Below are 69388 nucleotides of genomic sequence, written 5' to 3'. Positions count from 1 at the left end.
CAGGAGAGGTAAGAGACGTGGGTTTGATTTCCTGGGTCAGGAAGATCCCCTGGAGGAGGGCATGGCAACCCACTCCAATATTCTTGCCTGGAGATTCCTCATGGACAGAGGGGCCTGGCAGGCTACAGTCCGTGGGGTTCCAAAAGATTTGGACGTGACTGAGCATGAATGCATGCAAAGTAAGAAGAGACCCAGGAAAGTGATGAGTTAACAGACTGATGGTCAGTCTGATGTGTCAACTGGGAGGAGCCGTGGTAGTGTGGTAGCAGACCCTGGTGGGCACTGCTGCGGGGGGGGGGGGGGGGGCACTGCTGTGACAGTAGTTCATCCTGAGCTGACTTTAAGTCAAAGAGACGGTCCCTGAAGACCTGGGGATGCCTAGGGGAAGAGCTGAGGCTTCCCTGGACGAATCCCCGCCAACAGCCAGGCCCCCATAGCAGAAGCCAGTTCCTACAGTGAATCTCTCATGTCTGTCTCTTGTCGGTTCTGCTTCTTGGGCTGATAAAGTGGTTTTCAAACTGTTCCCAACTCAGATGCAGAAGCAGGCATGGGCTCTGCAGAGTGGCTGGGCTCTGAAGGGGGTTCTGTGGGTCAGGAGCATGGCACAAGGTGCTGGCTGAGCCATGAACCACAGGTCACTGGGGCCAAAGGACGTGGGGCCCTCCCAATACCAGTGAGCCTGCCCCCTGGGCCCACTTCCGCCCCATCCCCAGGGCTGAGCCCCCCTGCCTCCTGACTTCCTGCCAGCTTGGCCAGCAGGGGACATAAGTGGGAGGCTGGTAAAGCCTTACTGGAGGAAGACCGGTCTCTAGGGGCCAACTGGGATCCCCTCTGGGTACTGCAACCTGCAACCCCCAGGCCTCCCTCTAAGGGCTTGGTATCCATCTCCTCATTATTGCTGTCTCCCCACCCCCAACCTGGGGGTCTTCAAGGCACAGTCCATGGTGGGCCAGCCAGGCAGCCCCCAGCCTGGGCGACACTCACGTAGGCCATGCCGTACTCGATCTCGGCGCCCTGCACCTCTGCCTTAAACTGCGTGAAGTACAGGTAGGACTTGCCCTGGGGCCTGTGAAGAAAGGTCGGGAGACAGATCAGCCTGGGGCTACGTGTCCCCAGCTCCCTAAGAATCTACTTGGGGATTCCATTTTGGGGAAGGACAGACTGGGTGCCCTCAACATGATCTGCTCTTTGCCAGAACATTCTTCCAGCTCCAAGATGGACATGTCTCTTCCCTTTCCGCATGGGAACTGTTTGAGGACAGGAACACTTGCGTCCATTTGCTGAACACGTCTCATCCCCTGAACAACATCCCAGGTTTGCAGTGGGGGCAGGGTGGGCAACATCCCCAGAGGGTGAGAAGTACAGGGGTTAACTAGGCAGCAGAGGAGGGTGTCTACAGCTGAGTGTGTCCTTAGGGGGTGTTGCAGGATGAGGACCCTGCTCTGGGCCTGTGTGGCCCAAGTCTGTGCCCACCTGGAGGGCTGGCACTCCCAAGCCCATGTGAGATGATGGTCTACAGGCAGGGGGATACAGCTTGGATGACTAACCTGTAATGAAGGGGGCCCACCCCGGCTCCTTTCCTCTAGATGCTTCCCTCTGAGGCCAGGAAGGGGCACAGACAGGGTCTCAACAGGGCTGGTGGTGGCATGTTGAGGCCATGAGGCTCCCACCCTCACACTACCCGGTACCGTGGAGTGGGGTACTGCTGCTGTGGGTAAGGCATCTCGCAGGAGACGGGGACTGCACCAAGGCCAGCACGCGTTTTCTTTGATTAAATGTCACCCTCCCTGCTCTCTGTCATATCCCATTTCTTGATGTGTCCCCTGAATTGACCCCAGTCCCTGAGGGTGAGAGCATGGCTGGGCCTTCTGTTGTGTTGGACACGTGTCGATGCTTGAGAAATCGGTTCTACGGGACCTCTCTGGCAGCCCAGTGAGTAAGAGTCCACCCGCCAGCGCAGGGGATGCAGCTCAGCGCCACATGCCACGGAGCAACTGAGCCGCCGTGCAGCTACCGAGCCTGTGTGCCGCGAGAAGAGATGCCCCGCTGTGACAAAGATCCTGCAGAGACTGAGGCCCGACACAGCTAAATAAATAAATAACAACTAAGAGAAAAATCAGTTCTGCTCGGGCGATCCATTCCAGGTCACAGGGCCCAGAGGAGAAGGGCCAGGATCCGGTGACACTGTAGACCCTGCTCCTCATCAGGGGGCTGAGCGCCTCCTTCTCAGGCTCCTTGAGCTGGGCTCCAGGCCGTGGGGTTACAAGAAGAGTGGGCATGATGTCAGCCCCAGGGCGGGAGGTTAAGCCTTTGAATGATGAATGTAACTGAGGGAGACGAAGACGGGGGCAGGATCTGGGGAGCCTGGCCCCTCTCCTGGGGGCTGCGGCCACTGCCTGAACGCCCCTGCCTCCCGCCCCCCCAACCCCCTCTCAGCATCAGTGTCAAGGTGATCTCCTGGGGAGCCCTCCCAGGTAGCTCTCCCCACCTCAGAGGGTTGCAGGACTCTGCTAGTCTGTGGGCCGCCAGAACAAAGCTGCCTCATCTGAGGAGGGGGTGATCCCACCCCAGGACCCTGGCTTACCTCCAGATGGTGCAGGTGAAGTGCTGGTGGTCTTCGCTGGTCCCCAGACTCATCTGCCACTTCTGGGGAGAGAGGACAGACAGGTCAGCCCAGGACACACAGTCTCACCATCATGGTGCACAGCCTGCACCGCGCCGGGAGTGAACCCCAAGGTCAACTCTAGACTTGGGTTGCTGATGTATCAGTGCAGGTTCACTGACCCTCACAAATCCATATGATCAGGGATGACAGGTGGCGGGGAACGGGGATACGGGAAATCCCTGTGCCTCCCGCTCAATTTTGCTGTAAAAAATAGTCTGTTGGGAAAAATAAATAAAAGAAGACAGTATGCTCATGCTTGCCTGTGTAAGTGCAAAGCAGTTCTTAGAGAAGATGCGAGACTGTGAGAACCACAGCGACACACAAGACTCGGTGGGGGCTGGGCAGGTGGAAGGTGCCAGAGAGCTTTTCACGTTTATTTTTTTTCTCTTTCTGAATGACACGTATTAGTTTTTTTTAAAAATTAAATTAACAAAACAATACGTTAGGGACTTGCCTGGTGGACTGCAGGGGCACAGGTTTGATCCCTGGTCAGGAAACTAGGACCCCACATACCACTTGGTGTGGCCATAACATTTTTTAAATTAATAATAATACTTTAAGATAGTTCCAAAACATACCACTACCAGTTTATTCTCATTTTCAGGGCCTCCGAAAAGTTGGCCAAATGCAAGGCCTGGTGGCCTGAGGTGTTTCTAAGCTTTGCTAGTAAAATGAGTGTCTTGTCTTTCTGAAAGAGTAAAGATGGATTCCAACTGCTGATAAGCTGTTTTAACATTAGAGCTTTGCCACTAATAAAAACAAGGCCGTTTTTATGTTAATTATGATGGGAGTAAATGGTCACTTAGAGCCCTTCTGCCTGCAGCATGGAGGCCAGAGCCAATTACTTAGGTGGGGCAGGCAAGGCAAGTGGACCCATATATTTATTTTCTATTTAAAAACTACTGGAACTTCCCTGGGGGTCCAGTGGTTAAGACTCTGCACTTCTACTGCAGGGGGCGTGGATTTGATCTCTGGTTGGGGAACTAGGAACCCACATGCTGCACAGTGTGGCCAAAAAATAAACTGGACAAAACAAACAGAAACTCCTGCCCACAGTTTCAAAGGCTCACAGTTTTATGCTGTGAAATATATCTGGGATGGTGTTCTATAGCTCTTAAAAGTTCCATGACAGGCAAATCTTTTTTTTTTAAGACTGTGAAAGCAAACTAAGTTAAAATCAGGAGTTTCTTAGCAATACGGCCAACCTCCCTCTGAGTGGTTTGTTAAATGAACTTGACTCTGGTCTTGAGGCTGCAGGCTAGGGTGGGCGGTAGGTGCCCTTGGTGAGGCTCAGATTTTGGCATCAGATACTCACATGAGGGTGTGTTTTCAGGCAGCCCGTTCAGACAAGAGCCTCTGTGACCTTCTCTGCGAGGCTGGGAGATCAGGATCTAAGCGACCGGGTGTAATTAATACAGGTAAATGGTCACCGCTATTGTTTTTCATTAAGATACATTGATAAGTAACAGATGGTGAAATGGACCCATTTGTACATTTTTCTTAAGATTTTTGGATGTAGACCATTTTTAAAGTTTTTATTGAATTTGTTACAATATTGCTTTTGTTTTATGTTTCGGTTTTTCTGTCAGGAGGCATGTGGGATCTTAGTTCCCCAACCAGGGATTGAACACTCACCTCCTGTATTGGAAGGTGAAGTCTTAACCAGGACCACCAGCGAAGTCGCTGTGTCTGTTCTGAGTTACCCAACTGGGACACAGATTAGTTCTGTCTCCCCAGGTGTCTATTCACCATCACTGTGCGGTCAGTCCCTTCCTGCAAATTCCCAGTGATCACTGATCTGCTCTGTCCTCACAGTTGTGCCTTTGCACAATGCCACCTGAGTGGGATCACACAGGCCCCGATCTCCTAAGTCGGTCAGTGTCACTCCGCCTAACACATGTCTGATTAATCCAAGTGGTTGCATGTGTATCAACAGTTCACTTACCTTTAACAGCTTTATTGAGAAACAGTTTATGTAATAACAATATGCTCTTTTTAATTGGACACTTCAGTGTTTCCTAGTACTTTCAGAGCTGTGCAACCATCACCTGTATAGCCACTCTTTTCCTGGGGATCTTCCTTGCCCAGGGATAGAACCCAGGTCTCCTGCACTGCAGGTAGATTGTTGTTTGAGCCACAAAAGAAACCCCTATCTGTGATTTACCATAGCCAGCAAGTGGAAGCCACCCAAGTGTCCCTCAGCAGGTGATGAGTGAACACAGCATGGTCCCTCACACGCAGGAGCATCACTCGGCAATGGAAAGGGGCGAGGCCCAGACACTCGCTGCCACGTGGACAGATCCTGAGAACACAATGCTCAGTGAGAGAAGCAGGCACGGAAGGGCACACAGGGTGTGATTCCACTGATGGGAAACGTGCAGAGAAGCAGCCACTTGGGTGGCTCCCACTTGCTGGCTATGGCAAATCATGCTGCTCTCAACAGTCATGTGCAAGCTTTGTGTGGACTTAGGTTCTCATTTCTAACAGGCAGATACAGAGGATCCAGGGGGCTGTTTCCTGCCACCGGGGCAGTGGGCCAGCAGCCAGAGCGCCTGTGGGTCGCACTGTCGTGTTCCCATGCTCCGCTGGTGGCCCGCAGTCTCTGATGACCAGAGTTCTGGCTGGTGCTGCTGGAACAGGTCATGCCAGACACATCTGCTCTGAGGTGTTTCCTTTGGGAAGAATTCCCTCATCCGAGATGGAAGAACCGAGCCTGTTGCTGGCTCAGAGTCTGTGACCCAGCTGCTGTCCCAAGAGTGAGCCTGGCTCTCCCGTGAACTGTCCACCTCCAGGGTCCTGTCAGGGAGGCACTGCTGGTGATGCAGGCTGTATCCTGCCTCAGGGTAGTGGTCAAAGGTCTGCACTTTGGGGACCTCGGTCACATTCCAGTTGAGGGGGCCTGGGTCCTCAGCCTCAGAGGCTGCCATGTCCTCATGTGTGAAGTGGGGGTAATGACAGCCTCCCAGGGTTCTGCAGATGAAACGCGACATGTGCCTGGCTTAGCACTGCTCGGGGCGCCTGGGAAACTGCAAGGTGGTTGGGGACATCACGATTTTATCATCCTATGAACTGACCATGGACACAACCATGGGCTTCCCCAGTAGCTCGGATGGTAAAGGATCTGCCTGCAATGCAGGAAACCTGGTTTCGTTTCATGGGTCAGGAAGATGCCCTGGAGAAGCAAACAGCAACCCATGCCAGTATTCTTGCCTGGAGAATTCCACAGATAGTGGAGCCTAGCAGGTTACAGTCCATGGGGTTGCAAAGAGCTGGACACGACTGAGCAACTAACGGTTTCACTTTCACAACCAAACAGGCAGGGAATGTGCTGATGAGGAGAAGGTACTTTGTGACTAATCAGGAGCCCAAGAAGGGGCATGGCTCTACCAAGAGGTATGAACCGGGGTAGAATGTTCTACCACATGTCACCACCCCACTGGACTGCTTGGAGAAGCAGCAAGGCCTGGAGGTGTCCGAGGGAGCGGTGGACAATCCCAGGATGCCCATGGTCCTGGCGGCCGGTAGAAGGGCTGCAACAACCCTTGGTTCCACTGGGAAGGGTGTCACCAGGCATTCACTAAATTTCATTACAATACTGTTGCTGGGAGTCATTTACTTTCATTTACAAATCGAATGTATCCAAAATAAGGAACGTGGATTTCACGTCACTTTATTATTTTAATTATCTATTTATTTATTTGGCTGCGCTGGGTCTTAGTTGGGGCTTGTGGGATCTAGTTCCCTGACAAGAGATTGAACCTGGGTCTCCAGCATTCGGAGCGCAGAGTCTTAGTCACTGGACCACCAGGGAAGCCCCAACTTCATATCATTCTTGCCCAGTGGCTTTCGCCTGGGGGTAATTTTGTCCTCTAGCGGATACTGGAGGACATTTAGACATTGTCTAAATTCACAGATTCTAGGAAGTAAGATGTGGACACATCTTTTTTGGAGGACCTCATTCAACTACATTATGTGAAGAATTACCACAAATTTAGTAGCTTAAAAGCGACACTCATTCATTAGCTTACAGTTCTGTACGTCAGAAGTCTGGGTGTGGCAGGGCTGTATCCTTTGTTCAGTCTCACAAGCTAAATCAGAGTGTCAGCCAGGGGCTTCCCTGGTGGTCCAGTGGTTAAGACTCTGCCTTGCAATGCAGGGGACATGGGTTTGATCCCTGGTAGTGGAACTGAGATCCCATGTGCTGCGTGGCACGGTCAATGAAATAAATGAAATAAGAGTGGAAGCCAGACTGCATTCCCAACTAGAGATCTGGAGATTAGGGTCCTCTTCCGACGCACCTGGTTGTGGTGGGGTTCAGTTCCTTGTGGTTGGAGGGCTGAAGCCCTGATTTCCCTGCCACCAGCCAGGGGCTGCTCTGAGCTTCTAGAGGCCACACATTCTACCTCCTCAAAGACAGCTGTGGTGCACTATGCCTGTCTTATGCTTCCAATCTCTCTCACTCCATCTTCTGCCATCAGCCAGAGAAACCAGCCAGCAAGGAACTGGGGACCTCAGTCACACACCGAAAGGAAACCAGATTCTGCCAACAACTTGAATCTGTCTGGACGAGGGTTCTCCCCAGAGCCTGCAGGTGAGAGCCCAGCCGGGCTGACACCTTGATCTTGGCTTTGTGAAGCATCCAGCTGAGCTGACAGGGACTTCTGACCTTCAGAACCATGGGATAGGGACTTTCTCTGTGGTCCAGTGGATAAGGCTGTGCTCTCAATGCAGGGAGCCTGGGTTCCATCCCAGGTTGGGGAACTAAGATCTCACATACTGTAATGAAGCCTCATGCCACAACTCCTGAGCCCTCGTGCTCCAGAGTCTGTGCACCACAATTAGAGAAGCCCACGTGTCCCAGAGAAGACCCAGGGTGGCCAAATAACTGAAAAAAAAAAAGAATGATGCAATAATAACTGGGCACTGTTTTAAGCTGTTCAGTCTGTGTTACTCAGCACAGAAGATGAACACGATACTGCTAACGGAGGCTCATGAGAATGGCAGATTCAGGTCTCACATCCCTCTTTCTGTCCATATGTCTGTTCACTCTGTGGAATTATGAGTAGAATCTGCCATCACCATTGGACTTAAGCACTGTCTTTTATCGCTTAGGCAAGAATAGTCCAGTGTCCTCTAGAGAGCATGTCTGTATGACAATGGATGCTATCATACTAAACTACATGGAGTTTTGAACAACTCACCTCATTGGTCCCTCCTTGAGATGCATAGGTGAACACACAGGTATATTTGTCCTAGAGAATGGAAGGAAAAAAACGTCTCGGTAGTAGATAATTGTTAGCGCTGGAGGTTCAGGGTCTCTGAATGTCCCTCTGAGATCCAGAATCAAGATCCTGCTTTTGAGTATCTATACTCAAGGGGAGGAGGTAGAGTCAGAGCCTTCTGGCTGATGTACCTGGAGGCCGATGTCCTTGGAGGCCTGGAACTCCCCCACCAGCCTCCCCACTTGGGGAGCTCCTGGCTCTGGACAAACAGCCCATGTGGCTTCTAGAAGGGGGAGATCACATCTCTTCCAGCACCCACCCATTTAGGAACATGAAATCTGGAAGTAGGGACACCTGGGGTCCCTGTGTCCACATCTCTGCTCTGCTATGGGCCTTGGGCAAGTGCAAAGCTTTCTTTTTCTTCACCTGGAAAATGGGCCTCACATAAAGAATCTGGCACAATATAAGGTTATAAGAAAGTAATAAACAGATACTGACTATTGATATCATTGTTAGACTGGAAAGGGGGACTGGGAGAGGAAGCAATGTCTCCAACAAGCTGAGGATGGGCTAGACTAGACCTAGGCCTGCTGCCTCTAGATAAGGAGGGTCTGCCTCAGATTTCAATGAGAAAGATGGGGGACCTTGTGCAATGGAAGGAAAGAGCAACATCTGTCCACTTCCTTCCTGGTCAGAGCTGAGGCGGAACTACTTTCTGTGGGGCCTGGAGGCATATGCCCCAGGGCCTCCAGCTCTCCTCTCCCTACCTCTGGGCCCATCCTGCCCTCCAATAAGGAGGGGCTCTCTTGAGTCTAAACCAGACAATCCTGAAGGAAATCAACCCGGAATACTCATTGGACGGACGAATGACTGATACTGAAGCTCCGTTACTTTGGCCACCTGATGTGAAGAGCCGACTCATTAGAAAAGATCCTGATGCTGGGAAAGATAGAAGGTAGGAGGAGAAGGGGGCGACAGACGACGAGATGGTTGGATAGCATCACTGACTCAATGGACAAGAGTTTGAGCAAACTCGGGGAGGTAGTGCAGGAAAGGGAAGCCTGGCGTGTTGCAGTCCATGGGGTCGCAGACTCGGACACAACAGAGCGACTGAAGAACAACACTTGGGTCTGAGGGATGGGGTTGCTTGGGCACGATGGGCAAGTGAGATGCGTTAGGGACTGAGGCTAGAGACCCAGCCCCCTCAAACAAGCCAGCCCCCAGGAGCCTCGCCTCCTCTTAATCCAAGTCCCGCCCCCTACCCTCAGGCCCTGCCCCCGCCGGGGCCGCACCCCGGTCCCGCCCCCGCCGGTCAGCTCCCCCTCCCCAGGCCATGCCCGGGCTAGCACCATCCCTCAAGCCCCCGGGGTGTCTGAGGTACGTACCCCAGGGCCCACGTTCTGGGAGAAAGAATGCACCACGCCGCCAGGCCGCACGTCAAACGCCACCGTCGTGGGCTCGGACACCGTCTCCACCGGCCTCAGCGCCACGGCCGCCAGGAGCAGCGAGACCCACAAGTTCGCGCCGCCGCTGCCATTCCTTCTTCCGCTGGGCGCTGCCATCTTGAGATCAGGTTCGCGGGGGCAGAGACGGCGGACGGAGCGCGGCGAGGGACACGTAAGGAGTCTGGAGGAGGCCACGTCGGCGTCGGCGCCGGCGCGATCACGTCATCCTGAGGGCCCCGCCCCTCCTACCCGGGCTGCCATCTTGGGGGCGGGGCTTGGAGGTGCTAGAAGCGTTCTGGGGTTGAAGGAATTGAAACAGGTTTCTTGGTTTGGGGTCCATTCGTCCCTCACTAAGCAAGTGACTGGGAGAAGCTCATGGCACCCCACTCCAGTACTCTTGCCTGGAAAATCCCATGGACGGAGGGGCCTGGTAGGCTGCAGTCCATGGGGTCGCGAAGAGTCGGAAACGACTGAGCGACTTCACTTTCACTTTTCACTTTCATGCTCTGGAGGAGGAAATCGCAACCCACTCCAGTGTTCTTGCCTGGAGAATCCCAGGGACGGCGGAGCCTGGTGGGCTGCCGTCTATGGGGTCGCACAGAGTCGGACACGACTGAAGTGACTTAGCAGTAGCAGGCAAGTGACTGACCCTTCAACTCTTCTAGTTAGTACGTGTACAACGAATGAAGGATATAAAGGAGCACCACTGAAATTCAGGTTAATGCCTGTAGGCAGAATGAGGGAAATGGAAGATCACCATTGAGCAAACAACTGATTGTTAACTCCGTGGATCCATGCTAAAAACTGGTGGGGAAGAGGATTTTTGCATTATCTCAAAGTATTTCCCCCCGAGATACATAACAGCTACAAAGAGAAAAGTAAGTAATTTTACAGGGGCGACACCATCTTTAGCCCATTGAGCAAAGTCAACGTCGTTAAAAAAGACAGTGACTTCATGGAGTCACCATGGGATACAGAGAAGGACATTCTGAGTGGCATCTCCGTGGAATTTCTGTGCAAAATGCACGGCCTTAATCTGATAGAGCAGATACCAGAGAAACCCAAGTTGAGGGATATTCTACCTAGGTCGCTGGCAGTTCTCTTTAAGAATGTCATGAAAGACAAAGGCTGAGGAACCATCACAAAATGAGACTAAGACGTGGAAAGGCAACTGGGATCCAGGATTGGATCCTTGCCTTAGTCTGGGTTGTTATAACAATATCTCGCAGACTGGCTGGCTTAAACAACACGTTTATTTCTTACAGCCTGTTCTGAGTGGGGGTACCTGCTCTTGTTAAGAAATGCTTCCCTCTTTGCAGCCGGCTGCCGTGGACCTGTTAGGAATTGGCTCCATAAATCGGAGGACAGCAGACTATTTGGTGTTTCACACAGCACAGTTCTTTTTATGTCTCCATTTCCCTACCTCCCATGTTTGACCTTCAGCGGGTCCCTATGAAGGATTCAATTAGTGGCCAAATGCTGTAGCTGACAAGGTATTTGGTTGTGAGTGGTTTTGAGTTTCCTACTCAAGAGGGGTAGGTGTATGTGTTTTCTTCTCAGACTGAACCCCAGCCTCTTGTTTATGTTTTTTCCTTTTTGCCTATAAAACAAAGCCCAAAATAGAAACAAAAAACTGAAGGGATTTAAATAAAAAAACCATCATTCCCAAGATTCTGCTTTTTAATCATGACATGAAATCTAGCAGTCAAAAAATACTTGGTAACAACTACCACAGCTTCCGTCTCCATGGTCAGGACACCATAAACAGGGTGGGTGTGGACATCATAGAGTGTGCATGAAGGAACTCCCCTATGGTGAGTTAACAGCTTTGTATGTATATATTTTTTTCCTGCCATGAGGCATGTAGGATCCTAGTTCCTTGGCCCAGGGATCAAACCTGGGTCCCTTGAAGTGGAAGCTCAGTCTTAACCAACAGACTGACCACCAGGGGAGTTCCCAACAGCTCTGTATTTTGACTGTGGTGGTGGTTCTAGGAATCTGTACAGGTGACAGAGTGGAATAGAACTACACACACACATGAGTGCCTGTGAAAGCTGAGGAAATCTGAATAAGGTCTAGAGTTTAGTTCATTGCGTTGTATTCACATCATGTTCCTGCATGACAGACAGTGTGTTAGGGTTAGGTAAGATGTAAGCTGGGTGAGAGTACAGGAGACTCTGCACTGTTTTTTTGCAACTTATGTGTCTATGGTTAATTTAAAACAAACAAACAGAACTTCCCTGGTGGTCCAGCGCATGCTTACACTGCAGGGGGCACTTGTTTGATCCTTGGTCAGGGAACTAGGATCCAGCATGTCACAAGGCAGCACCCCCCCCCCCCCAAAAGTTTCTGCTTGAGATGGTTGCGGGTTGTCAACTGCCAAGCCTCCTGAGCAACCCTTGTGACTCTTTTCTCATCAACTTCTGTCATTCTGTGACTTGTGATTAGTTGCCTCTCCACTTTCACAGTGGATTATGGGCAAGATATATTCTCATCCCTGAAATGATTCTTAACATTCATTGGCTGAGCTTCCTACCCATCAAACATTTTGAAATCAGCAACATTGTTCAGTCTGCAACATGTTTGACAGTGCACTTATTTCCTTCATATATAAAGAGTGTCTACAAATGAATGAGGCCAACATATCAAAAGGTGGACAAGGAATTCCCTGGTGGTCCAGTGGTTAGGGCTCTGTGCTCTCACTATCAAGGGCTTGGATTCCATCCCTGATTGGGGAACTAAAATCCTGCAAGCCAAAAAGAAATTTTAAAAGGTTGGCAAATGATTAGCAGTAAACAAATGCCTTAAAGCATGAAAATATTCATACACACATAAAAGAAATATGAGTTCAGATTACAGTGAGCTGCTGAGTTTCACTCCCTAAGCTTTTCAAAAATAACAGGTGGTACTGAAGACTCTTCAGAGTCCCTTGGACCGCAAGGAGATCAAACCAGTCTATCCTAAAGGAAATCAACCCTGATATTCACTGGAATGACTGATACTAAGAAAGTCCCAATACTTTGGCCACCTTTTCCAGCCGACGCGCTGGAAAAGACTCTGATGCTGGGAAACATTGACGGCAAAAGGAGAAAGGGATGATAGAGGATGGCATCATTGGATGGATGGTTGGATGGCATCATTGACTTAATGGACATGAACTTGGGCAAAGTCCAGGAGATAGTGAAGGACAGGGAAGCCTGGCATACTGCAGTCCATGGGATCACAAAGAGTCAAACATGACTTAGCGACTGAACAAGAGCAACACTGAAGGAATGGAGCAAGGGGTACACTTCACCAAGAGGTGTGTACATGGAGGCATTCTCCTTAGAAGGCAATATTGTAATATTCTTTCAAATTAAAAATGAATATGTCTTTCAATAATTCTAGGAAATTACCCTATAAATTCAGACATGCCCAAAACATGTACAAGGCTGGCTGTTGCACGATCTTTTATAGCAGAGGTTGGTCAGTGACAACCTGTGGGCCAAATTTGGCCAGCTGTGTGGCTTTGTAAATAAAGTTTTATTGGCACACAGCCACATCCACTCATTTATACATTACCCTTGGCTACTTTTGAGTTGCAGGGGCCAGAGCTGAGCAGTTGGAACAGAGACTGCCTGACCCACAAGCCCTGAAATATTTACTCTCTGGTCCTTGACAAAGTCTGTTGACCCCTGATTTATATGAAAAGCCCAGAATAACATCCCTTGATAAGTGTCTGGCAAAATAAATTATGGCATTCCCAGAGCAAAACAGAAGGCAGCTATTAAAAAGAGAGACTGGGGGACTTCCTTATGGTCCAGTGGTTAAGAACTTGCCTGCCAATGCAGGTGACCCAGGTTCAATCGCTGGTCCGGGAAGATTCCACATAACATGGGACAGCTAAGCCTGTGAGCCAAAACTGCTGAGCCCAGGCGCTGCAACTACGTAAGCCTGCATGTTCTAGAGCCCATCCTCCACGAGAGAAGCCACTGCAACTAGAGAGTAGCCACTGCTCGCCACAACTAGAGACACCCTGAGCACATAAACGAAGACCCAGCACAGCCGAAAATAACATTAATTTTTCTTTTTCTAACAAGAGAGACTGGGGAGGGGTCACCGCTCACGGAGGTGGGGAGGGCATCGTTTTCCTCTCTATGCCCTTTCGTACTGGTTTATTTTTGGCCACACTGCGGCATGTGGAACTTCCCCATCCAAGGATCGAACTTGTGCCCTCTGCAGTGGATGCATGGTTTCTTAACCACTGGACCACCCAGGGAAGTCCCTGTTTTATTCTTTAAGCCATTAAAAATAAAAGTGGACCTTTGCAAAGGATGGAGCGGGTGATGGCCCTGGGGCCGAGGTCATTGTGCCACTAGAAACTCAAGCACCAGGAGTGCCCTCAGCTCGGGCAGGGTCTCCAGTCTTGTCTCTCAGCTGTTGAGACAGACTTGAAGAGTCTGCACCACGTGTCGGTGTGTCCTGATGCTCCAACCACCAAATCAAGCCTCTGGACAAGGAAAGGTGCAAAAGGAAGTCAGGGCCAGGCTGCCCACGACAGCCTGGGCTGGGTCCCTCAGTGGCACCCATGAGCTCCCTCAGGATCTCTGAGACTGTCCTTTGGCCATCTTCCAGCTGTGGCATGGGACCCCCTGCCGTTTTGTGCCAGGGCAGCAAGGCTGAGCAAGCAGCCCCTTTCCTACCACTGCCAAGACTGCCCTACCCTTGGCTCAGTTGCCTCCTGGGACTTCCCTGCCCACCCACGGAACCCCATCACCAGCCCCAGGGAGTTTAGCTTAGAAGGAACCTCAGGCAGGTGGCAACGCTTCCATCTGGAATTGTTTAATGTGTCTACTTCTTACACGCATAATTATAAAAGAATAAGAATTGACAAAAATATTTTCTTTCCGTAATATGTAGAGGTGGTTTGTCTCTCTGGTGGGATCTTTTTTGTTGTTGGGTTTTCTTTTTTTTTTAAACCCGCCCCTGGCAGAACTCTTGGCGGGAGGGAAAGGAAGAGTAAGGATAACCCTGAGGTGGGGAGGGTTCCACTCCCAACCCTGGAAGCCCGGTCAGTGCGGGCCAGGCAGAAACGTGGGACCAGATGGCCTGGCTGGAGATGGGGCAGCAGCCGCTGGCCAGCAGAGCCCCAGCCGGTCACGTTTCAGAGCCTGCCTGAAAGCTGGGGGAGAGCCGGGCCGGAGGGCTGCCCACTCCCCTGTGCACTTGCGGTCTGCTGGGCACACGGCTCCTGTCTTGGGTGCTGGCTGGGGTGAACCCTGCGGCCAGTGGCAGACCCAGATTCTAGATTTAGGCACCCCTAGCTTTCTGTCTTTTAAATAATAAAGAAAAACGCCCCCCCCCCCAACACCCCACCAAAAAAAGAAATCACAAGAAGTGGGCGCAGGTGGGGAGGACAGGCAACCGCATGCTCCTGCACCGATGGCGGGGCCTGAGCCTAGCCCTGGCTACCCCACCCCGCCCCGGCCCGGGGGAGCGGCGCAAAGGCCAGGCTGCTCTGTATCTCCTCAGGCCTCCACGCCCAGTGGAGGTGAGGCTCCCAGACAATGGGGAGTGGAGGGATGGCTTGAGGAAGTGCTTTGTGGACGTTGGCCTCAGCGCTCCATCCTGGCAACCCTGAAGCAGCAGGCAGAAAACCCAGGAGCATGAACAAAAACGATCAAAGGCATGGGGGCGAAGGTGGTGGCTCCCGGGGCGGGCAGTCCCAGGGCGGGCCGGTGGGAGGAGGCGCGGTGCGGGGCCTGTGAGGCCACTCTGTCCCTCCTGCCCCCAGCGTGCGTGATGGCGGCTGTGGAGCCACTTGTGCTCTGACTGTGCAGGCCCCTCCCGAGGTGGCCCCGGGCTCAGAGGTGTTCCTGAAGAAAGTGCAGCAGTGTGACTTCATAGTGCTCACCGGACTCGGGGCAGCGGATGCTGTGTCTCTCGTTGGGGTAGATCTGGGTGGAAAGAGAAGGCAAGGCTGGTGGCACGGAGGACCCTGCACCCTGAACCTTGCCCTCTAAGTCTGGCTCCCAGCGTCTCCCCTCAGGGCCTTGGTCCCACCTTGCCACCCTGGGAAGAGATCTTGCTCTGGAACTGCGGGACCCAGGTTCAAATCCCTCCTCCACGGACAACTTGCTGGGCAAGTGATTCTGGGCAAGTGACAGCCTCCCCCCCATGAAAGCTGAGTGAAAAATTCAGACCTTGTAGGGTCTGTGTGGCCGGGCCAGCTAAGTAGATACGAAAGCACATATGAAAGCCTTGAGAAGCTATGCTGCTCCTCTGTCCCCTAAACCCAGGGAGCGTGAGGAACTCACATCCGCAGAGGGGCTGGGGCTTCAAATCATGGAGACGTTTGCTGCCCTCCACTTGAGCCACTGCATTTTACCAACAGGCCCCACTGGGGATTGGACACACCGAGGCTCCAAGAAGCCCTCGCTCTAGGAGGGCCTCCCCCCAGGCTTTGCCAAGTGCTTCCTGGGCCCTCTCAATAACCAAGGGGGGGACCATCCCCTGAGAGAAGTGGCAGTGTGCTGGTGACAGGGGCCACGCCCAAGGAATCACCCAGTTCCTGAGACCTGGCTGAGTGGAAGCAGGCTCTCAGGTGGATGGTGACGGCGAGGCAGGTCTTGCTTCTGGCCATGGAGTGAGGGTTCCTGGGGCAGGTGTGAAACCTGCTTCACACCCTAGGAATGCATCTAACTGCTCAGAGATCTTCCCTCCTCCACCCTTGCCTTCAGTATTCCATCCTGGATGAGTCACAAGTCTCATCATACTGTCCCCAGCTCAGAGGAATTGCCAGGCTGAGATCAAGACCTGGACTCCTGGGTCCTACTGCTCCCACAGCTTCACAGGTCCCACGCCTTCAGGGCCCGGGGCAGTGGCATGACCTGGGACAGACATCCACCCCTCTACACCACCCTGGGTCCTGGGTGCCGGGTCACTTCCTCTTCCTGGGTTGTGAGGGCAAGGAGAGGCTCATCTGGCTCCCCACTCTGCTCCCAACCCCCAGTCACGGGCCTGGTCTGCAGCAACAATGTGATGTGTGAATAAGTTTGGCCTGTCAGCCTCCAGGCCAAGTGATTCAGGGTGTCTGAAGCAGAAAGTGGGTGTGCCCCATCCCCCCTCTCCCACACCCCAAGGGAGCATCCTGTCTCACTTTCCACTTCCCCTGGGAGGCAGAGGCACAAGTCTCCAGGCCCCCAGGTGCCAAATGTTTTTCCTGAGAGCACTCATTTGACTCTCAACACCTCTCAGAGGCAGGGGTTATCAACCCCATTTCATAGATAAGGAGACCAGGCCCAAGGTTAAAGGACCTGCCACCTGTGGTCACTCAGGGAGAGAGGGGCTACCCCAACCAGGAGACTCAGGCCTTCAGGCTCAGAAGGGACACTTCAGGATCCACCCTGGCCCTGCCTGACTCCTCAACGCTGATGTGCAGCTGCTGCTGGCCTGTGTCAGGGGGCATGTAAGGTGGAGGGCAGAGTTGCTCCCAACAGCTCCTCACCCTGTGGGAGCCCCGCCGCCCTCCTGCCCTGCCTGGCCAGTGCATGCACAGGCATAGATCTTGAGGCCTGTCCCTCCTGCCCGGTGACCTTTAGTTTTTCCATCTGTTGAACGGCAACGTGTCCTCCCCTGACAGGACTGAGCACATGAAGGTGTCCAGGATGCAGAAAGACTGCATGGCGGCAGCAGGTAATCAGATCTGCCCTTCTTACCTCCAGCATCAGGCCTCCCGCAACCAACCCCCCCGACCCTCCCACCCCCCGACCCCGTCCCACCCCTGGAGTCCACCAGGCCTCTTGCTCCCCACTCCTGGCCCCTTTCCTGCCGGGACAACTGACTGGTGCATGTCCCACTGGCCCCATGGGCCTCTGTCTACATGGCTGCCTAAAAGATGACCAACCTTTCCTCACCCTTAGAAAAAAATACAGCCCTCCCCTGAGACCCACTCCCAAAGCCCGGCCCTTTACCGCAAAAGCCCCACCCTTACCACCGAAGCTCCGCCCTCTCATGAGGGTGCTCGCCTGAGACCCCGCCCTTACTGCTTAAGCCCCGCCCACCACTGGAGGCACTGCCCACCTGGCCACACTGGTCACAGGGCCCTGGTCCTCAGCTCTTCCGCTGGCTGCAACCACTTTGGTCTCTTGTCCCTGAGCTGCCCCCTTCCACTAATCTGTGTCTAGTGTCCTCCACAGCTGACCCCTAGGCCTAGCTGAGTCCCCATTCACTCATTAGCATCCTTAAAAGTCACCTCCTCAGGGAATTCCTCTCCGACCCCTGTTCAAGGTAAACCCCAACTCCCCCGCCCCCGCCTCATACTTTCTGGGTGGGGTTCCGAACTTCAAAGCAAGCTTCTTGGTTTAAAATAACGCATGTGCTCCTGCAGTAAGAGCGTGTGCTCCCCCAGTTCCCAGAGGTGGCCAGCAGAGGGCGGAGTGGACCGCGAGACATCTATTGAATGGACTCAGGGAGGAGCCAGGCAGTCAGATGTGAGGATGGGGGCAGGGACATGGGTTTCCTCCCACTGCCCCCTCCCCACCCACGCTGCTGCCCACCCTGCGAGCTCCTGGGAGGAGCCACTCACCTGGAGCTGGTAAGGCTTTCCTGCGCGGATCAGCTGGGAGACAAGGAAATTTGTATGGAAAAAGTGCACGTTCTCATCCAGGAAGCCGTGCAGGATGAGCAGGCGGTTGGGCCTGGAAGACAAGGTTGGGGTGAGGGTCTGGGGCCGAACCCCCTTCTCCCACCCTGCCCCATGGAAGTGAGGAGGCAGCAGCAGCAACTTGGCACCAGATGGTGGAGCAACTCAATGATCTGGTGTGACTGGCACGTCTGGGAGACGCCTGGCCAGGAGGGGAGGGTGTGGCCGGTGGTACCTGGAATGCCCTGAGGTCCCAGAAGCTTCTGAAATGTGCTAGACCTGCCCCACCCAACACCACCAGTGGCTACCAAGCACTTGACGTGTGGCATGGGTGGTGGATGATTCCTTTCGAAATTTTGACATAAAAATAGCTTACTGACGTGACACATGATCTAAAATTCACTCATTTTAAAGGGAACAATTCAGAGGCGTTTGGTGCATTCACAATGTCATGTAGCCATCACCTGGATCCTAAGTTACAGGACATTTCCATCACTCTGAAGCATACTCTATGCCCATGAGCAGTCACTCCCAGTCCCTCCCAGTCCCTGGCAACCACCAGGCTTCTCTTTTATTATTCCAGTGAACGGAGATGAATCCAAAAGTGAATGGAAATGGCTGCAGAGCTGTGGGTTCTGAGCTTGGCTGCACCATGGTGGCCCCTGGAGTCCAGGTCACCCTCTAGATTGAAGAGAATGGCCTTGCAGGGAGAGAGGCCAGGGCAGGGTCAGTCTGGGACAAGAACCTTGGCACTAAAGGTGGGGCCAGGGTGGACGTTCACCAAACACAAGGCACATCAGAAACGGCCACGCCATTTTCTTTCCGATGGGAAAATCAGAAACCAGTACCCAAAGCATACATGGAATATCAGAGCTGGGCCAACACACGTAGGTTTTACAACCACTGTGGACCTGGGTTCTGAGGCAGAACCCACAAGACAGGTGGTTAGGGTTCAAAACCGACTCACGGGGCCCACAGCAGGCCACGTGCTTAGGAGGTGAGGGGCACCAGGGTGTTCAAAGTAGTGTCACTCTAGAGCTTCCTCTCCATATTGCTGGGGGCAGGGCTGGGGGCTTCCCTCCCTCCTTGGTCCAAGAGAACCTGGGGGCCTGCTTCCTGTGAGGAGGATGGAGGAAGGGGAGGGGGCGCCGGCAGACAGAGAGACAGGTGTGGAAGCCACGCCCACCCGGCCCCAGGAGAACCCAGCTTCAGGAGGGCTGGCTTTGGTGACCCGGCAAGCGGGCAGCAGGGGGTCTTACTCATTGGGCAGCTTCTCCACGTGCAGGGCCACGGAACCCGCCTCATAGCCAAGCTGGTTGTTCTCTGGGACATCCATGTAGCGTTCTGTGTAGCCCGTGTCGTAGGCCATCCATACTGTGACCGGGGCGCCTGCGATGGCCACCTGGGGGCCACCGTGGGTGAAGGGGTGCAGGAGAAAGAGAGAGACACACACAGAGGTCACGTCCTGGGAGCCTGCGTTTGGGCTGTGGTCCCGGGGCCTCCCCGGAGGGCATGAGGAGCGGGCATGCACACGGGGGCTGGTGGGGAGGGGCCCTCCGCGTGTCTCCCCTGTGGGCCGTGCACTGTCGTGGGAGGGTGGGTGAGCTGGGCGAGCGCTCAGGCTGGACTTGGCCCCTCCCTGGGCCCACTGCCTTCCTGCCTCCTCCTCCTCATCGCCCTGGCAGCGCCGCCGGCCTGGGGGCCCCTCCCCCGACGCTCTCCACACCATGCCCCACCTCTGCCCGTCCGGGGCCGGGGTCCCGAGCTCAGCCTCCCACAGAGAGCTGCTGGCGGGGTTTTGTGCAGCCGGACGCCATCCTGGGGTCAGCAGTGGCGGGCAATGAGGAGGGGGGCTCGGCCCCGTGGGGCTGCTGCGGGGAGAAACAGCCACGTGGCAAGGCCCCTGCCGAGATGCCTCCCCCAGGGGGGCGGGCTCCAAGGGGCACGGGGGCGCTGGCAGACATGGGGGAGAAGGCGGGGTGGGACCCACCTTGAACACCTGGGGCTTGTGGATCAGCCCCATGAGCGAGAGGAAGCCTCCGTAGGACCAGCCGTGGATGGCCACACGGCTCAGGTCAATGAAGCCATACTTCTCGGCCACGAACTGCAAGCCCTCCACCTGGTCCTCGATTTCCACCTGGCCCTGGGGGATGAGGCCGGGTACCCCTCAGCGGCCTCCTCCCAGGCCCATGCCCCACTGTCTCCCTTCCCTCGCAGGGGGCCCTCTCTGGAAGTCACCCTCTCTCCAGGCCTTGTGCAAACCTCTTGGGGTGCTGGTCAGCTGGACCTGGCACCAACCCTGCCCTGCCATCTCCTGGCTGGCTCTGATAAAGTCTCATCCTCTCTCTGGGCCTCAGTTTCCCCATGCCCAAAATAAGGAGGTTAACATGAAGAGTACAGATTTTACAGTGGGTGTGAGGATGAAATGAAATGTGAGGTATCCTGTATTCAGAGGCCTGGTGTGTGCCAAGACTCAAAGAGCTGGTGTTATCACCACCGCCAGCACCACCACCTCCCTCCTCATCACCACCATTATCACCATCAAATGCCTCATCACCAGCATCAGCCCCACGACCATCAATATCCCCACCAGCCCCACCATCCTCACCACCACCACCACCACCACTTCCACAGCCGCCAGTGCCTATCTGGCCTAGCCCTCGGGGCTGCCTGCTGATTGGGCCTATACTGACATGCCTGGCTGCACCTGGGTCTTAGGCACCAGGCAGGGCATATGTATACCTCTCTCAGCAGAGTGGACATTCCTCTAGTTCCACAGGCCGCCCCACTCAGAACTGACACCCTGGCCAGGACTGCCCTTGAGGAAGGTGCTTCAGGGCCGGCCCCAAACCCCAGGTCCACCCCCCTCCACCACACAAGAAGGGAATGGGAAGAGACATTACCATCTGGTTTTTAAGAGCCCCTTCAAATCGAAGCCCTCGCTGACAGGAGCCCCTGCCGTCAATCACGACCACAGCGTAGCCCAGGGACGCCAGGGTGTTGAGCCTCAAGTACTTGATTCCTTTGAAGGAGTTGTTGACCAGCTGCACCTGTGGGGAAGGCAAAGCAGGTGTGAGTCTGAAGATGAGGCCTGCACTCTATCATGAAGACTGTGGGTGGCCCGGGAGAAGAAGGCCCCTGCCCCAGGTCCTCCCTGGGGTTACTCCCTTATTTCTTCAGCTACAGTTTCCTTCTTTTCTACCCCTCTATTATATCTAGAAACAGACACAGAAGCTGATGGGGAGGGTGGCAGGCTGGTGGTGCCGGGCGGTGTGTCCCCCAAGTAATGTGGCTTATGCTGGTCCTTACTTTGGCACAATTCATGTTTGGGGCCTCATCATCTTGAGTGGTGCCCTGCTGGCTGCAGGGTGTCGACAGCACCTCTGGCCTCTATCCACTAGATGCCAGGAGCACCCCCACCCCAGCTGTGATGACTACAAATGTCCCCAGATGTCACCAAGCGTCTTCTGGGGGACAGCCACCCCAGCTGAGAACCACTGTCTTAGATGCACCTGCTTGCCAACCTGCCTGCCTGGTCTGTCCCCTTCTCAGAGGGCTGGGCCCAGGGCTCCAAGCTGGTGACGAGGGGTAAGAGTGGGTCACTGCTGGGTGGGTGGCCCAGACACACAGACGGGGTTTAGGGGGGCTTCCCAGAGGGACAGGGAGTATCACCAGGTGAAGGGGGGAGGAGGCTGTGCAGTGAGGTCAGTGGGGATGGGCAGCAGCGCTAGGAGGGGCCCCGTGAGCCCTGGGTGGGTGGGGGGTATGGGGGAGGGGTGTGCCCACCTGTGGGCCTCCATACACAAAGAGGACAGTGGGGTGCTTCCTCCCTGGCTGCACGGAGTGGGGCTTGTAGATCATTCCGTAGAGCCGCACATCTGACCGCGTGTGGAAATGGAAGATTTCTGGAGGCACGTAATCCGGGGGGCAGCCTGTGGAGACAGAGTGGCTGTGGCTCCGAGGGTCAGGGTGAGCCAAGGCAGGCTCAAATCTGAGCGGGGCCCACGTCTGGCTGAACCCACACTCCCTCAAACCCAGAGGGTGGACCAGAAGCACCCCGTCTTCTGTGCTTCCTGGCAGTTATAACCAGAGTCTGCAGGCTGGAAGTGACCTGTACCCTGGGTGCCTGCTCGGGCCAGGCCATGGTCTGGACTGGGACCCTCTCCAGAGCCCCTAACACCAGCTCCTCTCCCCCGGAGATGACAGCAGCTCTGGGATCTGATTAAGGTCGGTTTTATGTCGGGGGGAGGGGTCTTCTGATTTTTATGCTTACCTCTGCTTTTGCAAAGCAACACTGGCTTTTCAGTCCAGTGGTGAAGAGAAGTCTTTTAAGTTTCTTTGAGTAAACAGGGTATCAATTTAAAAGGCAAATGAGTCAACAGTGATATAGGCCAGGGGTCCACAAGTGTTTACTGTAAAAGGCCAGGTAATATTTTTGGTTTTACATGCAAAAGAGACATTCTGTGTGCTGGGTTGTCACCACACTTGTCCCTCTGTATCCTCAGGGGACTGGATCCAGGGCAGCCCCCAGATACCAAAAGCCGCAGATCCTCAAGTCCCTCATATAACATGGCATACACACACCCTCCCGTGTGCTTTCAGTCACCTCTGAGTTACTTATTATACCTGATACAACACAAACACTGTTAACTAGCTGTAAACACAGTGTAAGTGCTACGTAAACGGCTGCCGTGCACAAGTCAGGTTTTGCCTTTTGGCATGCTCTGTGGCTGGGAACCTGTGGCCGTGGAGGGCTGTGTGCATTTGACTCTGCTGCGGCTGCCCAGAGAGGCCACAGATGAAGCCGAAGTGACTGAGCATGGCCAGGTGTGGCCAGAGGGCCAGCTTGTCCACTTCTCACAGAAGTGACCCACAAACACAGCCAGATTAGGCTTTGGGGGAAAACGGCGCCCCCATGTGCCTGCGTGCACATCCGGGGCGGGGCATCAGGACACCTGAGCCCCCTTCACGGCCCCTGTTCAGTGCTGGGTGGCACCTTGTCAGGCCCCTCTCTTCCCTCAGTTTCCTCATCTGTGAACCAGGGCCAAGTTCCAGGACTGGGCTGTCAGATGGAGAAGGCTGCTTATTTACTCTTGTTCTGGGTGCAGTGATGGTAACAAACTGCTTTCCAGCTCATTCAAAGTGTTGAAAGTATTAGTCGCTTGGTCATATCTGACTCTTTGTGACCCCATGGGCTATGGCCTGCCAGGCTCCTCTGTCCACGGAATTCTCCAGGCAAGAATACTGGAATGTATTGCCATTTCCTCCAGGGGATCTTCCCGACCCAAGGATTGAAACTGGGTCTCCTGCATTGCAGGCAGATTCTTTACTGTCTGAGCCACAGGAAAGTCTGTCAACACCCACAACCCCCAGGGATCTTATGTCCTGTGGTGTCCTAGAAATCTACAAGGGGCAGCCCTGTGCTCAGGGGAGGGAGGCCTTTTTAGTGAGTGATCCCCACGGCGGGGTGCTCTGCAGAGTGTTCAGTTTACAACTCGTGGGCTGCCACGGGGCCATTCAGTAGGTAATGAAACATTTCAGAGATGACCTGAACTGACTGGCCTTCGCTTCCGCAGCTGGAATTGGAACCTGGGGTCACCCGGGTGGAGGCCTTGCCGCCCTGGAGGCTCCTGGGTTAATTAACCAGCTGCCTCCCACTCTGAGGCCCCTAGCAACCGACCCCAGGCAGGGGCCATTTGCTCTGCACAGGTGCACTTGGCCCTGTGTAGGGGCCCCTCCGCCTGGCACAGCCGGCTCCGGCCCTTTGCATGTGCTCTCTCTGGGACAGCAGCACAGAAACTTGAGGCTGTCTCAGGGGCCCCACAGGACAGTGTGGGGCTGTGGTTACGCTCGATTGATTCTCGGGGCTCTGGGCCACTTGCTGCCTTGCGCTCACCCGCGTTATTCACCAGGGCTCGGGCGGCGATGCACGCGGTCAAGGTCCCAGGGGTCTGGGGTTACTCACTGGCTGCCTCCATCATGCTGGCCCAGAACCGGGGCTGCTTGTGCAGAGGGTCGTCGTCGCGGCCGCTGAGCTTGTAGACGTGCACGCAGGGTGGTGTACCCACGCTGCTATAGTGGCTGACGAACATGTCGAAGTTCTGCAGGAGGGATGGGGCGCTGAGACCGCGGGGTGCCTCCCATCACCCCCGCTGCGCTGGCACCTTCCCCCATCACCTCCACCTGTATCCGCTGCCTGCCGTCTACACCCCGTGTGGTGTGTTTGCCGTGTGACCCTGCTGTTACCACCACCCCTACCCTGAAAGGTTAGAGGAGCCTGTCCCCTGACCAGGGGGGTCCTGGGTGCTGACTGTGGGACCTGGGGGTGGGTTCAGACCCAGACCTGCCCATCTTGCTGGTCCTATAGCTGGCAGACTACACTGCCACTTGTCTGGGTCGAGGATGGCCCTGTGGTCATGTTCCAGATTGCTGCCTGATATTCTGGAATGTTCCAAGGGAGGGCACGTTGGGGAGGGGCCCACCTGGCTCATGGAGCAGCTGTGGGAGAAGCCAGGCGTGGTGAGGCGCACGATCTCGCCGGCTACCTCGTAGCTGACCACATAAAGGTGGTGCTCCAGGGGTGTGTCCTTCGTGCCTTGGAAGTACACCAGCTTCGTCTCCTCGTTGACCCAGATCTGCAGGTGGCATGGGGGCTCCTGGTGACATGGCCCCCGGGGCCTCCCTCCCCGCCCCCAGGGAGGGCTCAATGTTCTATGAACAGGGAAGACTGTTCTCCCAGAGCTGGCTTCAGCCCACCGGCTGGAGAGCTGTCTGGGAGTCTGTCCTGGATCCTGCAGGGAAGAAGCCCACTTCACTAGAGCTGGGCTAACCACATGTTCTCTGGTCCGACTTGGAATCAGAACTCCCAGTCTGGACAGCTCCTTCCAGGCGGGCCCAGAGCTGCTGGAGGGGGACTGAAGGCACAGTGTGGGGGGATACCGGGGCTGAGGGAGGGCCTGTCCTGGGCCCAGCAGCCCCCAGTCCTGGTCCCCAGTAGGGACAGCCCACCCTCTGACCCAAGTGCTCAGGGTTAAGAAGTGGTAACTCCCTGCTCCGCTATTTCCTGGAGGAAAAGCCCGTCAGACCTGGGTGTGGTTCTCAGGCAGTGACCTCAGGAGGAGGGGGAAAGAACCTCATTCTGGGGATGGAAGAGGCACTGCCTTGCTAGGCTGACCGTGCAGCACAGATGCTCTGAACAGGCCTTTATGCCCCTGGGGACTGCTCCCAAGGAGGGCACTGGAGGGGCAAATTCCAAATGAAGGCACAGCGATGCCCCAAGTGCTCTTCAGATGAGAGAGCTGATGATAGCTGGAATGTCCTGAAGACAGGCTGGCTCCACCCTTTACGGCACACCTCTCTGGGACCACAAGAAGTCATGCAACCCTACAAACCCTCTAAAATACTCATGTTCCTGTGCAAACAGGAAAGACCTACAGGGATTCCCCGCTGTGGTCACTTCTGAGGATGGAGGCAGGTCACGGGGGCCTGGGTGAGGATGGAAGGGGACCATATAGAGAAATTCTATTTTTACAGCAAATGCTGATATGTTGGTTGTTGTGTGCTCACTGGAAAATAAATGCAGGTTTTCTGAAAATGGAGGATGTCATTGGAAAATCCCAAACCACCATAGTTAAGTTGTGTGCTGGTTTTGCTACCAAGACTGTGAGAAGCTGTGTGGGCGGGAAGCAGAGTCTGCAAGGTGAGGGACCCACCCAGACCCGGTGCACAGGGGTGGAGCATGTAGCTGTGGGCAGGGACGGCACAGGGCATTCTTTCCTTTTCTCTTTCTTAAAATGTTGCTTTTTTTATTTTAAAGAAAATTTCTAGGTAAAAAGATAAGATTAAACTTTGACCATGGAGAAAGGTGTTTTTTTTTTTTTTCCAGCCGTGAGCACGGCATGGGAGATCTTAGTTCCCCTACCAGGGACTGAACCCAGGCCCTGGCAGACAGCACTGAGTCCTAACCACTGGACTACCAGCAAGTCCCCAGAGAAAGATTTTAATACTGTCCTGTGTGTCTGCCAGCTGCTAAAGGCCTTCAAAGTACTTTCAAGCAGGGTTCTCACCTGGGGCTGCTCTGAGCCCCCGGGCCATCTGACAGCCTCTGGACACATCTGTGGTCATCACAGCTAGGGTGGGGGCTAGGGTGGCTGCTCCACACCCACAGTGCCCACAGTTGGCCGGAGTGTCCACAGCACTGAGGGAGATACTGCTGTGGAGATGGGAGGGTTGGAGCTGTTTGAGGGCCCCATGTCGCAGCAAGGAAACCCAGGCTTAGTACCTGGCTGGCTGGGCCAAGCGAGGCCATGAGCCCAGAGGCGCCTCCAGCAAGACTCAAGCACAGCAGGGCCACCCAGTAGGCAACAGGTGTGGTCCACTGTCATGGGCACCGTGCCTACGTTACCCGGGCCCAAGGAGGTCACTTGTCTCCTGATCGAGTGTTTTCACACTGCTGTTTCCTACCATATACAGTTCACGTTTGTGTGCTAACCTGAGTGTGCCCCGGGTGGTCTCGCCTAGAATCGGGGCTGTCACGTCAGATGAGGTGCAGGTTGACACTGGAATGGATGCCCTCTCTGCCCCCTGCCCAGGGGTGCCCAGGCCCCTTCTCTTGGCAGCACACGGGCCACCCAGCTCTGGGCTTTAAAAAAGGTTGGCCTACATCTCCTCTTGGGCACTTGGGACAGTTTAGGTCTGTCTGAGTCTTCGGACCAGGACACCTTTATAAAAGCTGGGAGGGAGGGAAGGCTCCAGGACAATCTGATTAAGGGGTCTCTCTGTAAAATGAGAATTCTGCAGACCTGGCCCCCAGTGATGGATGCGGGGCAGTTCCACGGTGGGCCCCACCAGTGTCCACAGGTAGCTTCATGCAGCGGAAGGAGGCCAAGTGGACGCTCCTGGTGGCAGGGCAAATGGGCCAGGCCCCACCCACCAGGATCCAACAAAGGAAACACAGACAACCCTGCTTCCAGACCCAGGATCTCCTGCTGGTGGGAAGTGCAGCCCCCACGGCCCTCAGCTGCAGAGCAGGAGCGGGTGGCCAGGTCGGGGGCGTGGGGGTGGAGGAGCAGCCACAGGCTCTCAGGGTCTGGAGGGGTCAGGGCCATGTGTGCGTGTCTGTGCACGGGTATGTGTACAGGCGTGTGTGGAGACTCGGGTACCTTGGAGCCGTGCCTCGCCAAAACCTCCCACTCGCCGCTGGTCAGTGCGATCTCCTCCTTGATGGGGCATTTAAATTCATCTGGAAGGATAGGAAAAGAGGTGAAGGGGGCCCGGGGAAGCTGTGACGCAGACTCAAGGCACAAAATGGACTTGCGGCAAAGCCCAGGCAGCTGGGGGACAGGCAGGTGGACCGGCTGGGCCCCTGGCATGGGATGCAGGCCTGAGATCTGCATTTTTATCAAAAACATCCCATTTGGGGGACTTCCCTGGAGGCCCAGTGGTTATGACTCTGAGCTTCTCCTGCCTCCAAGCTTCCACTGCAGGCGGTGTAGATCTCATTCCTTGTCAGGGAACTATTAATAAGATTCCACATGCAGACTGGTAAAGCCAAAAACAAAAGGCACCCACTTTTAGAACCCTGTTGGCCAAACCACCTCCTTCCAGGTCTTGGACTTGTGACTGGTTAGGACAGGTTGGGAACCAGATCTTGACTAAACTCTGGGACTGACCAAAGGTTCAGTGGAGTTACAGTAGGTTTTTTTGTGTTTTGGGGGCTGGGTAGGTCTCTCTCTTTTTATATATTTATTTAGTTATTTTTGGTCGAGCTTGGTGTTTGTTGCTACACGTGGGCTCTCTCTAGTTGCAGTGAGCAGGCTTCTCATTGTGGTGGCCTCTTTTGTTAAGAAGTTTGGGCTCCAGGACACACAAGCTTAGCTGCTCCCCAGCATGTGGAATCCTCCTGACCCAGGGATCAAACCTGTGTCCCCTGCACTGGCAGGTGGATTCTCAACCACTAGACCACCAGAGAAGTCCTCGCTTTAGAGTTCTTATCAGGTAAATAACAATATGTAATGTTTCTTGCCATGTGTTTGAAATTTTATATTAAAAACAGTTTATGAGCAGTGGCTACAGATCTTTTCTCTTCTCTTGGGTCTGAAGCACACTGTCAACGTCTCCCTATGGAGGGGCAGATGTCCCCACAAAGATCCACAGGGCACACAGAACAGAGACCTGGGCTAAGCGACCATCACCAGAGGACTCGGGAGGGACAGACACTCCTCCGTCCCTCACTCACTGCAAGGTGGGTGCACCACTGCCTGCCCCCAAACCTTCCCCGATGCCCACACCGTTGGGCCCACATGGGGAGCCGAGTCGCACGAGCCTCCTCTGGGGCTGGCGGCCCTGCCAATGCACTGCTCCAGCTCTATAGCCTCTGTGCCACTCGTTACCAAGCCGCCCCCATGAGACCCCCAGCGGGCCTGGGTGATGGCACAGCCTGCTGGTCCCCCTGCCTTGCTCCAACTCACTCTGAGCTCCTAAACCTTCTAGGTTCAAGCCCGTGCTCCTCACGGCCTAGAAGGTCCCACCGACCACACCACGCCTTCCCTCCCTTACCCCCCACTACTCTGCTCCAGCCACACGGGCCTCCTCACTGTCCCTCCCCCACACCAGGCCCAGTCCTGCCCCCAGGCCTTTGCACCGGCTGTGCCCTCTGCCTAGAGCACTGTGTGGCCACCTCTGCCACAGGTCCCTGCCCTGTGTCACGTTATCCACTGATGTGCTCCGGGCCTCCTGGTGTCTTTCACCATCTCTGGATGTCTGCCACCATCTCTGGATGTCTGCCTGCCTCCCCTCTAGAGCAGAGCTGTCCACACTTGTCTCTTTCTACAGTGACCCTCCCTGCGGGCAGGGCAGGGCAGCTTCTCCTATAAAGGGTCAGATGGCACAGCCTTGGTACACAAAGGGCCTTGGCATGTCGGTGCTGGATGAACCCTGCTGCCAAAAGAAAGAAGTCATGCCTGTGATAGCCCTTCCAGACCAGGAACGGCGTTGGGAAAGGCCAGTCTCTTAATCACAAACACCCACTCCCTGTGGGGTGGGACCCGTGAACAAGCCACGCACTGAACCACTGGCTTGAACTACAGGCAAGAGCGGTGAGTATTAGTCCGGCTTGCTCACCTTCCCCAGGGCTGAAGGGCTGGGTCCAGTCGTAGCCGCGGGGCCGCAGGACAGCAGTGACTTTGTACAGGTGGCAGAAGCCAGTCTTGCACTCATTGGCGCGGATGAAGCAGAGCTCGTCTGCTCCCTCTGCTTGGGGGAAGGGGTAGAAGATGTCGTGAACCTGTCCGGGCAGAGAGAGGAGGTGTCATAAGTGGGGGTTGTGGCAGGAGCAGGTGGGGGGAACTCGGGCTATCTCTCTTTGAGAAAGGGGAGGCTCGGACAGTCTGGCCAGAGGGCAGTCCCTGCCAACCCTCCCTCCTGAGCTGGCTTCTCCACATTGAGGAGCTGGGGACCTGGGGGCGGGGACATGGGAAACCGGGTGCGGGAGGACAGGGCCCACACACCCCAGCTCTTACATTGATCCACACATCGGTGACCTCCTCATACACCACGTATGGCTGGACATCCCTGGGCACAGCCCTGGCGAAGGCCACCCGCTGCTCCTCGTTGTCGGTGGTAGGGATGAACAGGGCTGGGGGCAGGAGGACCAGCTGGAGGCGCTGCTGGGGCCGGTCCAGGAACATGGCCCAGGCACTGGAGGGTGAGGTGGAAGGACCAGAAACTCAGGGCCTGGTGCAGGCCAGCCGGGGCCTGGCACCCCCTGCCCATCCGTGTGCATGGTCGGAACGGCTCCTCCTCTGTCAGCTTCAGTGACACTCGAGCAAGTGGCTGTGCAGTACATAAAGCCTCCCTGGCTGGCAGGCATGCCCAGGAGGGGGATGGGGGTGCTGGGGAGGGGACTGGGGTGGGCGCTGACAAAACTACACGACCCGGCTATTCTGCAAACACCTTGCGTCACTGGTGAACTTGGGTGACTTCTGCCAAATCCTCAGCCCTTATCTGTCCTTTGTTTCATATCTTGCTCTAAGTGGACAGTTAGCTTAAATCTTTTTGCTGTTTCTTTTTTTTGTCGCAATGCACAGCATGCAGGATCTTAGTTCCCAGACCAGGGACTGAACCCTTGCCCTCTTGCAGTGAAAGTGTGAGTCCTAACCACTGGACCGCCAGGGAAGTCCCAACTTCAATGTATTGTGGACAGAGATCTGTTGGGGTCAGAGATGGAAAAGTTGACTCTCAACAGAAAGACAGACCAGATCCCTTCATCATGGGCCACTGTTCCTTTCTCAAATATTCAACCCTGCCCGTGTTGGGTGAGTGGCCACAGAGGTGTGGCCATGTGCCAATAAAGCTTTATCTCTGGACACTGAAATATGGATTTCCTATCATTTCCATGTGATGAAATACTCCTCTTTGGATCCCCGGCCCCTGCATCACTGGAAAACGGAAAAGTCATTCTTGTGAGCTGCATGGTGACGGGCAGCCAGCCAGGTCTGGCCCCCGGCTATGCTCTGGGGCTCTGGTGTAGTGTGTCTGCCCCAACCCAGGGCAGAAGTGACTGTGAGGGGTGTCTTGGACTCTGAGGGATGACACTCACTACTTGCCATCCTGGGTCCAGCCGGCCCTGGCAAGGTACTCGACCTTCGGGAAGAGCAAGCTGAATGGCTGCACCAGCTCCTTCTCCTGCGTGGACACGATCTAAAGGGGACAGACAGACGTGGGTTACCATCCGGCCTGGCCATGTGCTGCCACTGCTGTGAGGCGCTGTATCTCCCCAGAGCCACACACTGGAGCCCTAACTCCTGAGACCCAAGGAGGGGGCCTAACTTGGAAACGGGACAGTTGCAGATGTAATCAGTTAAGATGAGGTCATACTGGGGTGTGGGCACCCCAACCCACAGGATGAGCATCCTTATAATAGGGCGAGATGTGGACACAGGCGCCGCGCGTCCTGTCTTGTGACATGACGCACGGAGAAGGTGGCATCCCCAGGCCTCGGATAACCAGCGAGGAAACTGCCCTGTCGACACTTTGGTTTCAGACCTTCAGCCTCCAGAACAGGAGATGACAGGCTTTGGGGACTAAGGGCTCCCAGCGGTCTTTGCTATGACAGCCTGCTGACTGGAAACCAAGGGTTCTGGCATGGCTGTTGCTGAAGAGCCAGGTGGCCTTGGGCAAGACAAGCCTCTGGCCCCTGCGGCTTCCTGGAGGTGACACGGGGCTAGCGGGGCATCTCCTGGGGAGGGTGGATGGGACAGAGGCCAGCAGGGCCCAGCACATCCCACACCCAGGCCTGCCCCCAACCTCTGCATGCCCCAGCTGTGGGTTAGTGGGAAAAACCTCCCCAGCCATCTCAGGACCCTGCTCATCTGAGGGGGGTCCTGGAAGCATTTACAACAGCTGGTGGGGCTCGGCAAAGCCACTTAGCGCAGGTCCCTGGAGGATCCACCAGAACATTCTGGTCAGGAGTGGAGAAGGGGTTTGGTTGGGTCTGCTGCTGCTAAGTCGCTTCAGTCGTGTCCAACTCTGTGCAACCCCATAGACGGCACCCCACCAGGCTTCCCTGTCCCTGGGATTCTCCAGGCAAGAACATTGGAGTGGGTTGCCATTTCCTTCTCCATTGCATGAAAGTGAAAAGTGAAAGTGAAGTCACTCAGTCGTGTCCGACTCTTAGTGACCCCATGGACTGCAGCCTACCAGGCTCCTCTGTCCACGGGATTCTCCAGGCAAGAGTACTGGAGTGGGTTGCCATTGCCTTCTCCAAGGGCCTACTCGTGCTCAAACCAAAACCAACCCCTAGATCGTGAAAATAAGTGTAGTTTATCTCAGGCACTTTTCTGAAATGTTACACAAGAAGCCGTTCTGGCAAAATACAAAGGGGCTTCCAGGCTCACCAGCCTGCTTTGATCTCTGACATGAGGGGCATCCCCCCCGACATCCTCACATGAAGTTGGGCATCGCCCCCACCCTTCTCCCCATAGCCTCCTCTGCCATCCTGGCTATGGATCCTGAGGAGTGACTCCCTGGGTGATGAGGACCCCCATCTGTGAGGCTGATTAGGTGACAGAGAGAAGGATCTGCAACACTGATGCGTCTGCTGAAGTGACAGATGAACTGCCCAGAGGTGGGGGCAGGGATGCCCTTGGTCGAAGGTCAGGTCCCCCAGGTGACTGCACCCCCGCCCTTCTGGGCAGCCCAACCCCTGCAGGGCCTCCACTCGAAGCTCACTCACAGGGGTCCCCTCTCCGCACCTCGGGGCCACTCCCTGTCTGAGTTCCGGTTCAGGGTGATGGGGGGAAGGGTGCAGCCTGGAAGCCAGGGCTCCGGGTGGAGCCTCTTTGGGTTCAGTTGGCCAGAGAAGCACCTGCCCTGGAGTGGGGGTTGAGGGGCCACCTGATCTCCCAGCACAGACCCCGGCCTCCCCTCCTCATCTGGAGGCTTCTTCCAGGCGCCACACTTACCTTGCCCTGACTGTCGGTCTGGAACTCAGCCAGTTTCAAGGCGATCTTGGGGTTCTTGCTGCCTGCAGAAATGAAAGCAAGGTGGACCTGGCAGGTGGACCAAGAGAGCTGACAGCAGGTGATGGGGCGCTGGCTGGGGGTTGCAGGGGATGTTCCAAGACTGTGACCCAGCTGACATGGGGGGAGGGGAGGAAGACACCCACTGTCCAGAGGTCCTTCTGTGGGTTTGTCACCCTCTCTGGCACCCCCAGGCAGGACTGACTGTGAGCCTGGACCATGGTCCCAAAGGTGATGTGGCTACATCTTTCGTGTGTAAGAACAGAGATCAGGCCTGGGCTGGTCGGGGGTCATGGGGGGACATGAAATAGGAGGAAGATATCTCCCTACCTCGGGAGACCTTGAAAGCTGGGTGCAAGTACGGCACATGCCCCTAATAAAAGCCCCCATGACGCACAAACAGGGCCCTTATCTGGCGACAGCTGGTGCTCAGCAGTCAGGAGGCAGGCAGCCTATAGGCTGGGGCAGCCGACACAGGCTCTCCAGGGCGGGATTCAGTTCCTATGACACGTCTCAGCTTTGGCCCATGGCTCTAGCGCTCCAGCAGGTGATATTTTGGAGCTCCGCTTCCTCACCTTTCCAGCAATGGAAGGAAAAGACTGATCTCCCCATTCACACCAGGACCTAGGAGTTTCCCCAGGAAGGCTCTGCCTAGCACAGCCCACAGCCGGCAGGAACAAGTCTCTCGGAGGCTTCCACGGGGGCCCCAAAGATGCTAAACCTGGCCCGCATGAGTATTCTGTGTGGCTCACCAAGTTTGTTTTCATTTTTTAAAGTTGTGTGACTGTGCCTAGCATGGCAAGCAGGATCTTGGCTCTCCAACCAGGGATCGAACCTGCATCCCCTGCACTGGAAGGCAAAGTCTTAACCACCGGATGCCAGGCAAGTCCTGCTAAAAGTATTTTTAAATAATTTGAGACATGTTTAAGAATTGGTAGATTTCTGGGACTTGGTGGTTCAGTGGTTGAGACTCGGAGCTTCCAATGCAGGGGGTGCAGGATTGATCCCTGGTCAGGGGGCTAACATCCCACAAGCCTCTTGGCCCAAAACTGAAATATAAAACAGAAGCAATGTAATAAAAAAAAAAATTCAATGAAAACTTTAAAAATGGTCCACGTTAAAAAATATAAATTGGTAGATTTTGTGGGTGAGTCTGGATTTCTGGCTTCTCTTGAGACACGGGGCAAACTGTACTCTCACAAGGCAGTGAGTGTCCGATGCGCCCTCAGAGGGGCCACACCCTCTACTACCTCCCCAGGGCTCCTGTTGTCTCCTGGGCCCCAAGGCAGGACGCCAGTCACCACTGATGGTGGCGCTGGCCCGGCTGTTGTTCCCGAACCCAGCCTGCTTCTCCGGGTCTATCCCTGCCTGGGTCCTATGGGCCCATCCTAGTTGGTGTCTCACCGGGTTCCACAAGGCTTCAGACAGCTCCAAGCTGCCCTGACCTGTCCTGGGCCCTGACCTATCCCAGGCCCTCACCTGTCCGGGGGTACCGGTAGGAGTCCGTCTTCCTTTCCTCCAGCGCAGGGGAGGGCACGTGGATGATCTCCACCTCGGACTCGTCCACTTCCTCGTACAGGATCCGCAGCGTCTTGCAGCCTTCTGACCCTGGGAGGGAGCCGGGCCCCTGCTGAGGGTGCCAGGCATCCCTCCGCTGTCCCCGACTCCTGCCTACACAGGACTTTGCTCCACCACGGTGGGGCCAGGACACCCAAAGCTGCCAATGCTTCCACCTAGGACGTCCAGTCTTCAAGCTGTGACGTCCATGCTGCCCCATCTGTGGGACTTGGTCACATTCACCCAAGCAGACCAGCATTCGGGGCTGGGGCAAGAAAGGGTGCCGTGAACACTGTCACGAGAAGGAAGCGAGTAGCCAGGAGCTGCAAGTGGCATGGGGGCTGCCAGTGCCAAGGTCAAGGGATGGAGCCCATAGCCATTCCTTTCTCAGTTGCTGAGAAGGGTCCCCTCTGCATCTTATACCCTCATCTAACTTGCTAGGGTGGACCAACAACATCCACCAAATGTGGCTAAGCCCATTTGGCCTGCAGATGTCCACATGTGCTCTGTAGGGTGCTGGTTACAGCAAGCGGAGTGATGCCCCTGGGGTCCTGCACGCGGCGGACCCTTTCTGAGGGGTTCTGAGCTGCTGAGAATAGCAGAGTGAGAACCCTGACATCATCAAGGCCAGCGGGTGACAACAGGGGTCATTCTGTGTCCCCAAGGGACCTATCCCATGTCTGGAGACATCTGTAGTTGTCATGAAAACTCAGGAGACCACAGCCCCCAACAGAGAAGAAACCCACCTCCATGCCCACAGGGACAAGGGGAGAAGATCTCATTTTATAGACCATGAAATCGAAGGGTGGGACAGTCACCTGCTTCTGCCAGGCAGAGGCATAAGCAGAGTGACCTGACCCGACCCCGACTTCTGACCTGGAGCCCTTCTCCCTGGTGGGCCTCAGGCACACCAGGTGTTGCGGCGGTGAAAGACACTGGCCAGATGGAGGAGTGTGGACAGTGTCCTCCCCAGAAACATGCCGATCCCCGCCAGGTCTCAGGAGTGCCAGGAGCCTTCCCAACCCTGACAATCCAACCTCTGCCTGGGTGCTGGCTAGAGTGTACGGCACTGGTTTCTCCCCACTGCACAATTTTCAGGCCAAGCTTGTATTCACGGTTGGACCATGAAGTTTTCTTTGCAAATCAACTTAAGGAAAAGGTGAGCTGACGTAAAGGTGGCAGTGGATGGCCGGGATGGGGTGGTGCATGGCTGGGGTGGTGGACACCAGTGCCTGGCCCCCAGGATCCTGGGTTTTGTGGCCCCATGCCCACTGGCGCTCAGGTCAGAGGGACTCTGAGCAGCGGAGGCCTGGGCCAGTTCTACTCATGCTGTGGAAGGTCTGATGCTACTCACTGGCCCCAGAAATCACTGCTCCCTCGCTCAGAAGACAGAGTATGCTCTGCTGAACAGGGAAAAGGTGACACATCCTGGCCTTAGGCACAGTTAAGAAAAACAGATACAAAAGGGCCCACTGCTCTGGCTTCTTCCTAACTTGTTGGCAAAACCCACCAAACTTCTAGGTGCATGTAGCTTCAGCTCATCTCTCTTCCAGCTGGGAATTTCTCTAAGGCAGGATTTTCTTTTCTTTCCTCTTTTTAAATTAATTTATAGCTGTGATAGGTCTTCACTGCTGCAAGTGGGCTTTCTCAAGTTTCAGCTAGTGGGGCTACTCTCTAGCTGTGGCACCCAAGACATCCACAGGTAGAGGACTGATTCTCTGTGTTCTGATTGCAACGGACTGAATGTGTGCACCCTCCCAGAATTCAAATGGTAGATCCTAACTCCCCACTACTCAGTGTGATGTAGTGGAAGGTGGGGCTTTTGGGATGTGATCAGGTCATGAGGGTGGAGCCCTCATGAAGGGGATTAGTGCCCTTACAAAAAGGAGACCCCAGAAAACTCCCTGCCCCTTCAGGGAGATAAGATGGCACCCGGAAGCGAGGGAAAGTTCCTCACCAGACAACGTATCTGCCTTGGTCGTGGACTCCCAGTCCCAGCAACAGTGAAAAATAAACATCTGTTGTTTATAAGCTGCCCTGGCTGTGGTATTCTGTAACAGCAGCCTGAGTGTCGCCAGCAAGCTGGCTGAGGCTGATCTTAAATGAAAAGTGTGAGGGGTAGACTAGCATGTATACTGTGCTTCTGTTAATAGAAGAGCATTTGCAGAAGTGTGTTTATTTCTTTGCAGCATCTCGCAGCATGAGGGATCTTAGTTCCCCAGCCAGGGATCAAACCCGTATCCCCTGCAGTGGAAGCGCAGAGTCTCAACCCCTGCATCACCAGGGAAGTCCCCTGCACAAGTGTTTTTAAACCAGAGAGGCACTTACCCTCCCAAGAGGCTGTGGGGCACCACCAGTAGCCAGTGAAGCGGTCAAATTCCTCCTGGATGACAAAGGTGGCCACACCCGCAGACCTGGGGTCATCAAGGACACTAGACAAGCCTGGAGAGGACAGAGCCAGATGGGAGACGAGGGATCTGGTTCAGAGGAGGGGCTCTCCTGGTACTGCTGACGTTGGGGGCCATCCTGGGGGCTGTACTGGGCGCCATGGGGTGTAGAGCAGTATCACCACCCCACCCACTCCATGCCAGGTACACCCTTGCCCCGTTGTGACAGCTAACAATGTCTCAGCACATGGCCAGTGTCCCAGTCGCCCCAGCTGAGAAGCTCAGGCTTGTCAAGAGGGCACCAGGACCTGGGGCAGGATGGTAGGCAGGGATCGGCCATAGTCCTCGGATTTCCACAGGTGTCTACACAGGGGTGCCATCACACCGGGCAGGCAGGGGCCTGAGACAAGCCCGGGTCTGGTGAGCTCTGGGCTGGAAGCGTGGAGGGGGACAGGAAGGCAGGGGTAGGAAGGCTGAGATGGGCAGCATCTAGCGGGCAGGCCAGGCCCCCATGGCCTGGGTGATTCACACAGAGGAAAGCCAGGTAGCTGGACTTTGTGGGGCTACCGTGGGGGTGGGCTGGGGGGTTGTGGTGGCCAGGAGACCAGGCTCTGAGCAGGTGCTAGTGGTCTGGTGAGGGTGCATGGTGGGGCAGGGGTCTCCAGCAGAAGCTGGAGTGGTGGCTGTGGGGACTGACCACAAGGGGGAGCGGGTTCCCATCCGCCCTACCCTCCACATAGGGACACAGGGAGGGGATTGGTAGGTAGCGGTGGTGGTGTTCCCATCGCCCCCGCGTCCACCCCCACCCCACCCGCCGCCTGGCCTCACCCTTGTGGCAGAAGGTCAGCCTCCGCTCCTCGCCCGTCTCAATGTTGGCCACCCACAAGTCACTGTTGTTGATAAAGGAGAAGAAGGCAGGGTCGGCGGGACAGATCTTAGGGTCCATTCGTGGCCCCGAACACTGGGTCTTGATTTCCAGGGGCTTCATGGGGGACACCTGCAGACAGAGAGGCCTGGCTCAGCAGGGTGGGAGGCCCCAGCCATACCCCCGCCCTCCCCACCAGCAAGTGCGGCTCCCCATGAAGCCATTCTTGCCGCCATCCCCCCCAACACCCTCCCCACCAGCGAGTGCAGCTCACCATGAAGCCATTCTTGCCACCATCCCGGCAGTGGAAGAGACTGTTGCTGGCCTGGAAAAGGAAGAGGCCGCTCTCGCTGTGGAAGTCGTAGGAGGTGATGCCGAAGACGCCCAGGCGTTTCCGCTCCCGCAGCAGCTCCTCCTCCCGGGAGTAGACCCCGTGGTGTGGTGTGGCCTGGGGACACAAGGGGGACATCAGTGTCAGCAGCTGAGGCCCTGGCCCCCTTTCCCCACCAACTCTCTCCCAGACAGATGGGGCCGGGCCCCCAACCAGTAACACCCTACAGAACCCCGCCCTCCGTATTCGATCACAGCCCCTTCCTGCGAGAACATTTGAGCTCATTCCACCCACCACCACATGTCCCCAGTCTCTGTGTGGGGGAGGGAACGGGCAGATTCAGGACCACCCAGATGCCTGACCTGGGGTGGGGAGGCAGCGGGCAGGTGAGCAGGTGCATTATGGGGGACACCATGCAGCTGCCCCGCAGAGAATTCTGAACATCACGTAGGAATTCAGAGAACCATTAAAAGGAAGAAACACATTTTTTATTTTTTAAATTTCTTTTTCTCTGGCCGTGTTGCAAGGCCCGCAGGATTTTAGTTCCCTGACTAGACACTGACCCTTCGCCCTCTGCAGTGGAAGCGTGGAGTCCTAACCACTGGACTGCAGAAGAGAGATCCCAGAAATGTGTTTTTAAAGAGCAGAATCCAAAGCAAAATGAGCACCCCCCATCCCCACCCCTGCTGCAAGGAAAACCATGCAAATGAGTTGGTGGGCTTGGCAACTTCTGTCCAGGACAGGCGACAAGCAAAGAGGAGAGGGCTGCATGGGTCCTCTCCCTGGAGTACTGTCATATGTCTATGATCCAAAAGCAGTCAGTGTAAACCAGCACAAAAGGCTCTCTCCCACTCACCAGCCAGATCCTCTTTGGAAGCAAGGTGACTTGGACCACATGGGTCATTAGTTAAAAGTCTATAAAAGGGCCTCAAGCCCAAGTTACTCGCACCCTTTAGATGAGGCTTTTAAAGGGAGAGGTGCTTCCAGCAGGTGCTGTCATCACGAGCCTGGGCTGCAGTTTGGGTGCCCCAGGGGAAGGGGAGGGCAGGTGTAAGGCAGGTGTCCAGGGCCGGGCACTCCTCCCAGGGGGAAAGGCTGGGACCCCTCAGAGGCCAAGTGCACCTGCCCGCCTCAGCCGCAGGGAGGGCCTGACTCAACCACGGGGCTTACCTGGAAGTGATCCAGCATCTGTTTCCACGACAGGAGCAGCAGCGCCTCCTTGCGGACCTTCCTGGGGATCTCGGAGTAGAGGAGGGAGTTCTCTCGGCTGCCATAAGGCATCCCTTGTAGGGAAGAGAGAAAAGCAGAGTGGGCGCCCTTGCCAACTCTACCCTAGCTCAGGGCTAGAAGAGAGCCTCAGGTGGGACGGACCTAGGACCTAGACTCCCCACAGCTCCTGGGACTGGGCCCGGCTGGCTTCTCCTGCTTCTCCAGCCCCTTGGCCACATGTCCCTCCCCAGAGAATCCATAGACAGAATTTACACTGGCCAGCAGGAGCAGCAGGCTCTTCCACCTGAAATGTTAGAGCCAAACATGTCAGCCTCAGTTACTGAACAAAAAGCACCCAAGAGAACAAAAAATGGGGGGTCAGTGATTCCCGACTCCCCACAGGTTGGGCTCCGGTCATGTATCCTGCTCTACTATGATAGGCTCTTGCAAAGGATCAAAGGAAGGGCAAAGCTCCAGAATGACAGGGAGAAGTGTATTCCAGTCCAGCCCCACCCCCTCTGCAGGGCTGACACCAGGTTGGTCTGCTTCTGCAGGGCCATCCTGGGCACTGGAGGGTGTGAAGCAGCCTCCCTGGCCCTACCACTGGATGACAAGAGCCCCATCACTGTGACACCCACAGGATGTCCCCAGACACGACTGAGCATGGTCTCCTGGAGCAGGAGTGCCTGACTGAGAGCCGCTGATCTGTAGAGCAGAGTGGCTGCCTGGGGAGAACTCTGTGTGGGTGAGTGAGGGAAGGAATACAGAGTGCTCGGCACAGACAGCGGCAAATAGGGCAAGGACACACCTTCCAACCTGGAGTGGCTCTGCCTTGATGGACAATGGCATGATGGCTGTGGGAGCAGGATGGTTCTCCCGGGGAGCCTGGGGGTCCCCGCCCTCCAGGTGCCAAGCTGGGGCACTGAGGCAGGGCTCCCTGGAAGCAGGCTGTGGCCCAGGAAGGGACCATGACTGACAGTGGATCACAGAGAGCGGGCGCCTCTCTCTGACGCCTTTCAATCCCCAACTCTTCCAGGAGGGAGACTGGGTTTGGAACTGGTCTCCTGTCCTCATACGCACCCTCACTTCTAAGACTGGAGGCTGGGGCCCCAAGTTTGGTGCCTCTAGAGCTAAACAGAGCTTCATAAGTAATACCCATCCCACCACAGTAACTCTTACAGGTAGCTTCTCAATACAGCAAGCGACTTGTATTTTCGACTCGTGACAATTTGCTCATGAAGTATAGTTGGTAAAGAAGTGAAAATGCAAAGCCGACTTGGACGTACAAGTAAGAAGTGTTCACAATTCAACATCTGAGGACTTTTAAGCCAGGGGTCCCTAACCCGGTTTGGAACCAGGCCTCACATCAGGAGGGGAGCACTAGTGAGCAAAGCTTTATCTGTGTTTACAGTCACTTCCATTGCTTGTGTTACCACCTGGGCCCTGCCCCCTGTCAGATGAGCAGCATTACTCTCTCAGGAGCAAATCCTACTGTGAAATGCACACGAGAAGAACCCAGGTTACAAGCTCCTCATGAGAATCTTCCTGAAACCATCCCACCTCCAGTCGGTGGAAAAACTGTCTTCCATGAAACTGGTCCCTGGTGCCAAAAAGGTTGGGAACCGCTGCTCTAAGCTGCTGCAGCTAGACTCACTCTCAGCTAGAGACACAGACTCTATACCACCCACCCAGGCCACCCATGGGGACATCTTCCTTCCCAAGTTCACAAGACAAGTGGGGACGGGAATCATGTGGTGGGTGACTCCTTTCTTGTAAAATGTCCAAAACAGGCAAGTCCAGAGACAGGAAGCAAGTCAGTGGTTGCTGGGGCTGGGGGCAGGGATGGGGAGTGACCGCTCACAGGGATGAGGATTGCCTTGGGTGACGGAATTTTCTGGACAGTGAGGATGGTTGCGCAATCCTGTGACTGACTATACCCAAAACTACCGTGCTGTCTGCCTTTAAGAGAAGGGATTTGATGAGACGTGAATTACTTGTCAATTAAACAACAAACAAGGCCCAGTGTGGGAGCCAGTGTGGATAGCTGGGAGGGGGCAGGTGGCCATTCTCAACCAAGCACCATGGGCTCTGAACAGCCCCGGTCCATAGGCTCTCTGGGAGCCTGAGACTTCCAGACAGGAAGTTGGTGGTGCAGCCCTACCAAAGAACACCAGAGACGCCTCCCCTCCCCACTGTCTAATTAGCACTGACATGAAAAGGGACATGCGCTCTGGCACATCCCCTGAAGCGGGTGCCCAGGCCCTGGCGTTGGTGGGGATCGGTGTGCACAGTGAGGGAGTGAGGGTCTGGGATGGCTGAGCACGGCCACTGACTTCTGCTGTCACTTCTCTTACCAGCTCCACCATCTCAACACCCCATCCCAAAGCCCCCCAGCATGTCAGGGAGCCCAGGACCTGGACACAGAACACAAGAGATCTTTTATGCTTGAAGGGACTCCCAGTGCCGCCTGGGGCCCTGTGCCCTCCTCCGCTGGACACGTGACACCCATCTGCAGCAGGGAAGAGCCGACCCACTAGGAGCAGTGGAGCCCTGGAACCGGAGCCCGTCTTCCAGGACAGCAGCGGGCACATTCCCTTCTCTGCCCTGTCCCACATGCACTGGGCTCCAAGAGAGACTTCCCAAAGGGTGGTGATGGGGCCCACCAGGGAGGAAGGGACCCCAGAGGAGCAGGGGGACAGGCCACTTGCTCAGAGCACCAGCACAGGCTGGGCATCAACCTGGGAGGTCCTTTCTGTTCAATCCATCAACATTGTCTTACTACCAGCACTCCCCCAGCACTGAGCTATAAATACATGGGGGCTCGGGGGAGACCTGATCCAGGAACCTGGACGTGACGTGAGGTCAAGGGCACCCCAGGGTGCTGAGTGATACAGACTGGATCACCTCAAGGGTGATCTAGCCCAAGAGAAGCGGGATGGCTCTGGGCTGTTCTAGGCACATTTCAGGGTTTCAGCGGCTCTACCAGCCCTTGTCTGGAGCTGGCCCACACCCCTGGGATGGGCTCTCAGAACCTTCTGCAAACCCCAGGCCCAGACCCGTGCACAGGCTGAGGCCGACCAGAGAAGCGGACATCTGACCTACATTGAACCAATCATATTCAGAGAAAGGTGGTTCGTTTCTGCTGGTGGCCGGAACCAGACGTGTGACCCTGGGAGTGTGGCAGCAGGAGGCAGGTGGGAAGTGAGGGTGGAGCCGCAGAGAGAAACACATGCAGTGGATGCCTGGACTCCATTTAGTTCAGGCTTCTCAGTGTTGGGAGGCACGGGGCGGGCTGGAGGAGGTCCCTGACACCCACGTCTTTACTATGAGGCTCAGAGTAACTCAGAGCGTTTCTGCCCTTTCGGCAGCTCTGGTTAGCTTAACGGTGGCTCCCAAAGACGCCCAGATCCTAACTCCAGGAGCTGGTGAGCATGGTACCTGCCTGGCAAGAGGGCCTTTACCGTTGGGATTATGGTAAAGATCTCGAGCTGGGGAGATTAGGCTGGATTATGCAGGGGGGCCCTAACGAGCCTGATAAGAGGGAGGTGAGGAGATTTCAGACACACAGGCGAGGAGATGTGACCAGGGAGGCAAAAACTGCAGCAATGCAGCCACAAGCTGAGGATGCCGATGGCTGCCAAGAGCAGGAAGCGGCAAAGAACACATCCCCTACCCCTTGAGCCTCAGGAAGATGACCAGCCCTGCAGACGCCCGGCTCTCGGCTGAGAAACTGATTTCAGACTTCTGGCCTCCAGCACTGAGACAAAATACGCTTCTGTCATTTTAAACCAACAAGTCAGTGGTCACTAGTGTCAGCCGCTGTCCTGGGACACTCATACAAGTACCCTGACCTGGGAGGGCAACTTGAACTTGAGCAAGCTAGGGACCCAAGTGAGACTGCATGCAGGACAGGGGAGGGACTGGGGACCATGGAACCACAGGGAAAAGAAAAAGAGAGGCTGTAGCTTGCCACGGTCACAGAGTCTGGGCCACATTCAGTCCTCTCTTTTTCCTCTCCCAGGGATAAATGAAACCTGAAGCCCGCCCTAATCTCTCTCAGGCTAGAGCTGGCAAACTTTTTTCCATAGGGGCCAGAGACAGTAAGTATTTTTGGCTGTGCAGCCCACATAACCTCTGTCCCAGTTACGCTCGAAAGCCGCCCGAGATGGTCCGTACACCCACGGGTGTGGCCGTACACCAGCACAACTGGATTTCTAAAAACAGCCGGCCGCTGCTCACCGACCCTTCTAGACCATTCCTCTCTCTGACTCCGCCTGCCAAACTGCCATCTGGTCTCCACGTGGGCCTCTGCAGGGAGGGAGAGCATCCAGCAGGGCAGCCCCCACAGTCACTGTCACGGGCCGTGGCGTGAGGGCAGCGCTGGTCAGGGTCTTGGCATCGGGGCAGCATGGGGCGGGGGATGACCTTCAATTGTACCTTCGCTCCATCACTCATTTCAATACTGACCGAGGGCGACTGGGGTCAGGCTGAGGGTATGTGGAGGGTGACCCGGCCCCAAAGATCCAGAGCTGGTGTTAAAAACCTGCCTCAGATCAATAATCACAGGTCAGGCTATGTCCAAAGGAACAGGACTGGTGCCGTTCCTTCTTGGCCTGGAAGACCCTGGGCAATATTCATTTGCTCAACAGTTTATCTGTCACCCACCTCCTAGGAGCCAGGCCAGGGCGGCGGTCAAGGCCATAGGTGTGTGTGAGGCCACACCATGCCCCGAAGGCCAGCGGGGAACACAAGTGCAGACGTAACTGCCGATGACATAGGAAGCCCTGCATCGAGGCACACCCCAGGAGGCGGAAGTGAGCAGCAACTGACATGGTTATCCGGGGATCCAGGGCTGGGAGAGCAAAGCCCCAACCACCCGCCCACGGCGATGCAATCGAGCCACCTCCGTGTGAGCCTCCGAGTTCTTCTCAACACACCACGAGCCGGCAGGCCTCCACGGGAGTGACCTTCCACTCCCACTGTGGGGAGTCACGTTGCTCAGCAGCCACCCCGGCCCAGCCCAGGCCGCTGGGAAGTGACTCAGGGGGCGGGCCTAGCTTACAGGCACTGGAAACAATCTCAGGGCCGTGGGCCCACCTACCAGGCCCAAACCTGGAGCTGCTGCACGGATGGGGCAGGACTGCCCTCTGTGCTGGCCACCACACAGCTGAGGCCATGGGGGACCCTGCCCCAGGCTATCACTGTTCACAGCTGTCATGTGGGACCGCACCATTTGCAGACAGCTTGCCCCAGGCCCAGCCCTCTGTCTGGACCCTCTGACTCACTGGACTGGCTGACCTCTGGGGATGAGGGGACGGCACAACAGCTGGCCTGGCAACAAGGCGTGGGGGCGGGGAGCCCGGGGCCTCACCCAGGTAGTAGAGGCGGTGGGAGTGGGGGCCTGACTCGTCAGTCTTCTGCACGAACTGGAAGTCGTGTGGCGCCTTGTTGACCACGAGGCCCGAGTTCTTGCGGCTACCGTGGATGATGCTGCGGAGCCCCTCCCACGAGTGCTTCTGCACCTGGAAGCGGGACGCCGGGTCCTCCGTCTCCACCGAGTCACCCCGCTCAGACGTCAGCGCCCCGGTGGCCATCCTCTCCGCCCCCTGGGAATTCAGCGAGAAGCTACGAGGGGGGGGGAGGGAGGGAAGGACAGGCGGGAAGATGGTGAGAAGCAGGTGGCATCCAAGTTCCGCTCACAAGCTGCCCCTACCACCGACTCCCCTGGCCAGGCCCCACCCTGGGCAGCCTGCCCCGCCCCTGAGGACACCTCAAATTCTTCCACTTTTTTCCAGCCACGAACCCACAGACCCCCACCACCAGCACCTCCTGGCTGAAACACTGCCACTGTCTCCCAGCTCAACCTCGCACATGTTGCAAATCTGATCCTGCGACTTAAAACCCTTCCTTGGTTTCCTGCACTCACCTGGGATAATACCAAGCACTCACAGGGCCTTTGCTGGCTTTTGTCCTCTGACCTCTGCCAGGCATTCAAACCTCACCCGCCTTCATCAATCTAGGCCTTCTCTCAGCTTTGCAAACAAGCCAGGCTCCTTCCCACTCCACAGCCTTTGTCTATGCTGGCCTTCTGCCTGGAACACCTCTGCCCCACTCCACACTGGACTAGCTTCTGATCAGATCTCAGCGTGTCTGTCAGGGCTATGGATGGCCATCTGGACCAAAACTGTCCATCCATCTTTCACTTGCCCCCTGGCTGTTCGACCCTCAGAGTGTTTTGTCATGGTGACTGTTTACGGATCCCCTGCCTGTTCCTGCTCGGCCACCCCACCCACCGATCTTGTCTGTCCTGGCCACGGCAGTGTTCCTGGAAACTCACACGGCCCCTGCTGCACAGGAAGCGTTCCTTGGAGAGCCACAGAGTGATGATCTCCACTGGGAGACACTCTCACTCCCCAATAACTGAGCCTAAGGTGCAGGTGGGCAAATCTTGTGGCTCATGCTGTCAGCTCGCTAGCCAGCAGGGGAAGCTGTCCTGTCTCACCAGAGGGGCTCAGAGAGCCAGGCAGACATCTGCTGGTCATCAGAGAGCCTCAGGTGAGGGGATGGACAGGTACCCGCTTCCCGAGAGGCCACTCCGCTCTCTCCACCCACTCCAGGGAAGGTTGCTGCTGTGTAATACCCTCCCCACCCCCTGCACTTGCGGCTTCTTGACTGAACTAGACTGGCCAGGCAAATATTTATTTTATGGAAATCTAAACACAGCCTCGGTGACCTGGTTCTAGAAAAGCCAGGGTCATCTGGTGAGGCCAGCCAACATGGGCAGGCCAGCCTGGATTTCCTGTGAGGGCACCAAATAGCCAAAGGTCTTGCTTAGACTCCGGGATACCTCATCCTCTGGGATTAGTGCTTCTGTGGACACATGTACATATTTCCTTGTAGGAGGAATTGGCTTTCAAGAAGTTGTGGACAGAGCTAGGGCTCCACCTTCACCTGGGGGCCTTAAGACTTCCAGAAGGCTTTGCCCCTTGCTAGTACGAGATCCCTGCTCGCTGTGAGAGGCGACAGAAGAAAGAGACATGGGGAGGCAGCCATGGCTGCTAAGCACCCACTGCAGGCTGATCTTCAGACTCCTCTTTCCAACTGGGCCCCTGCTTGGTCCTTTCTGACCCAGCTGAGCTGGGGGAGGGGCAACAAACTGACATGGCCTGCCCCCCAGACACTTCAGCTGCCCCCAAGCTAGCTCTGAAGACATGGACCACAGGCCATCAGAGCCTTTTGGGGCCCTCAGGTCAAATAAAGCAAACCCTGGCGGGACAGCACCCTTGCCGAGGGGCGCCCATGGCCTGTCCTGGCCTGCCACAGAGCTGCTGTTCACCTCGAGGGCAGCAGGGGCCATGGGCGGTGCTGGGAAGGGGCCGGGCCAGGACCAGCTGGGCGCTACAGAGCCCACACAGCCCCGGCACTGTTGGCAACAAGCTCAGAAAACCAAGGCAGGGCAAGTCCCCTAACTGCCAAACCCCTCCACCCCCAGCCCCACACTGCCACCACAATTCCAGCTGCAATCACGGCAGAAAAACAAACTGGCCTCGGGTGCTCCCATGGGGGACCCCAGAGGCAGAAAGCAAGCCTGGCAAAAACCCTCATAGAATCTCACGGCTTATATCCACGGCAAAGGAAAATAAAAATGATCTTGCCTCCGATCAGCGCAGAGAGCCCAGGAAGCAAAAACACGATCCAGGAGATGAGAAACGAAATGAAACATCGGGAGGACCTTCTAGACGTGGCTCGGCAGCCCAAGCTCGCAGGCAGGCCAACACTTGCTGCCGGGCCCTGGCCCTCGGCTCGCCTCTCTCCTCCCCGGGGCAGAAAGAGAGGCTCGGAGAGGGGAACAGGTGAACAGAATGCAGCCCTCGGGAAGCAAGCCTGTGCCGGCCCTGCCTCATTCAGCGCCAGCTGGGGCTCGGCTTCTTGAGTCAAGAGTTTACACAGCTGGGGAAATGAAAGTGGATTCCAAGCCACCTAGGCCAGACCTACCCACGCCTTCTTTTTGCCAATCGATAGGACGGCCCACAGCCCACACCACCACCAGCACCTAGGTCAGGGCCTGCCAGCAGGGACGCTGTCAAGGCCCGCTCGGCTTCTGAGATATGACTGAGCCGGCGCTTCTCAAGCTGGAACCACCTGCCCCTGGGGTATCAGCCAGAGTCCCAGGTGATGAGGGAAGCAGGCAGAAGGCAAGAAGGCAGGAGGCGCCAGACGAAGGGAGGTGGGGCCCGGGGCCACCATACTCCAGAAACGCCTGGGAGTGGCCTCAGGGACCGCATAACACCCCTCCTGTTGGGGGCTGCCTGGAAACAGCAAGCCATCCTCCGCTCTATGAGGGCCACCCCTAGCACCTCCCAGGCCTTCAGCTTCTGCGAGTCCATGGGCAGCCCAACCCACGCCCGCCCCAGACCTGGTGCACAGGAGAGAGGAGACTCCAGCCCCAATGTGGACTGGTGCCCGAATGCGCAGGCACCACACAAACTCAGGGCTGCCTCTGGGTAACAAATCACGCACTTAATGCCAGCCCTGTCTTCCAGAACCGTCTTCTGTTCCCTTCCTGCCCACCCCTGCCCTGATCCTTGCATTCACTGAAAGCAGGTGAGCCTGCGGATCAGAAAACTGATACTGACAAGAGATCGGCTCAGCTGAGGAATTTTCATGGTCCCTTCCTCTCGTGCCAAGCCCCACATGTGGAACGGACGAGTGACTGGGCCTTGTGAGGATAACTGTATTTGATCCTCACTGAAACCTTGGGAAGTAAGTTCTGGGCTCTTCTCTAAACTTGACTGGAAAGCAGGCTCTGAGGTCAAGTGCCCCACCCAACCTTCCCCACCAAAAAGGGCAGAAGCCCCAAGCCCACATCCTGACCATCTGGCCAGTGGCTCTCAGTCTCCTCCCCAGGGGACACTGGGTGATGTCTGGGGACACTTGGGGTTGTCATGACTTGGGGTGAGGGTGGATGCTCCACTCCTGCCATGCCAGGGCAGGCACTGAAGGACCTAGCCCAGTGGCAAAAATACCAAGGCTGGAACTTCCACATTCTCAGTGCAGGGGGCCCGGGGTTGATCCCTGGTCAGGGAACTATATCCCTCATGCCACAACTAAGACTTTGAAGGCCACAACTAAGACCCGGCATGGCCAGATAAATAAAAATATATTTTTCAAATGCCGAGGCTGAATAACCCTGCTAGCCCACACTGCCGCCCTCACAGAAGAGCCAGAAGCACACCTTGGGGAAAACCAGAAACCTGGGGACCGCCAAGGTTTGTCTTAGACCCTCCAGACCTAAGATTCCATTAGAAATTCGGGAACCTCTGCAATATCCCCACTGACCAGGGATCCCCAAGCGCCCCTTACCTTCTCCAATGTCCTGCGTTCACGGTGTCCACCCGCAGCTTCTTAACCTTCCGCATTAACCACTTGGCTGGCCTCAGGGTGGGTGAGCCTGCGAGGGGGAGGCCACAGGGCTGCAGCTCTGGCAGTGTGGAGGGGCGAGGCCTCCTCCCCTTCAAATGCAGCCCTCTCAGGGCTTTCCTGGCTGTGCAGTGGGCTTGAGTTTGATCCCCGGTCGGGGAACTAAGATCCCACATGCCATGCGGGGTGACCAAAAAAAAAAAAAAAAACCTCCGGTCTGCAAAGAACACTCAGCGCCAAGGGCCTTCTCATGCTCAGTCATGTCTGACTCTTTGCCACCCCATGGACTGTAGCCCACCAGGCTCCTCTGTCCATGGGATTCTCCAGGTAAGAATACTGGAGTGGGCAGCCATTTCCTTCTCCAGGGGATCTTCCCGACCCAGGGCTCAAACCTGTGTCTTTGTATCTCCTGCATATACAGGGGGACTCCTTATCACTGCACCACCAGGGAAGTCCCTCTCACGGGGCTGATGTTAGAAATCTGAAGGCCTATCCAGGTATTTGCCAGGAAGCGGGCCGTTCTCCCCAGCTGAGAGTCCTGAGAAGACATGAGTTTCACATGACTAGGGAGATACCACCCACTGCACTTTTGGGGAATCAAAGAAACCCACATTCCCCACTGTGGTTGCTCCCCGATGGCTGTTCCAACCCCATTCCTCCCAGATCTTGACCACCATCTCCAGCCACACTGGCCTCAACCTCCCTAAACATTCAGGCAAGCCCACCTCCGGGATTTTGCACTCCCCAGTCCCTCTGCCTAGAACACCCCTGCCCTGCTTTTTGTAAGACCTGCTCCCTCTTGTCCTTCGGGTCCCAGTATCAGCTCTTCAGGGGTCGTTCCTGGCACTCGGTCCAGAGTGCTACCCTGTCAGCCCCATCTCAATGCCTGGGCATTTCTGCAGACACTCATTCTAAGACAGTAGTTCTCAGTGGGAGTAATTTTTGCCCTCCACCCTTGTCCAGGGCATCTTTGGTGATGCCTGTTGACATTTTTGGTTGTTCTGATGGTGTGTGGGGGGGTTACTGACACCCAGTTGGTGGGGTCTGGGATGCTACTTATCACCCTATGGTGTCCATGAGAGCCCACCCCCACTCACTCCAAGAATGATCTGGTCTCAGTGTCCTAAGTGCCAAGGGGGAGAAACTCTGTGTTTACTGTCTGGGGGGCAAAAACTGAGTAACATTCTTAGACTCACACTAGACATCAAAGTAAATCACCTGTGGTTTAGGTGGTATACCAGGGTGGCCCCCAGGGCCTGTGAGTCACCCCTTCTCTGTTTGTGTGCTTAGATGTGTGCAGCCTCCCAGGGCCTCTGCAGGTCAGGTGATCCTGGTACGCAGACGGGTCTCAACGAGGCCCAGTGTCCCCAGGGGACAGTTTTGGTTGTCAGGACTGGGAGGCAGGCGGCTGGCATCTGGTGGGTGGAGACCAAGGATGCTGCTAAGCCCCCACAATAAGCAGGATAAACCCCCTCCCAACGCAAAGAATAATCTGGCCCCTAATGCCACTAGAGCTGAGGCTGAGAACCCCTCTCTGGGTAGATAACCGCTCCCAACAGGATGTCAGCTCCATGGAGGCAGACCTTCACTTGTCTCTTCCTATTGTGGTCCTGACAGACATGATGCACTCAACAGACATCTCAGGTTGAATGAACACGTCCTTGTCCTCACTTTAATGCTGTCTAAAGTCAAAGGGACCGTTGGTGTGGGGGGCATTCCACCACCTTCTTGACAAGACAGGTGCCCCGATGGTTAAAGAAAAATAAAGCACTGGAACTTCCCTGGTGGTCCAGTGGCTAAGACTCTGTGCTCCCAACACAGGGACCCTGGGTTCGATCCCTGGTCAGGGAACTAGATCCTGCATGCCACAGTGAAGATCTGGCACAACCAAGTAAATATTTGAAAGAGAAAAAGAAAGCAGCGCCTGGTCCCAGGATAGAGAATCACCCGGAAGTGAAGCAAAATGTCACTAGAAAGCAGTACTGATTTCACCACAGATCAGGGACAAAAACTGCGGGCTCTGGTGTCAGAGAGATTTGGGGTCAAATCCTGATTCCACCACTCGTGGGCTCTGGTGTCAGAGAGATTTGGGGTCAAATCCTGATTCCACCACTCGTGGGCTCTGGTGTCAGAGAGATTTGGAGTCAAATCCTGATTCCACTACTGTGACCTTGAAGGAGTCGCCTAACATCCCTGTGCCTCAATTTCCCCAGTTGTAAAACAGGACCAACGCCTAATACTACTGTGAGGATTGAATGAGATTACAGGGGTTAAAATCACACACATAGAAACCACAGGGCAGCTAATACTGTCATCTGAACAAGTTATTTAAAATCAATAGTTACTTAAGTAACAAGTACTTAATAACAAAGTAACAAGTTACTTAAAATCTCCAAGAGGAGAACTGGGCGCAAGCCCCTTTCAGAGCAAGAATCCACATCATCCCAGAACCCAGTGCCAGGCCCCCTATTAGATGGGGAGTCGGGGGTGGAGGGTGGGCATGGTGTGTGTGTCTGCGTGTGTAGCCACACATCCACCAAATACTTTTTTTCTCCTCCTGGATAGAAAGAAAAGTCTCCAACCAGAGCAAAGCTGAAGCCACTAGCCTGGGGCCAGGCTAACTTGTCCTCCAGGGCTGCAGAAAACCACTTCCTCCCAGATTCTATATCCGGGAACAGACAAATAAAACCCACTCACCCATACCCAGCAGTCCAGCCACCCCACCCCACTGACCTTCTAAAGGGTCCAGAGAGCCTCCATTTCAGCTGCAGATGTGGTTCACAGACCTTGACAGAGTAAATATGTCGTTAACGTGGCGATTTAACAGATGGACTGACTAACGCCCTCATGCTCCTGCCACTGGAGCATGTCCCCAGTGGTTGGGCCTGATTCACTGTACCCGGTAGATCTTGATGCCTCACAGCCCGCAGCGCTGTGTGCACGCCCTGGACCACACCCCACAGGAAAGTCCTGCCACCAGGCGCCAATTCGACCAGGATCCAGCAAGGGACTACAGGGACTGGTGACCACACTGCACCCTTCCTAGGCTTTTAGTCCCAGCTCCTGTAAAGGTTTATGCTTGCCGCTCAGGCAAGTGACCTCCTCACAGTCCGGGGCAGGGATGCGCTCAAAGAGAACAGGGGCCACTTCGGCCGCACAGATGGGAAAGTGTCAAGACTCTGTTGGAAGAGGGTGGATGGCTGGACAGGGCTGGGAAGAAGGCTGAGGGAAGCGGGCTGGACCCAGTGGGGATGTGGGGTGAAGGGGTGGGGGCCGGACGCAGGGCGGGGCGGTGGCCTCTGCTCTCATATAGGTCGTATGTGTCTGCATAAAGAGAGGACAAGGTGGGGACCTCCAGAGCCGACGGGAAAGAGAAGGCATTATTGAGTGCGGCCACCCCGGGAAAGGGGTCAGAGCCTGGTGGCCCGGGCAGCAACGGGATGGGAGAGGACGTCGGGTCAGGCCGGGCAGAGGAAAGACTGAGAGCTGGCCGGGCAAGCGGAGGGAACTGGCGGGCGAGGAGTGAGGAGAGAAGCGGGGCGAAGGGGAAACGGAGGCGGGGACTGGAGGAACCGCGCGCACGGTCAACGGCCGGGCCGGGGAGCGCGGAGGCGGGGACGGAGGGCCCCGGGGGGGCCGTTCCACGTAGGGTCCAGAGCCGGGACTGAAGCGGGGTGGGTCAATGGCGGGTTCAGGGTTGCGGCCGAGGCCGGACGGGGCGTGGGGGTGCTGCTCACCGGGACTGGGGGCCGGCGCGAGGGCGGCGGCCGGGCTGGGCAGGGCGTCCCGGAGCCGGCGGCACCTCAAACTCGCGGCTCCATGCCCGGGACTGCGGCCCCGGAAGTGGCGGGCGCGGGGCACAGCGGCGCCGGCGGACACGGGGTACCCGGCAGCCCAGGCCCCTTTGACCCGGAAGTCGAGCGGCCCAGGCGGCGGCCTGGGATTGGTCGCGGCCCGGCCGGTACCAAGAAGCCCGGGGCGCTTGGGGGAGACGCGTCAGCAGGGCCCCCCGCAGTAAGTGGGGTGAGACGTGCCGCGGGTGGCGTCTTCCTCTGCGAGGAAGGGACACTGGGAAGAGACACCCCTGGTAACTTGGTATCACCCAACCGAACTGCTAATACTTTTACTAAGGGCATTGTGAGAAACCTTTACTTGTTCAGGCGTTGGTGGTATAGTGGTTAGCATAGCTGCCTTCCAAGCAGTTGACCCGGGTTCGATTCCCGGCCAACGCAGTGGTTAGTTTTGTATTTTTTTAACAGCTTCTTTTACTGTCTATTTAAAATTTCCTAAACATCAAGCTAGTATTTCTATTACTTTGCAATAACTTCTACGATTCCCGAATAGCTTTAAAAAAAAAACAAGGAGAAAATTTAAAAGCGCCTAATCTGAATTTTTATTGTAGTAAATTTTAAAGTCGCTAAGAGTCGGGCACGACTGAGCGACTTCACTTTCACTTTTCACTTTCATGCATTGGAGAAGGAAATGACAACCCACTCCAGTATTCTTGCCTGGAGAATCCCAGGGACAGAGGAGCCTAGTGGGCTGCCGTCTATGGGGTCGCACAGAGTCGGACACGACTGAAGCGACTTAGCAGCAGCAGCAGTAAAGATACCTAAGTGTTTCCATGTGGGTTTTGAACCAGGGAGCTTTCTTGTGGGAGGTGACAGTGATAACTGCTACACTAGGGAAACGGACAAGAGTCACACTTCTTGAGTTTATTATAGACAGTGTTACCGAAGTTGTTACATTGTAGCTCCTGAAAGGACTGTTGTTTGGTTCGGTCCCCCCACGTTGATTTCACTCTTCCTAAATGTCCATCACTGCCTGATGCCGTGGAAGCTAGAAGGAGGAAAATAACCTCCTCTCAACAAGCACAAACACGCTATTAAAACAATCCAAGACAGAAATTTCTCCCAAACCCATCCTAAAGTCAACGTTTCATTAGTTCGTCTCATAGATTCCTTATTCGAAACCCTTTCCTGTCTACAAATATTAACCATGCTGTTTCAGCCCAAACCACTTTCTGCAGTAATTTTCTGTAAAAGATCTCACTGCTGGGTGCATCGAATTTGGAAGGGGAAAAAAAAAATCAGGACATAGAAAGAAGTTAATTGAAGATAATTTAAATGAGTTTTCATCTTAACTGGAGTTAACTCATTTTAGAGCATTTCTTTTTTTAAGAGAGATAGTGGAAGGAAGGGAGGTAATCATAAGGATTTAGATTCAGATTACTGTAAAATCTCCTTTTTTTTTTTTTTTTTTTTTTTGCCCCTTGCAGGGCCAGGATTAGAAGAAGGAAAGTGAGGTACAGACCTCAGGTGCAAAAATTAAGGTGGCTCTAAAAAACTCAACAATCAAGATAAAGAATATTGTAATACATTATCCTAAGATATTAATATCAAATTAATGGCAAAAAGCAACCTCACAGAGGACAAAATATCAAAATATTAAATCAAGACAGGTTTTGGCAGTGTCTTACCAAGCTGTCGGAGAAGGCAATGGCACCCCACTCCAGTACTCTTGCCTGGGAAATCCCATGGATGGAGAAGCCTGGTGGGCTGCAGTCCATGGGGTCACTAAGAGTTGGACACGACTGAGCGACTTCACTTTCACTTTTCACAATTTCATGCATTGGAGAAGGAAATGGCAACCCACTCCAGTGTTCTTGCCTGGAGAATCCCACGGTCGGGGGAGCCTGGTGGGCTGCCGTCTATGGGGTCGCACAGAGTCGGACAAGTCTGAAGCAACTTAGTAGTAGTAGTAGTACCAAGCTGTATTGCAATGTGAGGCAAAAACAAAAATGTGTGCCCTTCTATGTCTGGTTTTACATATTTTAAAGTCGTATTTCCCCCCAGAACATCATTGAAAATACTGAAACTTAAAAGTAGGTATATTAAAATTCACAACATTAAGAACTTATAATTTTATGTTTCTGTGTTTAATGGAAGCAAACATATCGATAACACTTTCAACATAGGCTCGAGGGGGGGGATTTGCTATTAAAAATTACTTAAAACATACTGAGGGACTTCACTGGTGGTCCAGTGGCTAACTCTCCAAGCTCCCTGTGCAGGGGGCCCCAATTTGATCCCGGTTAGGGCCCTAGATCTCACATGCTGCAACTCATAAAAGTTCCAACATGCTGCAACTAAGACACGGGACAGCAAAATACATAATTTTTTAAAAATCACATTGAGAAGCACACAGTTTTCCTTTTCCTGCACTAGGTCTTAATTGCAGCACACCAGATCTTTGATCTGTGTTGTGGCGTGTGAACTGTTAGTCACAACAAGCGGGGTCTAGTTCCCTGACCAGAGGTTGAGCCTGGACACCCTGCTTTGGGAGTATGGAGTCTTAGCCACTGGACCCCCAGGGAAGTCCCCTCTTCTCCTTACAAGGATCTGTTTGATTATAGTAGGCCCACTCAGATAATGCAAAATAATTGCTCCAGCTCAAGACCCTGAAATTAATCTCACCTGCAAAGCCCCTGTGCCATGGAAGGGAGCATCGGGGCATTAGGTTCTGAGCATTAGGACGTGGACATTGTGAAGGGCATTATTCTGCCAACTACACCTCCCCCTTCCATTAAAAATTCTTCTGCAGCATCCTTTTTGACAGCTGCATAGTATTCCATCTATTCATTTATTCAACAAGTATTTGCTGACTACTTATTATGTGACCATCTCTCTCATCCTCCCCCTCATGTCCCACGTGGACCAGTGTGGTCACCTGCATCCTCTCAACCCCCACAGTATGTGGTTTCTTGCAGCAGCCACTGTACCTGTGAGCACCTGACTCAGGCCCCACCCCTCCTCTGCCCACAGCCCTCCAGGACTCCCATTTCCCTTGGAATAAAAGTCCACATCCTCTCACGGCCCATAAGGTCCTTCACGACCTGCCCCATCCTCTCCCTGCCCTCCTCTCCTTCTTCTCTCCTTCCCCCTCACGCTGCTCCAGTCACATGGGCCTGCTCGCTGTCCCTCCACCATACTAGGTATGGTCCTGCCCCAAGGACCATACAGCTTTGCACAAGCTGTGCCTGCCACATTCTCCCACTTATTTCCTGGGCTCAGTCCTTCTTCTCCTCCAAGTCTTGGTTTTAATGCTACTTCTGAAGAGGGGCCTTCCTTGAGCCCAGCTAACCTTAATCTTCTCCCCTAACTTTGGCAGCCATAAATTCAGTCCCTATCACATCACTGTTCCTTCAATGACTTATCGGTCTCTGAAACAACCCCATATGTAGATCTGTTTGATTCTTTCTCCTCTGTCTTCCCCACTGGACTGTAAGCTTTACCAGTTCAGGGGTTTTGTTGTTGTTACTTGTTTGTTTATTTGTTTAAATCTATTTTGTTCCCTACATGTCACTATGGGCTCAGGAAACATGTGTTGAAATTATGAACAAATGAATAGCTACTCAGAGGAGAGAAAATACCAAGGGATGGCGTGAAAATACCTGGTTATGGGGATGGAGTACCACAGGTGGGCTTCCTGGTGGAAGACAAAACCTTGCAAAGCCTGTTCTTTCCTGCATCAAGGTCTGAGAGGTCACTTATCTGCAAACAAAACAAAAACAAAAAACAACAAAAAGAAAACCTTCTTTAAAATTATTTCTTGTACTTCCCTGAAGGTCCAGTGGTTGAGATTCCGCCTGCTGGGGCTTCCCTAGTGGCTCAGTAGTGAAGAGTCCACCCACCAATGTAGGAGACTCTAGTTGGATCCTTGATCCAGGAGGATCCCACGTGCCGCAGAGCAACTCAGCTCATTGGCCTCAACTATTGAGCCTGTGCTCTAGATCCCGGGAACTGCAACTACTGAAATTCAGTGCCCTTGAGCCTGTGCTCCACAACGAGGGGAGGCCACTGCAATAAGAAGCCTGTGCAGTGCAATGAAGAGTAGCCTCTGCTCGCTGCAACTAGAGAAAAGCCCGTACAGCAGCAAAGACCCAGCACAGCCAAAAATATATAAATTTTTAAAATTATTAAAAAAGAAAAAGAATCTGCCTGCCAATGCAGGGGATACAGGTTCCATCCCTGGTCCAGAAAGATTCCACGTGTCACAGGACAACTAAGCCCACATGCACGGCTACTGAAGCCTGCACGCCTAGAACCTGTCTGTGCTCTGCAACAAGAGAAGCCCACCCACCCCAACTAGAGAGCAGCCCGCACTCGCTGCAACTAGAGAAAGCCTGAGCACAGCAATGAAGACCTAGCCCAGCCAAAACATAAATAATTTTTTTAAATAAAAATAAAACATTCATTTGAAAAAGCTCACTGAAGGAATTCATTTAAAAATCATTTCTTGTGTCCTTCAAACTGACTCAAGGCAGCTAGTCTGCTGTGTGACGCCCAGAAAGTCGCTCCCCTTCTCTGAGTCTGTGTTCAGCAGATGTCCTTGAGGAGGCTAGGAACTCAAGTGCCTCGAATGTAAAAGACGATAATTTCATCTTTCCACTAGGTGTCAGCAGGAGCCCAGACCACAGGCACCTTGCATCATCCATACCACCCCACCATTATCCCCTTCCTGCCACACATCCCATCCTTCCTTCCAGCTCCTCACTGAGGCCCAGATTTCCCTCCCCTAACATCCACCCCCAGTACTTGCAGAAGTGTCCTTGTCCCCAAGCAGGCAACCTGAGCAGGCAGAGTCTATTCTACCAAAGTGCTCAGCCCTCCAGGGGCCTTCAGGAAGGCTAGAGGGAAGAAGAGCAAAGAGGAAAGAAAGAAGGGAAGTGGGTAAGGATTCAATGTTTCCAGTCTGGGAAACATCTCTTGTAAAGGCTGCCTGCAACCGATCCCTTTGTACCTCCAGCAAATGTGAGCTGAGAACCTTTCTAAGAAAATGTTACATTTTACACTCTTTTAGGGGATTTTCCAAGTGGTCCAGTGGCTAAGACTCCAAATTCCCAATGCAGGGGACCCAGGTTCCGTCCCTGGTCAGAGAACTAGATCCCACGTGCCACAACTAAGATCTGGCGCAGCCAAGTAAATAAATAAACCCCCACCCCAGCCACCCCCTTTTTAATGGGTGAAGAGACCCAGGCGTGGAGAGTTTAGTAACATGCTCAAGGAGACACAGAGAGGTTAAGTAACTTGCCCAAGGTCACACAGCTTGTAAGTAGTAGATGATAGACTCCGTTGTTTCCCAGGTGGCCCGGTGATAAAGAATCCGCCTGCCAATGCAGAAGACATGGCTTCAGTCCCTGGGTTGGGGAAGATCCCCTGGAGGAGAAAATGGCGATCGACTCCAGTGTTCTTGCCTGGGAAATTCCATGGACAGAGGAGCCTTGTGGGCCGGAGTCCATGGTGCCTCAAGAGTCGGACACGACTTAGTAACTAGACAACAATGACTTGATGATAGACTAGAGATTCAAAGACAGGTGGTCTGGCTCCAAAGTTCATGGCACAAAACTAGACTGCATACTACCTAGATGAAGTTCAAGGTAATCGAGACGACTAAAGAGAAAATAGAAGCTCACTGAGCAGGAATCAGCCACTAGAACATTCGGCCTGGGCCCTACCAGGGTCATTCATGAGCATATTAAGACATAGTAGACCAAGAGCTTTCTGGGCGAAAGAACAGAAACCAGGATTCCCAAGTGGCTCCATGGCTAAGACTTTGTGCTCCCAATGCAGGGGCCCTGGGTTCGATCCTTGGTCAGGGAACTAGATTCCATATGCCACAACAAAGCGTGATGATCCGACGTGTGACAGTTAAGATTCAGTATAAGTTGTCCACCCCCAGCTGTGTGATAAATGAGAAGACCCTTTATATTCTGAACTGGGGCAGTCTGGGGAACGATATGGCCTATGCCAGCATTTATCAAAATAATCACAACCCAGAAAGGACACAAATGTATATGAACGCTGTGGGGTGTGCCCACAATATGGCCCTGGAAGGAGCCTGTGAAATGGGCAGCAAGGGTGACTGCCTATGACCTGTGGGTGAGAGGTTCCTGGAGGCTGGCTGGGGGTTTGGGCAAGACTGACTTTCTACTCCTCAGCTTGTGTACAAGTTGTATCTCTATTTTGGAAACCATTCCAAACATACAGAAAAACTTGTGGGATAGAAGAATCGTGGCTCTACTGCAAAAATCTTTCTTTCTTTCTTTCTTTCTTTTTTTTGGCTGCACCACTTGGCAGGTGAGATCTTAGTTTCCAGACCAGGGATCAATCACATTTTTGATTAGAAATTAGTTTACAAAAATTATGATAGTGAACTTCTAGCTAATGAATTGGTTAACTAGTGGTTAAATAATGATAGTTAAGGTGCCAGGTCCTGAACTAGATTTTCGTTGTTGTTGTTGTTGTTGTTAAATAATTTTATGTATTTATTTATTTTTGGCTGTGCTGGGTCTTCACTGCTACAGGGGCTTTCCTCTAGTCAGAGAGCGCGGGGACTCTGCTCTAGTTGGGGCCGAGGGCTTCTCATTGCACTGGCTTCTCTTGTGGATCACGGGCTCTAGGGTGTGCAGGCGTCAGCGGGCTCTAGAGCACAAGCTCAGTAGCTGTAGCACACCTGCTTAGTTGCTCCGAGGCATGTGAGATCCTCCCAGACCAGGGATCAAACCCACATCTCCTGCCTGGGCAGGTAGATTCTTTACCACCAAGCCCCCAGGGAAGCCCCTGAACTACGGGTTTCCATAATTTCTTTATCATAACTCTGGTTAGTCCATTTTACAGATGGGGAAACTAGGCTTGGTGACTCAAGTTACACAAGAAGCAGTGTACTGGGGAGACAGACACACAGAGAGATTAATTTAATAAACAGCCTCGCTCACTTGTTTTTTGCTATGGAGAAACATTTTTAAACTATCTATTCCCTAGGTGTTGGAACCACAACAGTCATGTTTGAATGAATCAATTCTTTGACTGATTACCTGGGGAGGTCTGCAGCAGCTGGGAACTCCCCTGCCCACCTTATCTTTATAATTTTCATCGATTTGTGAAATGATGCCTTCTTGCCTGCAGCCCATGTGGATTCCTCCCCCGATCCCCACCATCTGAACACAACCCCTAGCACTGCAGCAGAGGGTCCCATAAATTCTTTGTTTTTAGATTTTTTTTTAACTGGAGTATAATTGCCTTACAATGTTGTGTTAGTATCTGTTGTACAACAGTGTGTCAGCTATATGTATACATACATCCCCTCCCTCATGAGCTTTCCTCCCACCCACCCCCATCCCTCCCCTCTAGGTCATCACAGAGCAGTGACTTGGATGCTATACACAGAGAGGGAGGTCCTTGAATTCCATTCCACCCACCACCATTACTACAACTGCAGAGAACATTAATGGAAGACCGCGTAGGCGCTGGGTGCACTTCTAACCTACTTCATCCTTGTGACACTGAGAGGTGTGATCATTAATCCCATCGTAGAGATGGGGAAACTGGGCCCAAAGAGATGAATTCATCTGTCAGCCAGCTGGGGAGCACTGATTCTAACCTGGCATTCTGACTGTAGAACGCACGATTCTAAACCTCTCCATGGCTAACCTAGTGCCTATAAATATAGAAAGGACCTTCTCCACCAAGAGACGATGACACAGTGAGCTTGTTATTTCTGTCATGGGGAAGGAAGCAGGGATGGTTGATGGGAGAAGCAGAAGCCTTGGGCTGCTGGCAGAAGCTACAGAACGGAGAGCTTTGGCACAGGGGTAGGGGGCATGTGTGGATGAGAATTGCCCTTTTCCCTGCCTCATTCCTACAGGCTCTGCCTCTCACCTCCCTGCATCTCCAGGGCACTTTACAGTTGAGGTTATTCTTAGCTCTGCACAATCAAACTGTCATTCTCTGAAGGCTAAATGTTGGGGGAGATGGGATGTGGTGGGGGCAGGGTATAGAGGGATGTGAGAAAGATTTTCTCATTCCCCAGATCTGTCTCCCTGACCCTCACACACACACGCGCACACACACACACACACGCACACACGCACACACACACACGCACACACACATGCACACACACACGCACACACACACACGCACACACACACATCCTACTGGAGTTTGCCCAGGACTACACTCCTCTCTCACTCTCTCTTGGGCAGCCTGGTGAACTCAGCCTCACTGTGTGCCACTGGGCAGGTGGTTTTCCCTCTATGAGCCTCAACTTTCTCATCTATGAAGTGGAGATGATAAAAACAGTGCTCCCTCATGGAGGGTCGTGTGTGTGTGTGTGTGTGTGTGTGTGTGTCAGGCTGTTCAGTCCATGGGATTCTCCAGGCAAGAATACTGGAGTGGGGTGCTATTTCATTTTTTAAGGGATCTTCCCAACTCAGGGATGAAACCCAAGTCTCTTGCATCTCTTGTGTTGGCAGGCAGGTTCTTTACCACTAGTGCCACCTGGGAAGCTGTGAGTTCACAGCAAAGAAGTTCAGGAAGGGTTTTCCTACCACAGACCCCTGGCTCCTGGAGAGTCAGTGGAGTCCTTTCTCTTGTTGCTCAGCTCAGTCCCCTCCGCACTTGTGCCCTGACCTGTCTCCGCTCAGGCAGGGACACACCTCGGTCTCCAGATTGTCCCTCGGACATCTCCTTGTTTCTGCTTCTCCCCAAGCCTTGCCTACCTATCTGAGCCATGGCTCTGTCCATGGTACACAGCCTGTGGTATTCAGGAAGAACATTAACTGTGTGAATGAATGAATGAATGTTCTGTGAGTTCCTTCTAGAAATCTCTTTCCTTTAGCCAACTTGCCCATGAGTCTACTACATTCAAAGTTCATCCCCAGGACCCCTGGTGGTCCAGTGTCTAAGACTCCTTGATCCCAATCCAGGGGGCCCGGGTTTGATCCCTGCTGAGGGAGCTGGATCTCACATGCCACAACTAAAGATCCCACATGCTGAAACTAAGAACCTGTGAAGTCAAGTAAATAAATATTTAAAAACAAAGACAACTCCCTAAAACAAAGTCCATTCCCTAAGGCAAATTCATCCTCTAAGTTACTACAGCACAGTGATTAGGGACATGGGCATTGAATCCCTAAATCCTTGGTTCAAATCTCAACCTTGCCCACATCCCCCACCTCTTTTTTTTGGCAGCACCATGCAGCCTGTGGGATCTTAGTTTCCAACCAAGGATAAAACCCACACCTCCTACCATGGGAACTCGGAGTCCTGATCACTGGACATAGGACCTCCAGGGAATTCCCTCAACCTTGCCCCTTAATTGCTGTGTGACATCAGATAGGTGTCTGACCCTCTCTGTGCTTCAAGCCATCATCAGGAGTGCTTTCATGTCAGGGTTAATTTATGTGAGAGGAGGAGTACCCAGTCTGGTGGGTTCATAGTCCTTTCCCAGATTCCCAGACTTTGACCTTGATTTGTAGGGGATGGAGTAAGAGAGATTCCACTAAAGAATGGGGCCCATTGGTGTGTCTAGGACATGGCGGGGTGCTGATCTGAGCAAGCTGCTGCTGCCCACACCCAACCCAAGGTGCAGGGGAGATGGATGGGCACCAGCTCCTGGGGACCCATGCTATAACCATTTCCTAAATGGTTGAAAGGAGATCCAGCTAGTCCATCCTAAAGGAAATGAGTCCTGAATATTCATTGGAAGGACTGATGCTAAAGCTGAAACTGCGATACTTTGGCCACCTGATACAAAGAACTGACTGGTTGGAAAAGACCCTGATGCTGGGAAAGATTGAAGGCAGGAGGAGACAACAGAGGATGAGATGGTTGGATGGCATCACCAACGCAATGAACATGAGTTTGAGTAAACTCTGGGAGTTGGTGATGGACAGGGAGGCCTGGCGTGCTGCAGTCCATGGGGTCGCAGCAATGAACATGAGTTTGAGTAAACTCTGGGAGTTGGTGATGGACAGGGAGGCCTGGCGTGCTGCAGTCCATGGGGTTGCAGCAATGAACATGAGTTTGAGTAAACTCTGGGAGTTGGTGATGGACAGGGAGGCCTGGCGTGCTGCAGTCCATGGGGTTGCAAAGAGTCGGACACGACTGAGCGACTGAACAGAACTGAACTGAGATGGCAAAACTGAGGCTTGGAGGCCCTGTCTGTTTTCCTGCCCTCTCCTGGCTGTGGGAAGGGAGAGGAACAGAGCAGCTGGGGGGAAGGGTGGAATCAGGATGGAGGGACACATGAGACAAAGGAGGGTTGGGGTCTATTTATTAGCTGTAATCACTGTCTCCCGGGCTGAATTAGACCAAATTACAGCAGCCCGCCCCTAAGGACAGCAGGCTTCCAGCATTGTCTGCGGGAGTAAGCAGACAGCAGCGGGAGCGAGCGGTGGCTTGGGGGGGGCTCCTCTTGACAATGAAGCCCCCCAATTAGCCAGGGAGGGAGGCAGGAGAGCGGCAGCCGGCCCCACCTCGAAGGGCTGTGCAGAGTCCCAATGAATTCAGCTCCACAAAAGCCAATTAAAGACAGCAGGGGGCCGAGTGGGCCAAGGAGGAAGAGGGAGGGAAGGGGAGTAGGGGATCACGTGATCCAGGGTGGGGGCACCTAGGCTGGGACTCCCAGGCCCACAGGGACCTGTGCAGTGGGGGCAGTTGAAGGACCCCCGAAAAGCACAGAAGGAGCCAAGTTCTGTCCTGGGCCAGGCCCATTCCCTCAGACATTAGGATGACAGGGATGCCCTGGGGACCTGGAAGGGCAACAGGGCCCCTTGGGGAAAGGTCCACAGGACAGCCTTGGGAAGGGCACACACACACACACACACACACACACACACCTCTGAACAGGCCACTGGCTTTCTTTAGTCAAGAACGGTCAGCCCCTTGGTCATTAGTTGGTGGGCTCTGGGGTCCACTCCTTCAGCCTGGGAGGTGGGGTGGGAAGGACTCTCCCAGGGGAAGCAGGCCAGGCCTCCTGGAGGCTCTCCAGGATTGCTGCAGGCCCTCTCTGGGGAGTCTTCAATCCTGGGTGCTGTCTCCTCCCCACTCTCTGTGATCCTCTCTTTCAGAGCCCCCTCCCATTCTCTGAGCTCCTCTCTGACTTCCCCCCTCTCTCTGTGCCCCCCCCACTCTGAGTCCCCTCTGTTTCCAGAGCCCCTTGCCTCCTCTTCCTCCTCCTCCTGAAACCCCACCACCACCACCAGCCTCCCTGCCTGGGATCCTAAAGATGGGAGTCCTCAGCCTGGCCCCATGATCCTTCCTCGGCCAGGTTATGGGGGTTTTGAGGGAGACGGGCTCCCATCCATTTCCCCTTCTCCGTGTCAGAGCAGGCCACTTGTGGGTCTGCAATCCACACTTGGTGGGTGAGATGGGATGGGGGCTGCCATTTACCACCCTGTGACTGTCAGCTGTGGGTGAGTCCTCCTGGGGATTCAGTGGCGGGGGCGGAGGAACTCTGATGCGAATGAGTGTGTGTGAGGCATCAGCTGCGGCCATGGGGACCCCACCCCAAGGAGGTGCCTTCTGTGCCAACATACGCCCAGCACTGGCTGCCAGGGAGACGCAGAGACTCCAAGACAAGACAGAGAGACAGGGGGAAAGCTGCGAGACCCAGGATGGGGGAGAGAGACTGGGAGAGAGGAGAGAGGATGCTCGACCGCAATAAGGCCAAACTGCTCACCTGCGTGCGCACACACACTGGCACACCGCAGCGCCCTCTCACCCCTGCTCTGTGCCAGGTGCCTATATTTGGGGCCTTGCTGCTTCTCCCCTTTCCCTGATCAGCATCAGTGCCTGATAATCTTATGGGCATTCCCCAGCCACTCACGTTTTCAAAGCATGTACTAGGGACTTGGGACAAGTCTGTCTCCATCCATCGCTTTCTGTCAAATCCCTCTTCATTTCTCTCTCTTTCCTTGATTCTTTCTCATTGTCTCTGTCCCCACCTCCCCGCTTTGACCACATCATGGGGCATATGAGAGCTCAGTTCCCTCACTAGGGATGGAACCCATGCCCCTGCAGTTGAAGCGAGCAGTCTTAACCACTGGACCACCAGGAAGTCTCTCTCGCTGCCTTTTTATTCCTACCCTGACTCTGTCTTTCCCCATCTCTGGCGCCCTGTCCTGAATTCTCAACCCAGACTGCTAGGTGCTAGGGATCACAGGAGGTGACATTCAATCACACAGCTGTGTCACAAGAAGCAGCCTCCATGACTATCTGGAGGTGGGGCTGGAGCCAGACGACCTGGCTTCAAATTTAGCCCAATGACTCCAACACTCCATGCAGTATCTTCCCCATCTATGAAATGGGTATAATAAGCATTGCTGTTTAGTCACTAAGTTGTGTCCAACTCTTTGAGAAGCCATGAGCTATAGCCCACCAGGCTCCTCTGTCCATGGGGATTCTCCAGGCAAGAATACTGGAGTAGACTGCCATGCCCTCCTCCAGGGATCGAAACTGTCTGCATTGCAGGCAGATTCTTTACCATCTGAGCCACCAGGGAAGTCTGAGATTACTGGAGTGGGTAGCCTACCCCTTCTCCAGGGGATCTTCCCAATGCAGGAATCGGACTGGGGTCTCCTGCGTTGCAGGTGGATTTTTTACCAGCTGAGCTACCAGGGAAGCCCCGTGTCCAAAGGGTAACAGGAGGGAAAGGCAGTCCGTGCAGACAAGCTCTCTGAGGCAGATCAAGTGCCTGATGAACATGGTGATGATAACGAGTTTGATCCTCACGGTGGTGTGACGTGGAAAGGTTGTAGGTGAGAGAGGGCAGGACCACACTTCCCATTTGAAAGATTTCCCAGGAGCCCTCTGGGGGAGCCCCAGAGTGTTCCACACAACCAGCTGCTTGGTGGTTACAATGTCTACACACAGATGTGGTCTCAGTACGCTGAGCACGCAAGATTTGTCTGCCTCACATGAGCAGGTGACGTCTCCATCCAAAGTAGAAGAAATACCACAAAAGGTATTCCTTCCCACAAAGAGAGCTGTTTGGCACCAGGGAGAAGATGGGAGTAGGGGCCCTAGAACCTCAATGTCCTTGCCTTGTTCGGTTACTTCTATATCCCCATCGTGAGTTTGGGGAGGTTGGAAGTGTCAGAAACCCACAGTGCAGGAGGAGCCTAGAAGCCTGGAGCTGTGAAGCCAGGCTCCTTTCCTGACTGTGTTGCCACTGATCTGGGGCCATCTGTCCACATGCCCCATTTCCCTGCTTGCACTGGCCCCAGCCCAGAAACTCGGCCCCATCTTGGCCGAAGGAGTCAGGTCCAGGGCTCTAGGGCCATCAGGCTATGGAGAATAGGTGAAAGGTCCTCCTTTCTGCCTTTTTGAGTCTAAAATGCTAACAGTGCTAAGATTTCATCGTTCCCAACACTGGGGGCCCGGATGCAATCCCTGGTCAGGGAACTAGATCCCACCTGCCACAATTAGAAATCAAGCATGCTGCAACAAAGATTGAAGATCGTGTGTACCGCAAGTAAGACCCAGTGCAGCCAAATAAATAAATATTTTTAGAAGTTAACCCTATGTAGTGGGTTCGATGTGTTCCCCCCAACCCCCGCCAAAAAAAATCTGTAGCCACCTCGAACCTCCAAGTGTGACCATTTTTTGGAAATTAGGTGTAATTTCCAAAAATTATTCCTACGTTTTTGGAAATTAGATGTAATTAGTTGAGACGAGGTCATGCTGGATTTGGGATGGGCCCTGGATCTAAGGGCCTGGTGGCTCAGATGGTAAAGAATCTGCCTGCAATACAGGAGACCCAGGTTTGATCCCTGGGTCTGATCTCTGGGTCAGGAAGATCCCCTGGAGGAGGAAATGGCAACCCACTCCAGTATTCTTCTCTGGAGAATTCCAAGGACAGAGGAGCCTGAAGGCAGGCTACAGCCCATGGGGTCACAAAGAGTTGGTGACTGGTGTCCTTCTAAAAGGAGGGGACCCCCAGGGAGACACAGCGGAGAAGTTGATGCTAAGTTGGAGGCAGAGATTTGACAGGTACATCTATATACCGAGGAACACCGAGGATTTGGGGAAACCACCAGAAGTTAGGAGAAAGGCATGGGACAATTTCTCCCCCACGCCCTCCGGAAAGAGCCAACACTTCTGGCACCTTGATGTAGGACTTGGGTCTCCAGAGCTGTGAGAGGAGACATTTCTGTTGTTGTAAGCCACCGAGTTTGGGATCATTTGTTACAGCAGCCACAGGAGACGTATACACCCTGTTTCCCCCTAAAGTCATAGATATTTGTTGTACTAATAAAATCTTCAGGAAATACAGATTTTATTTGTTTATTTATTTAAAAAATTTTAACTATTTAATTATTTGGCCTTGCCGGGTCTTGGTTATGGAATTGCAGCACAGGACCTTTTTTTTTATGTTGTGTCATGTGCGATTTTTAGCTGCAAGCTCTTAGTTGTAGCATGTAGGATCTCGTTCCCTGACAAGGGATTGAACTGGGCCCCTTGCATTGGGAATGGAGAATCTCAGCCACTGGACCATCAGGGTGGTCCCAGATTTGACTTGGAAATATAGTTGGGCATACCTGGACTCCCAGCCTGGCCCCTGTCTCTAGCTGGGTGTCCCTGAGGACAAGTCATTTCACCTCTCTGAGCCTCAGTTTCCTCATCTGCAAAATGGGATAACCATGCCTGCTGCAGGGGGTGGTTGTCCAGATAAAATAAAATAAACCATATACTAAAGGGCTTGGTGCTGAGAACACAGCAAACACTCAAACAGTAATAAAAGCTTAAAGTCTACAGCTGACAGACACTGAGGTAAGCACATTTTAAAAATAAATTTTAACGATCATTATTACCAGCTATACCCAGAAGGAAATAGCAGGGACTCCTAATTCCACTTCCCACTGGTAACTTCACCCCCCACCCCCACCACCACACTGGTAACTTTTTGGTGAGCATTCCTTTAGATGAAAAAACAACAACAACAACAACTCACCATATTCCAGCACCATATGTGGGCTATTTGAACAAACCAACTGTACAAAAATGTTATGAGCTCTAACAGGCTCCTACTCCACACTATTAAGTTTATTAAAGACTATTGCCAGCTTTTAAAAGAGTGGTAATAATACTGGGATTACTTTTTTTTTTAAGAGTCCTTATCTTTTATAGACCATTAGGGTATTTGTAAATGAGATGTAATGCCTGGGAATAGCCACAGAGGCTTCCCAGGTGGCTCAGCGGTAAGGAATCCACCTGCCAGTGCAGAAGATTTGAGTTCAATTCTTGGGTAGAAGATCCCTTAGAGTAGAAAATGGCAACCCACTCTAGTATTCTTGCATGGAAAACCCCTTGGACCGAGGAGCCTAGTGGGCTACAGTCCATGGTGTTGCAAAAGAGTTGGACACAACTTAGCAATTAAACAACAACAAATAGCCACAAATTTGAGACAGGGACAGGGAATGGGAACTCACTATTCTGTACTCCTCTTTTTGCGTGTGTTTTGGAAGTTCCCCGAATCAAATGCTTTTAAAATGCCATGACCCAGGGACTTCCCCGGTGGTCCAGTAGTTAAGACCTTTCCTTTTAATGCAGAGGGTATGGGTTCGATCCCTGGTTAGGGAGCTAAGATCTCACATGTCTCAAGGCCAGAAAAAATAAACCAAAAAGCCCACAACTCATAAAACAGAAATAATATTGTAACAAGTTCAGCAAAGATTGTTAAAAAAACATCGTCCACATTAAAAAAACAAAAACTTTTAAAAATACCATGACTGTTGTTTCACTCCTATGTAATAATATTTAGCGAAGAGAAAAGGGAATTTATGTTCACATAAAGACTTGTGTTCATGAAGTTCTCAATCCTTTAGCCACCTAATTTGAAGAGCCAACCCACTGGAAAAGACCCTGATGCTGGGAAAGATTGAAGACAGGAAGAGAAGCGGGCAACAGAGGATGAGATGGTTAGATAGCATCACTGACTCAGTGAGCATGAGTTTGAGAAAACTCTGGGAGACAGTGAAGGACAGGGAAGCCTGGTGTGCTGCAGTCTATGGGGTTGCAAAGAGTCGGACACAACTTAGCAACTGAACAACAAAAAAGACTTGTACACAAATGTTCATAGAAGCTTTATTCATAACCAACTATTGTATTGTTAAAAAAAAAATGTATCTGGTCTTTGTCCCAGGTTCCTGAAAGATAACCTCTAGATCCTTGGATTTTCCATGAACAAAAGAAGTGTCGATTACTGACGGTGGGGTTTGACCACATCTGAGTTTATGCAAGTGAGACGACTCAGGATGGGGGGGAACTGGTCATGCAGGAAACACTGACTGACCTTAAGGGATGGGGCAGGAGGGTGGCTGAAGATTAAGCTTAGTCTCACAGTCAGTGATTCGATCATTCATACCTATGTAATGAAACTCCAATTAAAACTGAGCACTGAAGCTTGGTAGAGCTTCTTGGTTGGTGAATGAATCTGAAGTGAGGACAGTCTTGTTGGCAACTGTGCCCTTAACTTATGGGGTCTGCCTCAACTCCAGGTGGTTAGTGTCAGAACTGTATTGTACTGTATCACAAAAAGCCTAGGAATGACGGAGATATCACCCCAGGTAAATGGAGAGATTGTGGTGCATCCACACAATGGAATACTATGCACTAAGGAAAAAGAACAAACGATACAGCCACACAAAACATGGGTGAATCTCATACAGTTTTCCATAGTGAAATGAACCAGACAGAAAGGGTACAGATGGTTGGAGTCTGTTTACAGACGACTCCAGAAAGTGCAAACTTGTTTTAGTGACGGACAGGTCAGTGGTTGCCTGGGAATCGGCAGGGGAGGGTAGGAGGGAGTGGTGACAAAGGGCAGGGAGAAACTTTGGGGGCTGATAGATGTGCTCACTATGTTGATGGTGGTGATGGCTCCATGGATGTCAATACCTAGCAAGCTGTACACTTAAAAAAAAAATCACCTCATTGTTTGTTTTTTGGTTAAATAGTAATCTTTTTTACATATAACTTTATTTATTTATTTTTGGCTGTGCTGGGTCTTCCTGGCTTTCGGGGCTCTCTCTCGGTGTGGACAGCAGGGGCTACTTTTCATTGCAGAGCCTGGGCTTCTCATGCAGTAGATTCTCTCGTTTTAGAGCGTGGGCTCTAGGGTGCATGGGCTCAGTACTTGTGGCTCCCAGACTCTAGAGCACAGACTCAATAGTTGTGGCTCACCAGCGTAGTTGCTCCAAGACATGTGGGATCTTCCCTGACTAGGGATCAAACCCATGTCTCCTACATTGGCAAGTGGATTCTTTACCACTGAGCCACCAGGGAAGCCCTTAAATTAT

General features: G+C 53.9%; 2 protein-coding genes and 2 non-coding genes across 10 annotated transcripts in view; 2 read left to right on the top strand and 2 right to left on the bottom strand.

The window, feature by feature from the left end:
• Positions 1–9496, bottom strand: part of MYDGF (myeloid derived growth factor) — an 11909-nt gene extending 2413 nt beyond the window's left edge. Inside the window, exons 1-4 of the mRNA XM_052642995.1 lie at positions 9273–9496; positions 7867–7917; positions 2585–2646; positions 985–1066 (exon numbers count right to left, since the gene is read on the bottom strand). Of these exons, the coding sequence (XP_052498955.1) occupies positions 985–1066; positions 2585–2646; positions 7867–7917; positions 9273–9449 (372 nt within the window). The 5' untranslated portion in view covers positions 9450–9496. The remainder of the gene's footprint in view (positions 1–984; positions 1067–2584; positions 2647–7866; positions 7918–9272) is intronic.
• A 4636-nt stretch (positions 9497–14132) lies between these two features.
• On the bottom strand, positions 14133–52113 carry DPP9 (dipeptidyl peptidase 9). Of its 7 annotated transcripts, XM_052642730.1 has the most exons (23): positions 51981–52112; positions 50977–51029; positions 49462–49658; positions 48187–48274; positions 44195–44448; positions 38785–38897; positions 37558–37731; positions 37247–37415; positions 36360–36473; positions 33954–34082; positions 32418–32479; positions 30554–30654; positions 29475–29652; positions 29077–29239; positions 27117–27196; positions 24438–24590; positions 23921–24056; positions 21742–21887; positions 20859–21005; positions 19946–20098; positions 19215–19357; positions 17899–18010; positions 14133–15268 (listed from the first exon to the last, which is right to left on the bottom strand). In XM_052642730.1, the coding sequence occupies exons 4-23, from the start codon at positions 48240–48242 to the stop codon at positions 15176–15178; spliced, it is 2676 nt and encodes an 891-aa protein (XP_052498690.1). In that variant the 5' UTR covers positions 48243–48274; positions 49462–49658; positions 50977–51029; positions 51981–52112; the 3' UTR covers positions 14133–15175. The 7 variants fall into 7 exon arrangements, with proteins under 7 accessions (XP_052498690.1, XP_052498689.1, XP_052498693.1 ...); XM_052642729.1 differs by lacking the exon at positions 49462–49658; XM_052642733.1 differs by lacking the exons at positions 48187–48274; positions 49462–49658.
• Positions 50022–50094, top strand: TRNAG-CCC (transfer RNA glycine (anticodon CCC)). The gene has a single exon. It is a non-coding gene; the product is annotated as a tRNA-Gly (tRNA).
• Positions 52114–52403: 290 nt separating the features above from the next.
• Positions 52404–52475, top strand: TRNAG-UCC (transfer RNA glycine (anticodon UCC)). Its single transcript has one exon. It is a non-coding gene; the product is annotated as a tRNA-Gly (tRNA).
• Positions 52476–69388: the final 16913 nt, after the last annotated feature.

Source organism: Budorcas taxicolor, chromosome 7 (genome assembly GCF_023091745.1).
Source record: "Budorcas taxicolor isolate Tak-1 chromosome 7, Takin1.1, whole genome shotgun sequence".
NCBI lineage: Eukaryota > Metazoa > Chordata > Mammalia > Artiodactyla > Bovidae > Budorcas > Budorcas taxicolor.
The sequence above is the reverse complement of the archived record's forward strand: the minus strand, read 5'-3'. Positions and strand labels throughout refer to the sequence as shown.

What these genes read in the sequence shown, in the direction of transcription:
- DPP9 (XM_052642730.1), bottom strand. Translation starts at nt 48,242, where the DNA reads ATGCGGAAGGTTAAGAAGCTGCGGGTGGACACCGTGAACGCAGGACAT. An exon ending in ACAGCTGCTCCATGAGCCAG is followed by an intron (nt 24,057 to 24,437) that starts GTGGGCCCCTCC and finishes TCCCTCCTGCAG; the next exon opens with AACTTCGACATGTTCGTCAG. An exon ending in ACAAGCCCCAGGTGTTCAAG is followed by an intron (nt 19,358 to 19,945) that starts GTGGGTCCCACC and finishes GGTGGCCCCCAG; the next exon opens with GTGGCCATCGCAGGCGCCCC.